The 72,089-nt window shown below is 35.4% G+C and overlaps 3 protein-coding genes and 3 pseudogenes across 5 annotated transcripts; 1 reads left to right on the top strand and 5 right to left on the bottom strand.

Moving 5' to 3' along the window:
- Positions 1–31,914: 31,914 nt before the first annotated feature.
- On the bottom strand, positions 31,915–35,847 carry LOC127078764 (protein FRIGIDA). Its single transcript, XM_051019199.1, has 3 exons — positions 34,702–35,847; positions 33,053–33,225; positions 31,915–32,910 (listed from the first exon to the last, which is right to left on the bottom strand). Exons 1-3 carry the CDS (start codon positions 35,600–35,602, stop codon positions 32,179–32,181), a joined length of 1,806 nt encoding a protein of 601 aa, XP_050875156.1. The 5' UTR covers positions 35,603–35,847; the 3' UTR covers positions 31,915–32,178.
- An 861-nt stretch (positions 35,848–36,708) lies between these two features.
- Positions 36,709–37,185, top strand: LOC127079303 (cytochrome b6-f complex subunit 4-like; annotated as a pseudogene).
- A 651-nt stretch (positions 37,186–37,836) lies between these two features.
- Positions 37,837–38,354, bottom strand: LOC127079302 (DNA-directed RNA polymerase subunit alpha-like; annotated as a pseudogene).
- A 2,200-nt stretch (positions 38,355–40,554) lies between these two features.
- Positions 40,555–41,372, bottom strand: LOC127078763 (photosystem II CP47 reaction center protein-like; annotated as a pseudogene).
- Positions 41,373–51,779: 10,407 nt separating this feature from the next.
- On the bottom strand, positions 51,780–58,359 carry LOC127078762 (chaperone protein ClpD, chloroplastic). Of its 3 annotated transcripts, none has more exons than XM_051019195.1 (12): positions 57,510–58,357; positions 56,285–56,424; positions 55,979–56,208; positions 55,756–55,864; positions 55,520–55,650; positions 54,604–54,705; positions 53,970–54,251; positions 53,791–53,891; positions 53,405–53,699; positions 52,857–53,090; positions 52,421–52,654; positions 51,780–52,301 (listed from the first exon to the last, which is right to left on the bottom strand). In XM_051019195.1, exons 1-12 carry the CDS (start codon positions 58,130–58,132, stop codon positions 51,993–51,995), a joined length of 2,790 nt encoding a protein of 929 aa, XP_050875152.1. In that variant the 5' UTR covers positions 58,133–58,357; the 3' UTR covers positions 51,780–51,992. The 3 variants fall into 3 exon arrangements, with proteins under 3 accessions (XP_050875152.1, XP_050875154.1, XP_050875153.1); XM_051019197.1 differs by having other exon boundaries at positions 57,614–57,739; XM_051019196.1 differs by lacking the exon at positions 54,604–54,705 and having other exon boundaries at positions 57,510–58,359.
- Positions 58,360–67,865: 9,506 nt separating this feature from the next.
- On the bottom strand, positions 67,866–68,534 carry LOC127079301 (uncharacterized). Its single transcript, XM_051019704.1, has 2 exons — positions 68,432–68,534; positions 67,866–68,293 (listed from the first exon to the last, which is right to left on the bottom strand). Exons 1-2 carry the CDS (start codon positions 68,532–68,534, stop codon positions 67,866–67,868), a joined length of 531 nt encoding a protein of 176 aa, XP_050875661.1.
- Between the last annotated feature and the right edge of the window lie 3,555 nt (positions 68,535–72,089).

The following is a 72,089-nucleotide window of genomic DNA, read 5'->3' as shown; positions in this document are numbered from 1 at the left end:
GCTACACTGGATGAGTTAGGTTTAAAGGAAGAGGTGCACCGCATGTTTCACAACATCGGTATGTTAGAATTCATGCAATTCGAAGCACCGACCTTCGCTCGTATCACACTTGAATTCTTAAGTACGGTTGAGTTTAAGATGAGGAGAAGGTGGACAGGTTCGGAGATGGAATTTTATGGTCAAATTACTTTCCGCTTGTTTGATGAAGATCACGAGTTATCTGTTGGGGAACTTGGGAGTATTCTGAGACTCCCGGTATCTGGACCCGGAACCCCTCCGGACACTTTTTCTGCAATTGATTTCTGGAGGGCTATTACAGGTAAAACTGGCTATAACCCTAGCTCGGGAAAAGCTTCTGGGATTCATAACCTATGCTTCAGATATGCACAAAAAGGGTTAGCCTACACCTTGTTCGGACGGGGTGATAGTACCGGGGTCGCTGCTAAGAGAGAGTTGTTTTTTCTTCATTGCATGGCCCATAATGAGCGAATCAATGCAGCGGCTTTCGCCGCCAATCATTTGAAGCAAGTTGGCCACGCAACTACCGATGATATTTCTGTGGGTGGTATGATCACGCAGATTGCGGGCCACTTTGGGTATGATCAACTCTTGCTGGAAGAAACTGCAGTGATGGGAAAGACTAAGATCGACATGCACACTTTAGTCAATTAGCAAATGATTGCCATCAGGCCGACTCATTACTCTCTGGTGATTCACAATGTGGAAGTGCTCGCACTACCAGCACCTGGTTCCATTAGCATTGCCAATGTTGCTAACTAGTTGTATACAGGTTCAACCCAATCTGTAGGGGAAGATTCTCAGTTTGACCATGACCTTTCAGGTGAGGAAATGGAAGAAGATGAGAGGCCAGCTACCCATGGTATGCCACCCCCACATGATTCGAGCCTACATGGTGAAGGATCCTCTTTTATGTCTCAGGACCAGTGGGGTTGGCTCCAGACTAAGATGGGAACTCTCCGCACCGAGCAGACCAGACAAGGTGCGGAATTAGATAGACAGAGTGTGGAACTGTTCCAACAAGGGACAGTCATGGATGACATGCAAGCCATGATGCAACGTCTGATGTTGCATTTCCTGCACGATCCTCTGCCTCCTCCACAACAGTGATCACTGTAAGTCCCCTTTGTTTTTGAATTTAAATATTGAGGTCAATGTTTAGTTCAAGTGTGTGTGTGTGGGGGGGGGGGTTCTCCTTTCATGTTTTAATTATCTTTAAATTTGTTTTGTTTTTGTTATGTTATCGTTATATTAGTATGTTTGTTTGTTTTGTTTGTTTTCTTTTCTTTTGGACCTACTGTGTGTACAGAGTGATGAGAAACGGTTGGACGAGCCCGGGATCAATGGTAGTGGATGAATGACACCCCTCAAACTTAGGGTGATAAGGCCCCCCGGAAGTTGATGCAACCTTGAGAAAATAAAGTCAGACACAATTTGGGGACACCGGACCAAGAGAGCGGTATGGAAAAACCAAGTCAGAAAAGAACCACATAACACGAGGAGGCTTCAGAGCTTGCAAGCTAACCAACATGGTGAGATCACAAAAAGACAAACACTAAATATCAGCATGAGAGTTCATCCAGGTATGACTTTATCACTCTGATTTTGCGTATGTCCTGTTGACACGTCACAGCATGACAAAACACACTGAGGCAAGTTGTTTGTTTAGCCAGGGCCTTTCTAACCATCCCTATCTGTATGTTTCCCTTCGTGAACCCCGTTGAGCCTTAGCCATTTTATTCATCATAAACCCCCTGTTAACTTTTAATCATTCATTTTTTTCCATTACTCGGTATGATTGTGTGAATTGCAAGATGTGCAATAAAACTAAGTTTGGGGTGGAAATCTTGAAAGAGAGGGCAAGTGCATAATAAGAGATCATACAAAAAGAAAAATAGTATGTATGTTCCTTAAAAGAAAAAAAAGAAGAAAAAAAGAAAGAAAAAGAGAAAAAATGCACTTGCCGAGACTTAAGACTCTAACACCTATAAATGCTCGAAAAATTTGAGTAGAAAAAGAGTCAAAAGAGTGAAATTAACCCCCAGAATATACGTGATGCACGAGAAAAAGAGAAAGAAAAATCACACAACATGACTGCCGAGTTCAAAACCCTTTGTTATCCATTTTTTGTTTGTTTATCCCACCGTACCCACGCCCCGTTACAACCCAAAAAGACCTCGAAAAGTATGTGGAATCTGATGTGGTAGTGACATTAGAATGTATTCAAATTTAAGAGTTTGGTATTGCATACTGTGCTGTGAGTGTACACACCTAACCTTGAGAGATGTTGTGAGTGTGTGAAAAGCTTGCAGGTGAAGAGGTTTCTGATGTGGAAATGTGGTAAACTGCCTGAATCGGAGAGACCTGAAACTCGATTGGAAAGGAAGAACACAAATTGTGAAAGACTAGGTTGCATTGTGGAAAATGAATTCGGGGGTGACCTTTGTTTGGACTCAATACATCACTTGAGGACAAGCAATGAGACAAGTTTGGGGTTGTGATCGGTCACCATTTCCATTGAATTCCCATCGTTAATCCGACATATTTTCATCACTTTGGTAAGATTTATGTTTGTTTATAGTTGTTTCAGAGTCATTTATCATGTTTTGTTGGTTTGGTATCGCATTGCATTCGATTACAAGTTTATGTCAAAAAGATCTCTTTTATGCTTCGTTTGGTAGTGTCATTGTTACAGGCCATTGCACAGGTTTAAAAGCATTAATGGTGAAGTTATGGATACTCAGAAAGACAAAAATATGAAGAGACAACAGGTCAACACGGGCACCCGTGTGCTACAACACTGCCCGTGTTGTTGATCAGGCAGAGCAAAATGGGAGAAGAAAAACAGAGATCAACACGGGCACCTGTGTGGTGACACACGGCCGTGTTGTTTAAAACAGTGCATTAACACGGGCACCCGTGTGGAGGAACACGGCCCGTGTTGTTGCCTCTGTAGCTTGCTTTGGAGATAATTATCATGGAGAGCAACACGGGCACCCGTGTGTACACACACGGCCCGTGTTGTTGGGCGCGGCTTGGAAACCCCAACTTTTGCTTTGTGAACCTATTCTGCTCATTAAGGGTAGTCTGGACCTTTTACTTGGAAGAGATTCATCTGAAGCTATAAGAAGGCTTGGAAGAGAAAGGAGAAAACACTTTTTGACGTACAAAAGAAAACACGGCATTGAGAAGATAGCAAAAACGGAGGATTTGAAGACGGCGAGATTCAAGGGTTCCGACCATTGAAGATCCAAATCTCCTAGTTCTTTGTAATGTCTAATTTTCATACTATGATTTCGTTTACTACTATGAGAGGCTAAACCCCCTATGTTAGGGGGGTGGTCCTGATTTGATCGTATGTTATGAATTTGAACGAATGATTTCCTTCTTACTAAGTTACTTATTTCAATTCAATTGTGTGATGTTATTATGCTTTTGTATCGGACAAATACAAATTGATCTATGACTATCAATAACAGGATTGTGATTGTTAGGGTTTTCACACAATTAGGTTTATGATTGCATCATCTAGGACTAGTCACTTTTGTAAACCACCGAAAACCTTGATATTGTTTATGATTAAAACCAATGATTAATTGAATGGACATTTGAGTAAGAATTGGTAGTTTAATAGTTTCTTCCTTAAGGACTTAAGGAAGAACATTCTGAGGTTAGGTAATTGAATGTTTCATAGGTATTAAGGAAATCTTGACTGAATTCGTAACTTGTTAAATCAACCACTTCCCCTAGTATATTTTATATTAATCAATTATATTTTACTGTCTTTTGTGTTTATTGCTGAAATTCCTAAAACAACCAAACCATTATATTTTTGTTCTGATAGAATCAAAGTTAAATAAGTATTTCCTACGCAGTCCCTGAGATCGATACTTGGAAATAAAACTCCTTATTACTACATCGGTAAAAATAATACACTTGCTATATTTTTCCGATCAGTAGCCATGCTAACGTGTTCAGGGGATATATCTCCTGAATCTTTAGGCTTCAATATCCTTATAGGTTGGGGATGAGGTCTCCCCGCCTTTGCGTAATTCCTTGGGTGGCTTTAATCCTTAGCTTATCTTTCTGGAATTTCCTCATTGATTGCGGGTCCTCTTCATCTTGAGGCTTTTTGCGTAACATTTTCTGGAGATCTCCTAATCTCCTTAGATAATCCCTACTCGTCCATTGGGGAAAGGGTATTTCATGCATAAACACAAAGTATACAAGGTGGTGCCCAACCGGTTAAGGATGGTCGCCCTATAATCATATTACATGAAGAGGGGACATCTATAATAGGTACCTGACCTTTATCTCCTTAGTTTGATCTTCTTATCCAAATGTTATCCTCAAGGTGATATATCCCATTACATGTACTTGTTCTCCGGAGAATCTAACCAGTGATCCTATGATGGGCTTTAAGTATTATGGGTCGAGGCGAAGTCTTTCAAACGCCTCCTAGTACAATATGTCTACAAAAATCCCTTGGTCTATGAGAACTATTTTAGTCTCCCAGTCTTTGCACATGACACCAATGACCGTGGGATCATCATTATAAGGGTGAAATCCAACTACATTTATCTCCAAGAAGGGGATTGTGGCTTCCGATGCTCGAAGCTTTCCTCCAATCTTGACCTTAAGGAGGTTTTCTACACTCAGAATCTAGGAAGCGTACCTATTTCTGGTGGAGCTAGTTTCCCCACCTGTGGAGAACCCTCATACTATGGTGTGGAACGTATGGCATGTAACCTTGTTGTCCTCGCCCTGAGATACCTTATTGTCCTTGTTGGGCCTGGGGCTCCCAGCATCGTATCGCCCACGCGAGCTAGACTTATATGACGAATGGAAGGAGTTTCCCTTTAAATCTCTCTTGAAGTGTCCCTCTTATAGTAGAATTTCAATTTCCTTCTTGAGATGATAGAGGTCCTCAGTGTGATGTCCCTTTACCCTGTGGAACTTTCATCATCTTCTTGGTTTAGAACCCATCACATTTGCCTTATGGGCAAGCAGCATATGGATGTTGTGTAAGTAGAGTAACTCGTGCTAGGTTTGCTCACGGCGAATGTTCAAATGGGTGAAGTTATTTGTATCCTTACCTACCCTTTTGAATGTCATCTTGTCCTTTAAGGATGAGGTATAATTGATTTTCCTTTGGTGTTGTGAGCTCTCGACATGATAACATGCTCCTTGACGCCGCGTGCCTTCTTTTTGTTAGAACAAGGTTTGGTTCTACATCTATACCTTGAGTTTTGATGATAACAATGTTGTATTTGTGTGAGAAATTTTTTGGTACCCTAACGGTTTGTTATTGTGTGGATTTAACAACCAATTCTGATTATGAGTATATGACATGCAACGTCATCAGTTTCTGAACAATGAGTTCTGATTCCACTTCTGTGCCAGTTATAAGAAGTTCTGAAAGATGGTCAATGTTACTGCTACAATGATCTTTCTGCTTCTGTGTTGATTCACTCTTGAGAATCTTCTGAGGAGACGCTATGTTGCTGCTGCAATATTATCTCAGTTCATGCTTCTAGACGTGCCTCTGATCACCAAGCTTCTACAGAATGGCAAGCTTCTGAAGTTGTGTTACGTAGCTGAAGATTCTAAAGATCTCAAGCCAGACTATTGAGGTTATCAAGATTCTGATTGTAGATTTTGAAGACTCTAAAGATTCTAAAGACACTGAAGATCTCAAGGCAGACTACTGATGATGTCAAGGTTCTGACCAAAGATTATGAAGTTTTTGAATATAACTTTATGTTTCTTCCTTTCATGATTCATTAACTTTCATCAGAAGCCAATGAACTTAAAGATAAGATCAAATGGATATGTGTTCAAATAGTACATGGTACAAATCAAATATCCTTACCACTACCTGATTTCATGGGCAAGGACAGTACTATACATCACACATGTCACTGATGTTATGAGCGAATGACACTATGCAATATCACTCATTTCACCATCCAACAGTGCACAACTGCTTTATGAGCTTTCCCCATTTTCCCTTCAACGGTCTTCTTCTTATGTTATATAAGTGAGACTTAGAGACTTTAAAACCTATGTCGGTGCTACAATATTTTTACAAGTCTATTTATTTGTGAAAAATTGTCATTCTTTTGTACACGGTTTTTCTTTAAGTGTTTATTTATCATTTATACACACAAAATATTATTCAAACTGTTTTTTTGATTCCTTAAGGAGGTTATCCTTGAGAAGACAAAGAAGGTTATTCTTTGCGAGTCCTTAAGGAGACTAGGGTATAGGGTATAGTCGGATCCTTGAGAAAACAAAGAAGGTTATTCTTTGTGATTATTGTAATTTATTGGTTATAGTGGATTAAGACCTTTTGTATAAGGAAAAATCACCTTGGCGGGTGGACTGGAGTAGCTTTGAGTTACAAGCAAATCAGGATAAAAATACTTGTGTTTTTATCTCTTTGTTATTATCTTTTAAGTGGTGTTCTTGAGTTGGTAAAAACTTTTGTTTTGTAAAACCCAATTCAAACCCCTATTTCTTGTGTTTTTCACACCTTCAATTAGCATTGGAGCTCTGGTTCTGATTGTGATAAAAAGTTTTATCATCACTTCACCGTGTTCGGTACTGATCCAATTTGTGTTCGAAACAATGGTTACTGCTAATGCTGTTAATGTTGTTAACAATAATGAAAGAGACCACTACAGTGAAAAAACACAAATCTTTGATGGTGAGAAATTTGATTAGTGGAAAGATATAATAGAAATCTTGTTTCTTGGTTACGATGTCGATCTCTGGGATCTTGTAGCCAATGGCTAGGTTCACCCAGTTAATGCTGAAGGAAATAATATAGCAAGAAGTGTTATGACTGATCAACAGTAGAAAGATTGCAAAAATCATCATAAGGACAAAATTATATTGCTAAATGATATCTCTTATACTGAGTATGAGAAGATAACAAACAAAGATTCTATCAAATCCATTTTTGACTCTCTGAGGATGACTCACGAGGGGAATGCTCAAGTAAAGGAGACAAAGGCCTTGGCCTTAATCCATAAGTACGAGGCATTCAGAATGGAAGATGATGAGACAATTGAGACTATGTTCTTAAGGTTTCAGATGGTTGTTGTAGGACTGGAAGTTCTGGATAAAGGATACTCTATAATTGACCATGTCAAGAAGATTATCAGAAGTCTTCCTAAAAAATGGAGACCTATGGTAACTGCTTTGAAGCTGACAAAGGATCTCAATAGTATCAGCCTTGAAGAACTTGTCAGTTCTTTAAGAAGCCACAAGATTGAGCTCGAGGAAGATGAACCTCAAAAGCGAGGTAAATTTGTTGCTTTAAAGTCTAAGCCTGAGAAGACAAAAGCTTATTAAGCCGAGGAAGAATCAGAAGGATCTGATGAAGACTCAGAAGATGATGATGAGCTGTCTCTAATTTAAAAGAGAGTCAACAAACTTTGGAAGCACATGCACAATTGTCAAGGGAAGTTCAGAGGAGTCAAAAAGACTGTTGGTCATTTTGATTCTTCGTTTGGGCAGAAGAAGCAAGGTTCTAGAAAAGAAGTTATCTAATTTGAGTGCAAGGAGCCAAGCCAGTGCAAAAATGATTGTCCTAACCTAAAAAAGGATAGAAGGCCTAAGAAGAATTTTTCTAAAGGCAAAAAGGGGGTGATGGCTACATGGGATGACTCAGAATCCGAAGAAGAAGATTCTGAAAAAGAAAAAGCCAACATTTCATTGTTGGTAACTACAAATGATCCTGAATGTTCTAAAGAACCAGAAGATAAGGTATCATTAGAATCAGAATCCAACTCCGATTCTAAAGAGGTATTTTATAACTTATCTCGTTCTGATCTTGAATCTTGTCTCTCTAAAATGATGGAAAAGTACCAGATTCTTTAGAGTAAATACAAGGACCTTAAACAAGCCCAAGTAGTTGCTTCTGAAACTCGTAGTGAGCTTGAGAAAGATATTTCCTATCTAAATGAAAATGTATTTTCTTTAGAAAGTAACAACTCTGCTTTGAAAAGCAAAATTTCAAAACTAGAGGAGGAAATAGTCTTAGAAGCATCTGGTACTGATTGTGTCATTAGATATTACAAAGCACTCAAATACTTTATAACTAAAAGCATAGATAGAAGCAAAATGGCTTCTCTGATCTATGGAGTGAGCAAAAATGGCAAGAAAGGTTTAGGTTGTACAAAAACTATAAAACCAAACAAAACTCAGAAGGTAAAACCAAAACCTCTATATGTGCATTTCGTGTCTGTTGGCATTAAGATTGATATTTATGCACAGACACAGAAACATACAAAGAGTAAGAACTCAGTTCTGAAACCTAAGTATCATGCACAAATTCCTCATGATTATCCTTCTGGTAAACAAACCAAAGTTGTAAGAAACTCTGGGAAAACTAACAATAGATGACCTAGAAAATGAGTACCTAAGGATAAAATAATTTATGTTGCAGACATCCTTAGTAGCTCAACTGAAACACCAGTCATGGTACCTGGATAGTTGATGCTCGCAACATATAATGAGAAGAAGGTCTATGTTCCATGATTTGGAACTTAAGCCTAGAGGCCTCGTTAGTTATAGAGGAAACTAGAAAGGAAAGATCATTGGCTCCGGAACTATTGGTAACGATAAACTTCCTTCTATTACTAATGTTCTTTTAGTTGATGGTCTGATGTATAACCTTTTGTCTATTAGTCAACTTAGTGACAATGGTTATGATATCATTTTTAATTAAAAGTCATGTAAGTATGTTATCCATAAAGACGGTACAATCCTTTTTAACGGAGAGAGAAAGAACAATATTTATAAAATTATATTGCAGCTTCTGGATGCATCACTCAAATACTCTGGATGAAGAGTCAGCTAAAAGATTATCAGATATTTAAGAGTAACACTCCTACTCTCTAGGATAATACTTCTGCTATTTATTTATCTAAGAATCCTATCTTGCATTATAGGGCTAAGCATATTGAAATTAAACATCATTTTTTACGTGACTATGTTCAGAAGGGTATTTTTCATCTAAAATTTGTTGATATAGACCATCAATGGGCTGATATCTTTATAAAAACCCTTGCTAAAGATAGATTCATTTTCATTCTGAAAAACTTATTTATGGATTTATATGTCCATAATGAAAAGATGTATTTCCGAATGTTTAAGTCTTCAAAACTCTAGATTAGATTCTAAGAATCTTACTTGTTGACTCTGAAACATGAGCTTTCGAAGTAAGGAAGTTTAATGAATTAGAAAGGTTCATGAATCAGAAGGACTAAACATATTGAAATTAAACATTATTTTTTACGTGACTATGTTCAGAAGGGCATTTTTCATCTAAAATTTGTTGATATAGACCATCAATGGGCTGATATCTTTACAAAACCCCTTGCTAAAGATAGATTCGTTTTTAGTCTAAAAAACTTATTTATGGATTTATGTCCATAATGAAAATATGTATTTCAAAATGTTTAAGTCTTCAAAAATCTAGATTAGATTCTGAGAATCTTACTTGTTGACTCTGAAACATGAGCTTTCGACGTAAGGAAGTTTCATGAATCAGAAAGATTCTGATCAGAAGCAATCTTATCGATTTTTCTTCTTGATTTTAAATAGTCGTTGTATTAAATGGTTGTCATATCGTTTGATTTCATGTGGTTCTAAGTGGTGACAATTGTTTTACTTTCTGAACATGCGTGATAAAAGCGTGACACGTTGGGCTTCACAATTCTTGGAATTAGGTTAAAAACTCTTACGCTTCCCCTTATAAATCCGTATTTTGACCTTGTCATAATTGCAAAAAATTTATATTTAAACTCACTTCGCTAACATTTTCACACTACACGCACAATATTCCCACACTTTCATCTTTCAAACCTAAAATACTTATCTGCAACTGTTCAATATCGTTCAACTTCAACAATGGATGCTCCATAACAACAGATTCAACAACTGCAACCAGCTCAGATTAAATCTCCTTTTAGATCTGTCATTATTGAAATTACTCCTCCATTCAAAGAAGAAATCAACGGTAGTAATATTCCATAGGAAAACTATCCGATCTTCACAAAGATCGATCCACCAGAAATTTTAGCATACTACATGGAAATCTGTCTTGAAGATAATATTGATCCTTTGGTGGATCCCTTAAATCTCCCAAATGACTACCCAGATGTTCCGCCGCCTCCCCCTCCTTCCCCAAACCCATAGTTTTTAAAAATTGTCTTCACATGTGTGTGTGCTGTTTATTTTAATCTAAGTGTGCGTGTGACTTTTATGTTTGTTAAAGTACTTGTTGCATTTCTATTGTGTTTATTTTCATCATTTTTCTAGTTGTATATTTTCTGCCTTTTGGCATGATCAATGAAAAATAGTATTTTGTTTCTTTCCATTATTTCTCTTATTTTTATTTGTCTATGTCTTTTTGATTGATGACAAAGGGGGAGAAACATATCTAAGGGGAAGATGCATAATTATTTTTGATGCACCTAAATTCCTAACTAAGACCCAAACATTGTTTAATATTTTATGCTAATAACTACTTCGAAGAATAGTCTGTTAACTGTTTTGCAGGGTTAAGCTCAAAAGCCAGAAAGGTTTAGCTCAAACATCATAAGCTTTTATGAAGTTTAAAATATCAGAATATAAGTTACCAGTTTTTGACGAAATAGTCTTTTATCTGAGTTTGTAAAACCTTCACGCTGATGATTAAGAATCAGATTCAATAGTATGAATCTTCAAGGAATTAATAACCATGTTATGAACTGAGGACATTGGGTACTTGGCATCAAGTTCTGAAGAATTAGAAAATTTTGGCATCTTCCTATAATTTTGGCCTCTAGCTATGAGGAAGAGTTTCCTCCATAGTAATCAGACTTAACAATCAAGTTTTTAAGAAGAACTCATAACTAGGTTCTGAAAATTCTTTTCAAAGAGTTGTTCTCTTTAAAGGCAATCTAGCTCTGAAAGAGAATTTCAAAGAGAACCAGAATTCAAGTTCTGGCTGAAGACAACCAACTCTAAAGCATCTTTAAAAGAACTCAACAAAGCTTCTGAAGTGAAGCTCATCATAATGTTGATGTTAACAAACCATTGCTCTGGACAACATCAAGCAACTTCTGAAGATAAACCAGATTCTAATTGAAAATTACTCTAGTACTTCAAACAATGTTAATCAGGAAAGTGTTCTTTCATTCTGATTTTATCTCTTTAGGATTATACATCTCAGGGGGAGCTTTGTGCTTCTGTAATATGTATTCTTCTGTGATTACCTTGTACAAAATTATTCATCAAAATACATGTTTTCTCATCATCAAAAAGGGGGAGATTGTTAGAACAAGATTTGGTTCTGCATCTATACCTTGAGTTTTGATGATAACAATGTTGCATTTGTGTGAGAACAATTTTGGTACCTTAATGGTTTGTTATTGTGTAGCTTTAACATCCAGTTTTGATTCTGAGCATATGAGTACAACATCATCAGTTTCTGAATAATGAATTCTAATTCCGCTTATGCGCCAGTTATAAGAAGTTCTAAAAGATGGTTAATGTTACTGTTGTAATGATCTTGCTGATTCACTCTTGAGAAGCTTCTGAGGAGACGTTATGTTACCGTTGTAACATTTTCTTAGCTCATGCTTCTGGACGTGACTCTGATCACCAAGCTTCAGAAGAATGGCAAGCTTATGAAGTTATGTTACATAGCTGAAGATTATGAAGATCTAAAGCCAGGCGATTGAGGTTATCAAGGTTCTGACTAAAAATTATGAAGATACTAAAGATCTCAAGTCAGACTACTGGCGTTGTCAAGGTTCTAACCAAAGATTCTGAAGTTTATGAATCCAGCTTTATGTTTCTTCATTTCATGCTTCATCAATTTTCATCAGAAGCCAATGAACTTGAAGATGAGATTAAATGGGCACGTGATCAAATAGTACATAGTTCAAATCGAATATCCTTTCCACAACCTGATTTCATGGGCAAGGACAGTATTATACATCACACCTGCCACTGATTTTGTGGCCGAAGGACAATACGCATTATCACTCCTTTCACCATCCAACAATGGACAACCGCTCTATGAGCTTTCCTCGCTTTGCCTTCCAACGCTCTTCTTCTTATGCTATATAAGTTAGACTTGGAGACTTAAAGAAATTTGTCGGTGCTATAACATTTTGACAAGTCTATTTCTTTGTGAAAAGCTATCACTCTCTTGTACACAAAATTTTCTTTAAGTGTTTATTTATCATTTATGTAAAATCTGCTTGTATAAAAGCAACTTATAACACATAAAATATTATTCAAACTGTTTGTTTGATTCCTTAAGGAGGTTATCCTTGAGAAGATGAAGAAGGTTATTCTTTGTGAGTCCTTAAGGATACTAGGGTATAGTCGGATCCTTTAGAAGACAAAGAAGGTTATTCTTTGTGATTATTGTAATCTGTTGATTATAGTGGATTAATACCTTGTGTACAAGGCAAAATTACCTTGGCGGATGAACTGGAATAACTTTGAGTTTCAAGTAAACCATGATAAAAATACTTGTGTTTTAATCTCTTTGTTATTATCTTTTAAGTGGTGTTCTTGAGTTGGAAAAAGCCTTTATTTTGTAAAACCTAATTCAAATCCCCATTTCTTGTGTTTTTCACACCTTCACTTTTTAACCTTACTTTCCTTGCCTTTTATGTAGCACTCAGCTTAGGTGATCGCTTCTGCCAATGACAACGCTGACTTCCGGGTGAGGGAATCGTTGAAGTCTTCCGCCTTAATGTTGGACAATTGCCATCCAAGGCGCGGCGGAATTTAAAAATTTCTCCATTTAGTGATCCTTACGAATGGGCATGATCAGTGATAGAATCGTTACCTCTTGTGGCGATTCAAACCTTTGGTGCAGATCTCTGATAATGATCAAAACCTTTGATACAGATCCACTGGGCGATCACGAACGTTGAACGATGACAACGTCTCTACTCAGTCCACACGAACGGATTCCTTCAATCGCAGTGCTAGCTGTTATGAATGAAGGCTTTGAGTGAGAGAAAGAGGGAAACAAAATTCCAAGTCTCTACTTGAATTTCTGTCTGAGTGGATTGAAGTGACAATGCTTCTACCCAAGGGGTTCTATTTATAGAACCACTTGTGTGGGCTTCAAGCTAAAAAGCCCACTTAAGTATATTTTGACCCATATCTTATAATATGCCCAAAATCACTTAAGTATTTGGTACCTTACCATATTTCGTCTCCCACTTAAGTGCACCGTACCTTACGGTGTTCCTTAGTTACTCTATATCTCATCAATCCGTCCTTTGTGTGTGACTTTATAAGTTTTCGCGGCGTTGGCAATTATATTAAATCACGCATTTAACATAATAAACAGTGAGCGGTATCTAGCAACACATCACTGCTACCCAAGTCACGAAAATGTCATGTGATCTGACAAAACCTCCTGTGATAATAATTATGTGTATAATTACCCCTTTGCCCTTATGTCTATATTGAACACAAGGTATAGACCGTGTCACCCTTGTCCAGTTCAATATTGGGCCCATAGACATTTATCCTGTTACGCAGGATTGGCAAATTCCATCTAGGACACTCATGTCCCTCAGCATGCTTCGTGGAGTACCCATCAACTGTCTTTATGGTTATCCAGTTACGGACAACGTTGGATCAGCAACAAAGCACTCGACTCTACATCTAGGATCCATAGTGGTTTCAGGTCGAAGAGTGGTATACACTATTATCACCATGAGAATAACTTATGACACTTTGCATAACTTTCTATATAGTATTCTCATAGCGGGTCAATCCGGTATAAATATTACTCCTAATATTCATACCTATGTTTAAGACTTGATAACTCTTTATCCATGATCCATGAGATGTGATCATCAGTCTACAAACATAATAGTCTTAATGCTTTAATGTTATCCCACTTCACACTAAAGCTCGACTACGCATACTTTAAGAATAGTGTCCTTATGTTTAATGTGTTCTCATGATTAAGTCACACTTAATACATTAAACGGACTATCTATTCTAGGGACTTTATTAATCAACCATAATAAAGAAAATGCCTTTTATTATTAATAAATAATTCGATACAAGTACCAAAAGTATTGGCCTCTAGGGCTTACACCAACAATCTCCCACTAGCACTAGAGCCAATCTGGCATACCCCGTATGCCCATTGATCTAGTATGGCCATCATGCTTCTGCTGCGCAAGAGGCTTTGTCAGTGGGTCAATTATATTATCAAGTGTAGGTACTTTACATATTTTCATATCTCCTCTATCTATTATCTCTCGAATGAGATGATAACGCCTAAGTATGTGTTTGGATCGTTGGTGAGATCTAGGCTCCTTAGCTTGTGCGATAGCACCATTGTTATCATAATAGAGACCAATGGGATCCACAACGCTAGGGACTATGCCAAGTTCACTAATGAACTTCCTGATCCAAACAGCTTCCTTTGCTGCACTTAAGGCAGCAATATACTCGGCCTCAGTTGTAGAATCAACAACTGCATCTTGCGTTGAACTTTTCAAGCTCACAGTGCCACCATTTAAGCAAAACACATAACCAGATTGGAATCATTCATATTAAAGCGTCTCAGCACTTTGTCTATGTACTCTGACTTAGGCCAAGCATTTCATGATCTATCTCTATAGATTCTGATAGGCTGTTTCACCCAGGTCCTTCATAGAAAAGCATTTCCCCAACCAAGACTTTACTTGTTGCAGGGTAGGGATATCGATTCCAATGAGTAATATGTCATCTGAAGGAGAATTGCCATCCAAGGCGCAGCGGAATATAAAATATTTCTCCTTTAATGATCCTTACGAATGAGCATGATCAGTGATAGAATCGTTACCTCTTGTGGCGATTCAAACCTTTGGTGCAGATCTCTGATAATGATCAAACCTTTGATACAGATCCACGGGGCGATCACGAACGTTGAACGATGACAACGTCTCTACTCAGTCCACACGAACGGATTCCTTCAATCGCAGTGCTAGCTGTTATGAATGAAGGCTTTGAGTGAGAGAAAGAGGGAAACAAAATTCCAAGTCTCTACTTGAATTTCTGTCTGAGTGAATTAGAGTGACAATGCTTCTACCCAAGGGGTTCTATTTATAGAACCACTTGTGTGGGCTTCAAGCCAAAAAGCCCACTTAAGTGCATTTTGGCCCATATCTCATAATACGCCAAAATCACTTAAGTATTTGGTACCTTACCATATTTCGTCTCCCACTTAAGTGCACCGTACCTTACGGTGTTCCTTAATTATTCTATCTCTCATCAATCTGTCCTTTGTGTGTGACCCTATAGGTTTTCGCGACGTTGGCAATTATATTAAATCACACATTTAACATAATAAACAGTAAGCGGTATCTAGCAACACATCACTGCTACCCAAGTCACGAAAATGTCATGTGATCTGACAAAACCTCCTGTGATAATAATTATGTGTATAATTACCCCTTTGCCCTTATGTCTATATTGAACACAAGGTATAGACCGTGTCATCCTTGTCCAGTTCAATATTGGGCCCATAGACATTTATCCTGTTACGCAGGATTGGCAAATTCCATCTAGGACACTCATGTCCCTCAGCATGCTTCGTGGAGTACCCATCAACTGTCTTTATGGTCATCCAGTTACGGATAACGTTGGATCAGTAATAAAGCACTCAACTCTACATCTAGGATCCATAGTGGTTTCAGGTCGAAGAGTGGTATACACTATTATCACCATGAGAATAACTTATGACACTTTGCATAACTTTCTATATAGTATTCTCATAGCGGGTCAATCCGGTATAAATATTACTCCTAATATTCATACCTATGTTTAAGACTTGATAACTCTTTATCCATGATCCATGAGATGTGATCATCAGTCTACAAACATAATAGTCTTAATGCTTTAATGTTATCCCACTTCACATTAAAGCTCGACTACGGATACTTTAAGAATAGTGTCCTTATGTTTAATGTGTTCTCATGATTAAGTCACACTTAATACATTAAACGGACTATCTATTCTAGGGACTTTATTAATCAACCATAATAAAGAAAATGCCTTTTATTATTAATAAATAATTCGATACAAGTACCATAAGTATTGGCCTCTAGGGCTTACACCAACATCATCTACATATAATACCAGGAATACGATCATGCTCCCACTAACCTTCTTGTAGACACAAGGCTCATCTTCGTTCTTGATGAATCCATACAGTTTTACTGTTTCATCAAGGCGAAGATTCCATGAGTAGGTCACAGGCTCATCTTGATCCATGAGTAATACATCACCTTGATCAGATATCCATATATCTCAGGTAGGTGATGTATCCTGCCTGACCTACGCTGGTCTTGTTCTACTTGAGCAGGTTGCTCTTACACAACTACTTGTGTTTCCTGCTCTAATTCCTCCATAGGTGTATCGATACTTTGTGATTCTTGAATTTCTTCAAGTTCTACTTTCCTCCTACTGATTCCTTTGGAAATAAAATCCCTTTCTAGGAAAACTCAAGTTCGAGCGACAAACACTTTGCCCTCAGAAGGATTATAGAAATAATATCCTCTTGTTTCTTTAGGATACCCCACAAATAAGCATTTGTCAGATTTGGGCTCAAGCTTAGTTGAAATTTGTCGTTTCACATAAACTTCGCAACCCCAAATCTTCATGTAAGACATATGTGGTCTCTTACCACTCCATATCTCATATAGTGTCTTTTCAACCTTTTGGATGGAACACGGTTAAGTGTGTAAGCTGATGTCAATGGTGTATGTCCTCAAAAGGAGTTTGGAAGATTGGTGTGACTCATCATGGATCGGACCATGTCCAACAGGGTTCTATTTCTTCTCTCAGATACACCCTTCCATTGGGATGTTCCAGGAGGAGTAAGTTGGGATAAGATCCCACACTCTTTCAGATGGTCATCAAACTCTAGGATTAAATACTCATCACTTCGATCTGATCGAAGAGTTTTAATATTCTTACCTAGTTGGTTTTAACTCGTTAGGTTTCACCCTTTTGTATTAATGTTATTAATAGGCATTTCAAGATAAAGGACATATAGTCCATTGTTCATTTGTGCAGTAGCATAGAATATATCATTCAAATAAATTGAGCAACAATTGTTCTTTATTATAAATGAAAAACCAAACTTGTCCAAACAAGCAATGGAAATAATATTCCTGCTAATTGCAGGTACATAATAACAGTTCTCTAACTGAATTATTAAACGACTAGGTAAAGTCAATACAAAAGTTCCTACGGCTAAAGCAGCAACCTTTGCTCCATAGCCAACTCGTAGGTCGACTTTACCTTTTGCCAAATCTCTACTCCTTTTTAGTTCCTACACATCTGTACAAATGTGAGAACTGCATCCAGTATCTAATACCCATGATGCAGAAGTAGATAAATTAATAACAAAAATACTTGAAGTTGAAGTCTCTACTCCATTCTTCTTATCTTCCAGGTACTTTGGGCAGTTCCTCTTCCAGTGTCCGGTCTTACCGCAATGGAAGCAGGTGCCTTCTTTTGCTATGCCTCCACTACGCTTCAAAGCAGCAGTGGGTCTGGGATTGGCAACTTCCTTGCCCTTCCCCTTATCACTCTGTTTAGTGGCCCTTTTGTTCTGTCTCTTTCCATTTCCGATCATCATAATGGACTTCCCTTTTGACTTCAGATTCTGCTCGGCAGTTCTTAACATGGCGAGCAGTTCAGGAAGAGATTTGTCCATATCAATCATATTGAAATTTAGGACAAATTGACTGAAACTATCTGGCAACGATTGCAAGATCAAATCAGTTGCAAGTTCCTTTTCGAGGGGAAAACCCAATCTCTCAAGGTTTTCCACATACCTAATCATCTTGAGTACATGGGGACCTACAGGGGCTCCCTCAGCTAACTTGCTTTGAAAAAGGGCTTTTGAAACTTCAAACCTCTCATGCCTTGCTTGCTCTTGATAGAGCAACTTCAGGTGTTCGATCATATCGAACGCTGACATGTTCTCATGTTGCTTTTGCAATTCTGAGTTCATGGTAGCCAGCATGAGACAAGCAGTTTCATTGGCATCATCAACATGCTTCTTATAAGCATCTCTTTCTGCCTTAGGTGCAGAACTAGGAGGTTCCTCTTCAGGAACAGGTGTCTCCAAGACATACAACTTTTTATCATGTTTGAGGACAATCCTCAGGTTTCGGTGCCAATCCAGAAAATTTGTCCCAGACAATTTTTCCTTATCAAGGATTGATCGCAGGATGTTGTTAGAGGTGTTTGCTGTCATGGTAATCTACATAAGGATTAATGAAAATATAAGTATCATTGACATATTCAATTAGGCCTTTAATTAAATATTCTCCCACTATTTTACTCAAAACAAATGACCCTCATCATTTGATTCAGAAAATCCCGTTGGAAGATATTCTAGTGGGTCGAGATCCATATTTCACTTCGTTCTAAGTCCGCGTAGGCGGATTACACAAAACTAGGTTATTTAGGTAGGAACTCCTTCCAATTGTATCTCATACAACTCTCGAAAATTACAGTTGGGTGAATAACTCCTTATTCCAATCCATCATATGGATTATTCCCAACTCTTGCTTCTGAACATATATATAATCTTATTATAACTTGTTTAGTTAAGTTTGACCCATTGTTTTAACAGTTGGATATTACAATTATCCCATCGCACCTTACTAATATAGAACATGCACCTCGCGTAGGCGAAACCTACATTATTCGATACTAGTCTTGATGAGTGTTAAAACTTGGAAAGCTTAAAACTTAATATTTATTTTGAGGGAATTGCAATTTTTCTGATCTCACCGGCTTGTTTATCATATAAATCGTCTCTCACATGCATCAATATACATTCACATGCATCAACATACATACATACATAATGAAACAGTTATGGCCCCTAGCGCAATTGTTCTCCCAAGACAATGAGAGAACCTAAGCTAACCTATAACGATCTAAGCTTCTCCAAGCAAGATCTTCAAGGTTGTCCTCCTTTGGCACTGACTTCTTTGCTTTCTTCATATCATTACATTACATGAAAGAAACTCGTTTTACATACGAGGGAGTGAGATGAGAAAAGAAGTTACATTTGGGAGATTAAGAGAGAGGCACGACACGCATGTCGTATTTTAAAAACCTAAAACAAAACAAAGGAAATCTAAGGCCATAACCGATCACCACAAGACAATAATAAACACTTTATTATTATTATTATTATTATTAATTCCTTTAATTAATCAAATTAAATTTCGACGACCGATCATCACATTTCAATGAACAATTCATTTAAAATCGATGTCGCTTTTCGTATCAACACTTGACACTTTTAAAGCACTGAGTTAGCCGAACGGGTGAAAATTTCCTTGCGTTAACCGGTTAACCATATGCGTTAACCGGTTAACACTGTTTGAAATCTAAAAAGAATGTTTTCTGCCTTGCGTTAACCGGTTAACCAAATGCGTTAACCGATTAACACTGTTTGAAAAACTCAGAAAATTGAATTTCGTCTTGCGTTAACCGGTTAACCAAAAGCGTTAACCGGTTAACACTGTTTGAAAATCTCAAAAAATTTATTTCGCATTCCGTTAACCAGTTAACCATACGCGTTAACCGGTTAACACTGTTCAAAAAAGTGTTTAGGAAGCACAACTCTTGTGCGTTCAAACCCCAATCGCATAACTCTCTGACAACACAACCCTTGTGTCGTCACTAACCCTGATGCACCAATTTCAGACCGTCAAACACATCTCGATTGTTAATTCAGTATGATTGATCAACACGTCCTTGGTTCACCATACTAATGTCGGATCAAGAAGCAAACGACCATTGATCGCTCAAAGGAAAACAATCATTGAGGGTTTGAATGAACGAAACGAGAACACTATATCATATATAATGTATTTTGCATCAGGATTACATATATCACATATATGTAACTTGATCGATCTCAATTTAACCTTTGATTCATTCTGTCTTTAATCATATTATTACAGAACAAAAACAAATATCAGATTCATGGTTTTGTAAGTGGCTCTGATACCACTGTTAGAGAATTGCCATCCAAGGCGCAGCGGAATTTAAAAATTTCTCCATTTAGTGATCCTTACGAATGGGCATGATCAGTGATAGAATCGTTACCTCTTGTGGCGATTCAAACCTTTGGTGCAGATCTCTGATAATGATCAAAACCTTTGATACAGATCCACGGGGTGATCACGAACGTTGAACGATGACAACGTCTCTACTCAGTCCACACGAACGGATTCCTTCAATCGCAGTGCTAGCTGTTATGAATGAAGGCTTTGAGTGAGAGAAAGAGGGAAACAAAATTCCAAGTCTCTACTTGAATTTCTGTCTGAGTGGATTGAAGTGACAATGCTTCTACCCAAGGGGTTCTATTTATAGAACCACTTGTGTGGGCTTCAAGCTAAAAAGCCCACTTAAGTATATTTTGGCCCATATCTTATAATATGCCCAAAATCACTTAAGTATTTGGTACCTTACCATATTTCGTCTCCCACTTAAGTGCACCGTACCTTACGGTGTTCCTTAGTTACTCTATATCTCATCAATCCGTCCTTTGTGTGTGACCCTATAGGTTTTCGCGACGTTGGCAATTATATTAAATCACGCATTTAACATAATAAACAGTGAGCGGTATCTAGCAACACATCACTGCTACCCAAGTCACGAAAATGTCATGTGATCTGACAAAACCTCCTGTGATAATAATTATGTGTATAATTACCCCTTTGCCCTTATGTCTATATTGAACACAAGGTATAGACCGTGTCACCCTTGTCCAGTTCAATATTGGGCCCATAGACATTTATCCTGTTACGCAGGATTGGCAAATTCCATCTAGGACACTCATGTCCCTCAGCATGCTTCGTAGAGTACCCATCAACTATCTTTATGGTTATCCAGTTACAGACAACGTTGGATCAGCAACAAAGCACTCGACTCTACATCTAGGATCCATAGTGGTTTCAGGTCGAAGAGTGGTATACACTATTATCACCATGAGAATAACTTATGACACTTTGCATAACTTTCTATATAGTATTCTCATAGCGGGTCAATCCGGTATAAATATTACTCCTAATATTCATACCTATGTTTAAGACTTGATAACTCTTTATCCATGATCCATGAGATGTGATCATCAGTCTACAAACATAATAGTCTTAATGCTTTAATGTTATCCCACTTCACACTAAAGCTCGACTACGGATACTTTAAGAATAGTGTCCTTATGTTTAATGTGTTCTCATGATTAAGTCACACTTAATACATTAAACGGACTATCTATTCTAGGGACTTTATTAATCAACCATAATAAAGAAAATGCCTTTTATTATTAATAAATAATTCGATACAAGTACCAAAAGTATTGGCCTCTAGGGCTTACACCAACACTTAAGTCCATTTTGGAACACCCCCACATACATTTCTTGGTTTTATGAGACGACCCTAACGGTAGTTTCATTAAAGCGAACGAGATAGTCTCTCACCGACTTCGATGGACCCTGGCATATATTAAACAGTCTACCCATGGACATTTTCCTATGGAGCGTGGCAAATAATTGGTGTGTTGGTTTCTTTACCAGTTCCTAATAGTTATTTATAGAAGCACATGATAAACCCATATACCACATGAGGTCGGCGTCCTTGAAAATTCTTGATATCAGCTTGCATTTCAAGGAGTCGGGTGCTCATACGATAGCCATATGTATATTGATGGAGAAAGCATGTTCGTATCGATCGTTACGTCCATCAAACTTGGGCAAGGAAGGAAGTTTGAAACCCTTTGGAACATGTGCCCTTTATATCTCATCGGAGAGTGGTTAAGGGTCCAACAATTACATCTTTTCTTGAGGGTTGGAATATTATTGGCGTTGTCTTATATTGTGAACATCATTTTTCAACGTCAGGTTATGGTGACGTAATTTGTCCATGGCGGCTTGCATCTCCGCCAGGGAGTCATCATCAACTCTACTGTTGATACCTTCTGATGTAGGGGATGAAGCTCTCATATTAACCATAATTAAAGGCAACTAAGTATAGGAGTGAAGGGTAACAACGGGAAGGGTGATGATGATAAAGAGTGTGTATTCCATGTTAGTTTTATCGGGGACCTACGATGGGCACCACTATACTAGTGAAAAAGTACATGTGTGCATATCCCCCCTGCAAGGACAGGGATACTCGTAGGCCTTAGTAGGTTTATAATAATTGTTGGTGGTTATGGATTTCCAAAGACGGTGATAAGCTTCATATAGTGTTGTTTTGAGGTAGTTTAGGAGTCTTAACCACGTGAGGTGAGAGGCTCTGTTGATGATCGGTGATGTTTGGGAGCAAGTGTATGTGTATGTAAGGTCGTAGTGAGCATTGTGCTCTCTTGGGTGTAAGGAATGATCTCTCATCTTCCCTCGAGGAGAAGAGTATTTATATAGGCTCTTTGAATCTAGGGTTTGAATCCTCCTTAGTGGCATCAACTTCTCCCCCTTATCAGAGGAGGTTATTAACCACCTATCTTTTAAGAGCTAGTGAAGACTCCCTCTTTCTTGACTCACACGTCATGAATACCTATGGGCTGGTCTCCAAGTAATCTCCTGGGTGATATGATTCCCAATTAGGACACTCTAGTTTAGGACTTATACAAATATAACAATACAACTATCAATAAACAGAATAACAAAGCTCATTCCGAAATTGTATTGCGTTCAATATCACTTATTTGATGTTCTGTCAATTATTTATTTTATGTGTGTTTGCAATTTGATCTATCGGGCTTGCATTATTTGATTGTAATTTTCATGTAACTGTATGCCTCATTTGTCAGATATGTACCATAATATGCCTCTCCATTTAATCTATAAGATTTGATTCCATATAAATGTGTTTTAACCTTTTTACAATTTAATGGTAGTAAAAATCTAGAGTGTTACTTGAATCTCAAGTTAGAAGTCTTAAATCAAGGTTTTTGGAAGTCTTAATTTGAATCAGACATATTTTGATTTGAATCATGAACTTACTTGGAAGTAAAGAGTTTGCATCTGCTAGTCTGATTCGAATCAGAGAAGTTTGCTACTCGAATCAAAATACTTCCGGACTCAAATCTTAGGATTGACGATTCGAATCAAAGTCATCCAAATTTATTTAAAACTAAGTGTGATTCGAATCACACATTGCTTGAATCGAATCACACACCCAAGCTTGATTCAAATAATTAGAAATAACTCATGACTTGACTCAATTCATATTGTTCATTTTCCATATTTTTATGCCTTACCTCTAGCACCTATTTAAACCCTTTTGTTTTCTCTTTTAAGGAATATTTAACGATGTCAGTCAATGACATTTGTTGATCACAATTGAGAGAAACTCCTTGATAATATTTTTAATGTTTCTATTTTGAAAACCTAGAAAAATCATCTAAACCTAATATTTTCTTTGTCAATTGAAAGAAACCATGAAAAATATTTCTTCATTCACCAACAAACTATCTTTAAAATTCAATCTTGTGAGAAATCTCCTAGAATATTGAGAGTGTGAGAATTATACAATTGTTTTTGTGAGATTATTTATATAATATTCATCATATTCAACATTATACCAAGAAATCATTATTATAGGTCTCAACTCTAAAGATTGAGTGTGAGAGGTAGAGTGAGGCACATTAGGGAATCTAATGTTTTGTGTGTGAAGTTTTGTTGTTTGTATCAGGATAAAGAATCATTTTTTGTTCATCGTTGATTGGTTCTTATTAAGCAAGACAATATTTTTCTTCATACTCCAAGGAAGACTTTGGTGGATCCGAGTAAAGCTTTTCGCAAAACAAAGTTGGGAGTCATCCTTATTCAGTGATAGAACAATCACTCAGACAAGTATTCATCAGATTTGAGTAAAGGATGTGGCAAAATTGAAGTTTGGAGCAGGTCATTGGGTCTATCAAGTTTTGTGGATCAAGTTCATTGAAGATATAGAATGTTAGCAGTTGAGTAATCTGCATCAACGGAGGGGCTATTACTTTAGAACTGCGTTGGCTAAAACATTAGGTTGTTTGTGTTTGGTTTGGTAATTATTTGTTTTAACAAAATACTTGTATCTTTAACCTTAATAATAGTGGAAGGAATAATCATTTCTAATGGTGAAAATCATCGAAGAATGGAGTAGGCATGGCGAGTATAATCATCATTTTCTTTCTAGAGAACACCCTCTGCCTATGTAACCTTAAAGGAAGAAGAAGTCATGGTTTCCTAGACTTCTCCCAATTCTTTATCAGCTTTAAAAGAAGTTTGGATCTCCCCTAAGTTGTTCTCCTTCTCTTCTAGTGACCTCTCCAAGAGGGTGACCTCCTAAGCAAGTTTGTAAGAAACACCATTTCCCTCTATGTTCTTTTTAAGACCAGTAAGTTGTTCTTGGAGCTTATTATGCTCATAAAGGATAATGTCATATTGACCCTTTAGAAGCTCCCTCTCATTCACAATATTTTTTTATTCCAACATTTTGCCTTGACCAAAAAATGTTATAGACATAAAAGGGGCACCCTAGTTGATGACACTTTGTCATTGCATGTTTTCGGTCAAAGAAACTGATCAAAACAAGTTGAAAAGGAGCAAAAATGAAGAATAAATGCCAAAGAAAGAGGTAAAAATGACTAAATATGGAGAAATAAGGGCTTAGTAAAAATCAAGTGAAAATGGGGGCAAAAAGCGTGCAAACACTGGAATAATCACGTAGGCCATCGTGCAGCATCGCGTGCGTGATTTAAAAGTAAAGTCAGCATCACACATGCAATGCAGGTTATCACGCACACGATGGCCATTTTTCTAGACTTTTTCTGACGCGTTTTGATCTAGTATGAAGGCTTTAAAAGGGGAAGTCAGTACTTTTTCAAGGGTTCTGAATTCTACACGGGAAAACAAGGATTTGCAGCATCATAAGTGATTTTGGGAAAGCATTTGAAGCCATTGAAGGTCAAATCTTCAAGAGATTTCTTTTGCAACCTTCTTATTTGTTTATGGTATTGTAATTTGCACTATGAGTAGCTAATTCTCTTTAGGTTAGATTGTGTTTGATGAACCTATTTTGATATTGTTGGTAGAGCTGTCAAAATGGGTTACCCGACCCTAAATGGGCCTCGGGATTTGTAGGGCTGGGTCAAAAAAGCCCTGTTGTAATATGGGCTCGAAAATTACTACCTGAGCCTAACTCTAGATGGGCTTCGAACTACCCAGTCCTAAACGGGCTTTTTTTAAATAAAAAATAAAAATAAAAATCCCATAATATTTATTATAAATGAAATTAAAAGTTATATTATTTTAAACATAATACATTTTTAAGTACTATATTATCTTTTATAAATACGATAGTGTCTTTTTAAATACAACACATGTCTAAACTGTATACAATAATACTCGAATATTTAACATAATAGAAACTAATAGAATATGAAGAAAGAGTGTTGATTATATTAATGTATAAGACTTAAAAGAGAAATATTTAATAGAATAGATATAAAATTTAGTGAGGTGAGAATAATCAATGTGTTATTTGGAGTAAGACAATATAAGTATTAATATTTTTATTTTAGATTTATAGTTACGCGGGCCTAACGAGCTATCCACGTCCCATACGGGCTAGCCCTAATGGGTAGCGGAATTTTTAGGGTTGGGCTAAAAAAGTCCTGAAAAATATGAACTCCAATATTAAGGCTCAAGCCCTATAACTTTTCGGGTCGGGCGGACCGGTCCATATGGGCTAGCCCATTTTGACAACTCTAATTGTTGGGACATATGTTTGATTTGATATTGCATGAGTATTTGATTTATAATTCTATTGAATTTCACCTTGTTTTTAATGCTTTTTATGTGAGATACTCTTTTAATCTGATTTTGGACACATAGGGAATACTGACCATTAGTCTATGTGTAGGACCTAGGGTAATTGTTCTGCTTACGCTGATGGACTAGGGATAAGAAACTCTGAGTAGTGGCTTAGGAATTAACATTCCTTTGCATTGCCTAATTTTTCTTACGCTGGTGGACTAGGGATAGAAAACTCTGAGTATAGATCAATGAGCTTTACACCAAGGAATTTGGTATAACAGTTTTGTTAATTTGTTGTGGGATTATAGGGACGATACCATTCATGTAATGCATCGAACATCAACCATAGAAAAATAGGGAATTCTATACACAACCTGACCACTTTCGGACTATTTTCATAACACCTTATTTTCTTTTTTCAATTAAAGTCGACCCCCCCCCCCCCCACACACACACACAAATTTACTATTTTCTACGCATTACACAATATTGTCTTATTAAATAGCAGTCCTTGTGGATTTGATTTTTTTATTACTGCGACATTATCGATACACTTTTCGAGAAGTCACCACTAGTACATATGGAATGCCATTTCTATCATCAATTCCAACTTGGTCGTATAAAATAGATTATGGATATAAGCACAGTCTTCTTTCGCGAAGCAGGATTGGACTTCCTCGGCTGTGTGAGGTCATTGGGTCATGATGGTCGCCCATAGTAACTTTCGCATAAATGGGTTGCGAAGGTTTAAACTTGTTTGCAAAATTTTCCTCGGGAGATGGACCCTTGTCACGATCCCTCGGTCCTTGGACAATTCATGTAATTTTTTACTCCAACCTTCTGAAGACGAATTCCCTTGGTCCAACCTATTTTCTTATCTACTTTACGCCAATTATGTATGTCGAACAAGCAGGGAATTATCCCCCTCTTGGGTTGCTTTCATTGCTATCTCAACTAGGTTTGAACTGTATATTGAGAAGGAGACAGAGGTGTATTCTTCACTGCTTGAGCCTTCTTCCTCTTAAAGATGTCACGAACCAACCTTGTGTTATCTGCAAGATGAATTGAAGAAGACAATAAGAATTAATACTAAAAAAGAACATTTAAGAAAAATTGAAAGACAAGTTCTCCCATCTCACCAAAAATATTTTCTCTCTCTTGAACACTAGTTGTTTCTATAATCAAATGGTATTAATATATCACCTCTTATACTAAGTAGGCATCTGAGAGACCAGTTATGTTCTCGTAAACTAGGTTATCTCGAAAAGTGACTAAATACTCCTTCAATATTCCTTCCTCCAGGGTAAGAGAGTCAGAGGAAAATGCATACTTTTTTTTAGACTAGAATAAGTGGTCCCAAAACCATCATTTTCAAATTTTGTTTCCACATTTGGACGACTCTGAACAATAGGGTATGAAAGGGAAGGGTTGTCTTTAGGAAGAACACAAAAGGTAGAATGAGCTTCTTGACTTTGGGGAGTGACCAGGAAGTAATGGTTATTTAAACTCTTCCAGCTATCAAGGTAAACATCAAACACCTTCTTGGAATGGTGAAGCAAGAGAAACCCTTGCCCCTGCTCCTGTCTCACATAAGTACGTGTTACATGGAAGATGTTTAAAAATAATTTCAAAGTTGATACTCTACCCCAGTACTCACACCAATACTTGAACACCTTAACAACAATTCGCGCTACCTGGTGTATTTGGGATGAAGTGATTCTCAAATGGTGCAATACTTCCACGTCAAAGTTTTTGAAACAATAAGGTTTGCAAGGGTTTGTGGGACAACCAAAGAAGTGGCATTTAATTTTTATGGATCTTCTACCCCGACGTGAGATTAATCATCGCTTATAATATCATCACTAGGTATCTCTTAGTGTTTGCATATTCATCTCATGTGTTGGCCATTACTAAAAGGAAAACTAAAAAGCAACAACAGTAAACAATAAGGATATAAATGTTACTGGGGAAACTGAAAGTATGGGAAGAAAACTACAGTGAAGGGTCACTCTTAAGCGTGAACGTCCAATGGGTTTGTGAAAACCAAAGAGAGAAACATATAGACAAAGCAATACACCGCCATAACTTAGGGATAAATAGTTAAAGTTAGCAAGATAAAAGATGAAAGAAATAATTTACGCAGAAAGGGGTAACACGGTTTGAAAGGATAAATAACCCTTATATAGTAGAGTGAGGTAGATAAATCGATGATTCAGAATGAAGGAATATAGTCATACGAAAATAAATTATTTAATTGACCTTGAGATCATAACGATAATTAAGTGCACTTGAACATCCTAAACGGGAATGCCACACCCTACCACAAGGACCTAAGGCCAGGTGTAAAAGCAACCTTGTAAAGATGTTTAGATGACAAGACTGGAATTTAATGCACTCAAATCCTAAGATTACTCACTCCGACTCTCCAAATCTTTTCCACTACAAATATTGGATCTATACTTGATCCACTCCACGAGCTGATATTCACTGCTAGATATGATTTAACAGATTACCGCATTGTACGCCAGAAAACTTGGGGCGGTTTTAACCGCCTCTCATGTATAATGTGTTCCACGACAGATCTGGAGGTAAGTTTTTTCAATAACTTATTTTTATTACTTTGACTCATTGGCCGACTTAGGCGTTGAAGTGCTAACTTTGCAAGCGCCCTTTATTTCGTCGTTTCGAAGAGCTTTTTCACAGCCAAAGTTAGATTCACGATCTCATATCCACCATTTCTTGTTTCTTGAATGGAACAATGTTCTAGTATTCAAATGATAATTTCTTAACCTCTTTATAAACACTATAGATAAATTTTGATGAGATTGTGCGGAAGTGAAGTAAGTTTGCACAATAATTAATAGACTAGTTGTTTGAAACTCCAATTGATTATCATTTAGATAAAAGTGATTTTTAGTATGATTTTTTTTAATGATGATACGTTTTATTTATTTTTCAAAAGTAATTTGATATAATGTTTGAAGCTTAAGTTACAAATTTTCAAAAAATATTTATTGTTTTAAGGACCAAAAAAACATATTAATTTTGAGGTGTTGATGACTCATTGTCAAAGGTGATTTTTAGAGTCTTTTAAGTTCATTACTTAATTTTTTTTTCAATTTAATATTTTTATACTAAATTTTGTTTCTCGATCATAGGTATAGCTAAGTCCTCTTTATTAAAAATTAGTATATCTTATATGAATATTTTTAGTTTTGATTTGATCTTGATTATTTGAAGGATTAAATATACATTATTCTCTCCAATTTGAGCGAATTTTTGTTTATCTTTTTATAATTATTTTTTAGATTTATCCATTATAATATAAACAGTATTTTGTTTTGTCCTTTTAGTTAAAGTTTTGCAATGAATCTTATTTTTGCTGACCGTGATCAATTTAAGTGGTATTTTAAAAATAAAAAAAAATCCATGTGGTTTTTTAATTAGAGGGGAAATGGGTAAATCGAAACTCGCTCACATTGCATGGATATATATATATATATATATATATATATATATATATATATATATATATATATATATATATATATATATATATATATATATATATATATATATATATATGAATCAGGATCAAATGACATCAAAGTGTCAAACTTAGTAACATGATACCTCTGATAACTCTTCATCCTATTTTCGCATAACAAAATTCATTATTTGATTGAAAACTATCATCATATAGATCAAGCCTATGAAATTTTACATCAATCAAAAATCATTTAATATGTTAAAGAGAATGATAAAAATTAACGGTTTTCATACAATTTTGTAACACATTAGTTTTTATGTATCTCGTTGACATGTCAAATGATTTCCGATTGATATTAAATTTTTTAGACATGATCTATATGATAATAACTTTTAATCCAACGGTGAAATTTGTTATACGAATATGCAGTAAAGAGTTATCGGAAGTGTCATGTTATTAAGTTTAACACATTGGTGTCATTTGATCCCGATTGATATATATATATATATATATATATATATATATATATATATATATATATATATATATATATATATATATTGCTTTGGATATTAAAAGATTGAAAAAAATAGAAAAAATTGTCCCAATGAGTTTTGAACCTAGGACCATAGTCCTCCCCTTGTAGCAGCACCTTATCACTAGGCCACATGATTCCATCTAACAAGACATCCCACGACCAGTCCCTGCGATTCCATCTGAGGGTATTGATAGATGGTTTGTTAGTTCGTTTTGATTTTTATCTATGCGAGTAAAGATCATGTAGTGAAGCTTCAGTTCCATGCGGAGTGTGTGGATGGGTACCTTGTTGTATCACACTCTCGTATCATCCACATAGGGAACATGAAGGTGATGATGGACCCTGTGGGACCCTCTGATAATGTGTCGCCGCCTCCAGCACCTCCCCATCGTGTAGAAGACACTCAACGCATGTAAATGATAGATATCATTATGATAACCTCATGAGTTTGGTGAACTCAGATGGCGAGGTTTATATTTTGGCATCACAGGCAACACACCTAGCCCGTGGGAAACCTATTTACATATTATTATCCTTTTTGTATTATTTGTATATTGTATAGTATTACTTAGACATTTAAACATCATTATTTATTAGATAACATTTTGGCACTTCCATTGATGCAAGATGGACATAACTTAACATTTGACAAACGATTACATAAATTAGACATATGATTACATAACTTAACAAAACAATAATAAATAAGAAAATCTAAACACTACCATATGATTCTGGACGTTTCAACATCTTGATTTTATCGTCGATTGATCTGGTCATTTTCGCATCAAACTCGTTGGGTCCCTTAGTTAGTCTACGGTGATATGTTCTCCACATAACTTTCAAATCTTCATTATCTTCAACTCAATAAGATCATATTTCACACTTCCATCTGTATCAATCCAGTCTACACAAATTTTGATCTTACTTACCTTTTTGTTCTCGGTGTCAGACAACACATTATTCAACTTGGATCTTAGAAGGGCAAGACATGTCGTGTTCTCCTACATTTTTGCCTTAAACAAAAACTTGGCATTATAAGATGTTTTTCTTAACAACACATAATCTCTATTTATACAATTTTGGATTCATTCTGAACCACACAAAACAGTTGGTGCAATCATAGTCAAACAAAAATATTGGCAAAATCTTAACCCTTATATATATATATATATATATATATATATATATATATATATATATATATATATATATATATATATATATATATATATATATATATATATATATATATATATATATATATATATATATATGAGGAAAAACTTAACAAATTGAAGCAGTTGATTTAGTGGTAAGACTGCTGCCAAAGAAAGACCATGGTTGAAGTAGTTGAACGGATTTTCATTTACCTCTGTAACTATAAAATTCTAAATAAATTATTTTAAAAAAAAACAAATTAAGAAAAAACATAATATTTATATTACAAAGGGAGAACTAAAAGAAAATTAGAGATAAATCAAAAGCCTTTTGTTTATTATTTATTATTTACTTTCTTCATTGTCATAAATCAATTATAATCCTTTAAAAACACAATCCTCTAATTCAACAAATACTTTTTATCATCTCTAATTCAACACCTATCTTTACTCTGACCCATTTTTATTATAAATCGTTTTAAATTAAATTTTTACACGTATTAAAACGTAATTATTATTGTATAGAAAAGGAAAAATTATAAATAAGTTCACAAAATTGTCTTTTATTAATAATAATAAAAAAGATAATTTAAAAAAATTAAAAATTAAATAATAAATACTTAAAATATAATAGAGAAAATAACATTAATTATTAAAACAACTTATAATTTTGAGAAACCATTTTTTCCCGAAGCTGACTTATAATAAAAAATAGAATAACAAATAGAGGGAGTATTATGCTTAAGTTGAAATCATCATGTTACAATATTTAACTTTGATGTCTTAGGTAATCATAAAATACCTAACAACCAAACTAAATTCAACCACTTGAGGAACTCATTAAGTGAAATGCCATGCTATAATTCCTTCCGTATCATATGCAGATTTAACGAGATGTTTATATGAGTTCAATCCTACAACAATTTAATTTAAATGATACAGCTAAAAACTGCTGACCAAGTTAGTTATCTGCATGTGTCAATCCTATGTCTACTCTAATAAAAATCAACAACAAAAAATCCAAGCTGACTATCGTTTGGGATGAAGTTTGCTTCCAGCTTATCAAAATACAGAAGCCACTGGAGAATTGCTGCACCGGAATGACTACAAATCAAATACAGAATCAGCAAAACTATACAAATCAGAGCCTCCCCCGCGACTAGGAGCACCAATAGAGTGATGATCTGGCAAACTTGGATAACCTTCTGCAGATACTCTCCCATATAAATGATTTGCTCGTGCCGATGAAGGCTGTCCTGCAAAACTCTGATCGACTGACCTATTGTAAGATAATACCCCTTCATCTATACTATGCAATCTACTATACAGAGAGCTGTTGATATTCGGCATTGCCCCAACATTGTCGATTGACACTCCCCTTCCAATATAACCTTCTGGCAACGACCCTGAAACAGATCCAAATTGTGCAGATGCTGCAATGGAATAGGGATTTGGGTAGCCATAGGATCTACCCTCCAGATAATGTGCAGTTAATGAAGTATCATATGAGCTATTACCATCAATAAGACTAGCAATCCTTTGCCCTTGCAAGGTAGTTACTGAAGGTGATGCCATAAAAGGATCTCTCACATCGTACCTTGTTCGTTTTGTGTCTGGGCCTTTCACTTTCTTTGAAGTACTGCTTTTATCCAATTTTCTCTTGGGCGGTGAATTGTCTTCAAATTTTTTGGCGACATCACTAATATCTTTCTCCAGTTGGAGAATTGTATCCTTAAGTTTCCACTCTGGAAGAAGTTTTGCAATGTCAACCTTGAAACCTTCCAAACAGTTGATTACAGATTTCAAAGCAGTCAAGTATTTTTCGTTTGTTTTCTTCTGTCAAAGATCGATATATAAAAAATATCAACAAACCTAATAATGAAGCATAACCAACCAACAACCAATTTAATCCCACTAAGTAGAGTCGGCTAATGAAGCATAACAAATAAACAATTTTAGCTTCTCAATTAGAACATACCAGCAAACTAGGATCATCACGTGCTTCTTTTGCTTTCTTCCAAGTTTCACTAGACTTATGTAGAAATGAAGTTAGTACTGTCCGGGGAGAAAATTTCTCTTCAAACCCAAAGGTATAAGCCAATTCAATAGCTTCAACAACTTTGTCCTTTTTCATCATTCCCTCTGTAATATCTGTAGCCAAAATAAATAATCGGCGGGATTGAGAAAAAGTTATGTTTCAAAATATGAGAAAGCAACAGGAATTCAAACAAAACATTGTGTGATAGGATACACAAGAATAAATAGGAATGGGGTCATAGTCAGATGGATGCCAGTTCACTTAGTAACAGTTATAACCTATCTAGGGGAGGGTAGTCAGGTAAAAGAGTTTGAATAGCATGAGGGAAATTTGATTCGTGAACTGACCAAATGATCATATGTGAAAGGGAAATTTTGGGTGGAATATTTTTTCATTGGCCCTTTGTTTTTAATTCAATAAGCCTTTTTTCATTCCTTTCTCTAAACCCCTATCTTACTCTGAAAATTCCCAAGTCAGAACCTGTTTCCCGAGTTCCTTATGGTGTGCCCAATCGACGAGAGATGATATTATTATTGGGAGGGATAAAATAAGAGTAGATTGAAAAAAACCTTTTAATTTTTTATGAATGTGGATATGTAAAAGGTGGAGGGCAATTTTTTTCGATTCAATTTTAAGCAAAAGTTTTGTTGTACCAAGTGTCAACATTGACCTTAAAACAAATGGTTGCAAGACTCTGACAAATGGTTAGTAGCGTGTGTAGTTTGCGGCCAAAATTTGCACTAGAGCCGAGATAACAAGTGTAGGCACCACGTCGTCATGCACGAAAACGAACAACAATATATGCTTACGACAAGAAAGGCAAAATATGGTAAAGGCATTAGCAGAACTACACTAGCTAAATCTGAAGGAGACAAATCAAAAGAGAGAATGTGTTCAGCCACACACAGTAAAACCTTCAATTAAGATACTGAATAGACTCTAAACCATAAACTGCATAAGCATGCAATTGCTTCATAAATATAAAATGGAAATGCCTAGGGTATTGTGTGGTTATATTACTCACCAAATGATTGAAGCAACACATCCTTAAAAAGTTCATTTAAATGGGGAAATTGAGATGTCCATGTTTGTTTTAGATTAAGTTATCATAATATAACTATGTAAACCAGTCTAGAAAAATACAACAGTATGCTATACACAGGGATCTGCACCAACTGATCTTAAAATATAGTTATAAAAGAGTCTGACAAATGGTTGGTGGGGAGTGAATTTATAGCTAAAATTTGCACTGACTCGGAGATAACAGGTGGCATTCATACCAAGGAGGCATCATATCATATCATATATGTAACTATTAAAGGCATGTCAGCATCATTCAAAATTGAATAATAGTTATAGTATCACAAAATTCCTCCTTAGACTTATTTCAAGCCCTGATCTTCATAAGTTGCAATCAGAGTCTCATTCAGTATGAGATAATTCTTAAAATAAGAAAGACTGAACAAAATGGATTCCATTTTATATATGCTAATTTAAACGGTAATGAAAGTCTAAAGTGAAACTAACAAGCATAACCATGAGTATTATTATTATGATATCTGAGATTCCAAAATGCTGTATATACATACCAGAAACTCTGCCAAAAAGGACCTTAGATTTGCGAAGAGCATGCGAGATTTCCGCAGGTTTGCTCAAATGAACCAAGTTAGCTATATCCTCATTCCTAAAAATACCAGGAATCCCAAAGCACGCAAGGAAAAGAATCAAACCCCGTGCATCCATTTCACTGGCAGCACCCACACCACCTTCAGAAATGAGTCTCTTCCTCCACGCAACAGCTGCAGCTGCAGCTTCTTCCTTCAGTGAAAGTTCCATTTCTGCTTCACTCGCAACACAACCAGATATCAGATAGTATTCCAAAACCAAAACCGAAGTTTGCCTTGCAGTAATCATAGGTGAGTTTACGGTATAGGCTTTGCTTCCCTGAAGGTAAAATCTTCCAATACATTCAAACACCAATTTTGCCGGTTCCTGCGCAGTTTTCAGAGCAGCGGGGATTTGTTCCTTGAGCAACGCTGTTTCAAAGAGATGCGTGAGTATATACCTACGCAAACCACGGCTATTCATCGTTTTGCAAAGCAAGAGAAACTCATCGCCCTTTTCAATTTCTTCCTTTTTGTCCTCTTCTTTTGCTCTTTCCTCTTCTGGCTCTTCTTCTGGTTGTTGTTGATGTTGTTGTTGTTCGGCTACTTTGTCATCGGTTTTTGATTCCAATTTCGATTCCGGTTGAACAATGACTACCTTTGCGGTGGTGGTGGCTAGGGCTTCGAGTTCACTGGTCCTTGTGGAGATGGCGTGTTCGATGAAATCAAGATGATTTTGCAGTTCATCATACCTGTTCTTGAAAGCTTGTATAAAAATCGACAAGTCGTTGAGTTTGTTCACGGATTGCGCTATTGTGGTGCCGGTGTCGTGTTGGTTTTCCGGCGGAAATGGATCATCGGAGACATTGGAGTTTGTAATTTCCATAGTGATATACTCTAATCTAATCTGGTGTGGCTGTTGATAAAAAATCGAATGAAACGGAACCCTAAAAATTGACTTGAAGAGAGAAATACATGTTGTCACACACTCTACTCGGCAGTACCAACATGATCACGATCAAAAGTGCCTCCCTCGGAAGGTTAAAACGGAAATGTAAGGGTTAAATGTTTTGGGCCCATTGATAAACTTTTTTTTTTAATCTTAGTATCCGGCTTCTGTTTTTACCCACTAATTCAAGAAGATGAATCTTACCGGATAGGCAAACGTCTTTTTGATTTGTTATATAGCATAGGGTACTATTTCCAATTTTTCATTTTTTTTTACCTTTCTAAAGAAATACAAAAAAATATAGATTAGTAAAGAATCCAATAATCAGTTTTTTTTTTTTAAGAATATTTTTTAAATTTTAAAGACTATGATCCGTTGCTCTCTTATGTCGTCTAATTTTTTATTCCACAATCACAAAGTTTCCTTTTTTTCTTTTCAAATAAGTAAAAAAACAGAGGCTTTAATAGATAAGATAAAATTGTAAATACTCTTTTTTCCTACTACTCTTTTGATATATTCAAATTGTTTTGAAAAAAAAATTATTTTTGCATATCGAACTCAGAGTGCCATATTTTTTTTTACTTCATATTGGCGTAGGCATATTCTTCTTTTTTTCTACAAATAAGAATCATTGGCGCCAAGCGTGAGGAAATGCTAGACGTTTGGTAATTTCGCCTCCTAGCAAAATCAAAGATGTCATTGAAGCGGCTAATCCTACGCATATTGTTTGTTGTCCGTACTTCTGTTTCTATAAATTGCATAATATCAAAAATGGCCATTCCAGATAGAACCTCCTTGTCTGGAGAATTTATAAACAGATATAAGTTTTTGTACTTGTTCTCTAAACTGAGATATATCATCATACCACAAACTTGATTTGATATTTCACTCTCAACCTCTTGACCTAAAAAAAGTAGTCTGGCGAAAAAAAGTTGATGGTATAAGTTAATCCAAGAAGTTTCATCATCGCCAGAAACTTTAAAGCCTATATTTGGAACACCTATTGGCATAAAAAAATAATCAAGTTGGTGAAGGAAGTATGACTACTTTACCAACTTGACTTGACTGATCCTGTATTAAGAGCTAAATTGGCCAAAGGGATTGATCATAATTATTATGGCGAACCCGCATGGCCTAACGATCTTTTATATATTTTTCAAGTAGTTATTCTGGGGACTATTGCATATAACGCAGGCTTAGCAGTTCTCGAACCATCAATGATTGAGGAACCCTCAGATCCGTTTGCAACTCCTTTGGAAATATTACCCGAATGATATTTCTTTCTCGTGTTTCAAATAATTCCTACCATACATAATAAATTATTGGGCGTTCTTTTAATGATTTAAGTACATGCGGAATTATTAACAGAACCTTTTTTGGAGAATGTTAATAAGTTCCAAAACCCATTTCGGCGTCCAGTAGTAATAACCGTCTTTTTGATTGGTACCGTTGTGGCTCTTTGGTTGGATATTGGAGCAACATTACCTATTGAAAAATCCCTAACGTTAGGTCTTTTTTAAATTGATTCTATTGTCAAATAGAATATCATGACAAGTGTATTGTGTATCTAGGGAAAATTCACTTTGAAATGACTAATCCCTAGATACATCTATTTCATTTTAGACCTACTTTAAATAGATTGATTTGTGCAAGATTCAAAAAAATCCAATGGATTTAAAATTTATACAAAATGATTTTTGATTTGTAAAATGTTTAATATAAATTTTAAATCTTCTACTCGAAAATGTTCAATTTTCATAAGGTATTCTTGACTCTTATTCAAAAGTTCAAATATTGTATGTATATTGGACTTTTTAAGATAATTATATATCCGGGGAGGCAATTCTAATTGGTCAATAAAAATGGATTTCGATGTAATTTCTTTTTATTTTTCCTTAGTTCATCCTTAACGAATTTATCATGATCATGAAAAGTAAAAAGGGGCAAAGTCATTTTGTGTTGATTATTTTCGAATTTTAAGTTTTCTTCTTCTGCATGTAAAAAAGGAATAAATCAATCAATCGAATTCTGGGAGGCTTCATAAAGTGATTCCTTAGGAGTTAAACTTTCATTTGTCCATATTTCTAGAAATAATATCTCTTGCTTTTGATTTCCATTCACATAAGAATGAATAATATGATTTGCATTTCTAATAGGCATGAATACAACATCTAAAAGTATAACTTCCATCTTGAATCTTGTTTAGTGTTTTTATATGATGTCCTCGCTTTCTCTCAATTTGTAATTCAATACACAAATTAATAGGTTATGTTAGGTTAGTTATATGTTGTGTATTATCAGTGACTTCCACTGAAGGTGGTAAAATGATGTCTTGAGCAGTTACATATCCAGGACCTTTGAAACAAATAGACGCCTCCTGAGTTTCATACAGATTACTTCTTAATACAATTTCTTTCAAAATCATTAAAATTTCATGTATTGATTCTTGAATACCTACTATGGTAGAATATTCATGTGGTATTTTCTCATATTTTACACATGTGATACATGTTCCCTCTATTTCTCCGAGCAAAATTCTTCGCACTGTAATGCCTATTATATCTGCTTAACCTTTCATAAGTGGAGACAGAATAAAACGTCCATAATAAAGACGCTTACTATCTACCCTTGATTCAACACACTTCCACTGTAGTGTCTGAGTCGATACTTTTAGTTTTTCTTGAATCATAGTAATATATTTTTATGAAACTCTTGATTTAATTGTTTATTTCTCTTGAAATCTTTTTCTTTAAAGTTTATTGTTAGTTTTACACACGTCTTTTTTTAGGAGCCCTACATCCATTATGTGGTAGAGGGGTTACATCCCGTATAACCTTTAATAGTATCCCACTTCTATAAATAGTTATTAATGTTGCATCTCTTCCTAGACCTGGACCCTTTATCCTGACTTCTGCTCATTGCATGCCTTGCTCGACTAGTGTTTAAATAGCATTTCCCGCTGCGATTTGAGCGGCAAATGGTGTCCCCCTTCATGTACCCTTGAATCCACATGAATCGGCGAAGGATCAAGAAATCACCCAACCTCGTACATCTGTAACAGTCACAATGGTATTGTTGAAACTAGCTTGAATATAAATAACCCCCTTTGGTATTTTACGAGGATTCTTACGCGAACCAATACATCCAGTTTTCTATGAACCAGTTTTGGTATAGAATATCTGACGGGGGTAAAGCCATCTATCAAGATAAGATGACGTATCCATTATAATAAGTCATACACTCATATTCTGGAAATACATAAATAAAGAAGTTTCGCGGTCGAACTACCAAATAAATCAAAATGGAATGAGCTAAAAAGGAACGATCTAAATGGTAAACTTTACTTTTCTATTGAAAAGCTAGTTAGTTGGTTCTTGTGAATCGAATTCTCTAATTCATAGAAATTTGGTCCAGTAAAAGGGACGAATTATAAATCTCTAAAATAATATAGAGAAATACCGCAAACAGGGACATTGCAATCCTCATCAAAGGGGTAGTTCCCCACCCCGGAGCTACTTTACAATATTCTGAATTCAATTGTTTAATAAATCTCCTACAACAGTTCGTCTTGGACCAGATCTAGAACTACCCTCAACGGTATGTGTACCATAAGTCCTATTTTTTTATTGAGATCTATTGACTTTATATACCATTCCGCTGTAGATAAAAGGATCTTACCCTATAGATCCATTGTAGTCTTGATATTATAGAATCATGGAAACAACAACCCTAATTGTCATCTCTATATCCAGTTTAATTGTAAGTTTTATTGGATATGCCTTATATACTTCTTTTGGGCAACCCTGTCAACAACTAAGAGATCCATTCGAAGACCATCGGGACTAATTGAAGTAATGAGCCCCCAATATTACGATATTGGAGGCTCATTACTTCAATTAAGATAATTCAAAATTATTTCATGTTTTTAGTTGGAACTTTATGGGGGTCTCTAAAAAATAGCGAAAAAGTGATTCCTAAAGTCGAGACTATAAGGAATGTATAAACCAATGCTTCATAGATTTGATCGTGGTTTACAATTATAACTTTCATACCTCTTTTGGGGTGGAGAGATTAACTCCTGGATAAAGAAAAAGAAAGAACAATAGTAAAACAAAATGGAATGATTGAAATTAATATTTCTCTAGTTCCCTATATCAAATTCAAATAATAACAAAAAATTCGAATTGAAAAGGAACAAACATATTTCTATCAGACTCCCTGTTTTTTGTAGTAGGATCAACCAACTTTTGGAATGCTCCAAATTCTACTTGCGCATCCAAATTTGGATCAATACCAAAAAAAACATCCCTGAACAAGGTTCTAGCATCATGCCAAATGTTCCTGAAAAAGAAGAGCAGAGCAAATGAAGCATGTCCAAAAGTAAACCAACCCATTGAACTGCTACGGAAAACATCATTCGATTTTAAAGTAGCATGATCTAATTCAAAATCTTCACCCAATTGAGCACGTCGAGCATATTTTTTCACGGTAGCAGGATTACTATAACTGACTTCATTAAGTTCGCCACCATAGAATTCAACAATTACACCGACTTATTCGACATTATACTTCGATTCTGCCCTTTGAAAAGGAATATCTTCTCGAACAATTCCGTCTCCATCTACCAAAACAACCAGAAATGTTTCAAAAAAAGTAGGCATACGACGTACAAAAAGTTCATGCCCCTCTTTGTCTCTAAAGATAGGATGCCCTAACCAACCAACCGTTATTCCATCTCCATTGTCCATCGAGCCCACTCTAAATAAACCCCCATTTTCCGGATTATTACCGATGTAATCATAAAAAGCTAAACTTTCAGGAATTTTAGACCAAGCTTCTGATAAACTTTGATTTTCGACTAACCCACCACCAACTCTTCAATATATTTCTTACTGGAAGTATCCCTGATCCCATTGATAATGAGTAGGACCAAATAATTCAAGCAGGGTAGTTGCTGAACCATACCACATAATTCCAACAACAACAAAAGCTGTAAAAAATACAGCAGCGATACTACTGGAAAGGACGGTTTCAATATTTCCCATACACAATCCTTTGTATAAACGTTGAGGTGGACACACACTAAGATGGAAAAGACCCGCTAATATTTCCAATGTCCCTGCTGCAATATGATGGGAGGCTATTCCCCCGAGAACAAAAGGATCAAAACCGTCCACACCCCATGCGGGATTTACGGATTGTACCCTTCCTGTTCCAGGACCAAACAATCATGTTACATGAAAGGCGCCAAAACCAAAACACACACCCCTGCAAGAAATAAATGAATTCCAAATATTTTTGACAATTCCAAATAAGGTTTTCCAGTACGTTCATCACAAAAGATTTCTAGATTCCAATAGAACTGATGCCAAATAGCCACCAAAAAGCACAAGCCCGAAAACACAATATCTGCCACGACCACACCTTCGTAACTCCAAATACCTAGATTCGTTATAGTGCATCCTATAATATTACAACCACCCTAAGAATTGGTTATTCCTAAATGAGTCATGAAGGGTATAACGAACATACCCTGTCTCCACATTGGATCAAGAACAGGGTCAGAGGGATAAAAAACTGTTAATTCATATAGAGCCATCGAACCGGCCCAACCAGCAACCCGAGTTGTATGCATTATATGGACAGAAAGTAAACGGCCGGGATCATTTAATACAACAATATGAACACGATACCAAGGCAAACTCATGAAAATACCCCTTATATTAACAAAAAATAGACACTATGTAACTCTATTGCACTGTAAAAAACTACGTTATGGACCTCCCCTTTTTGTAAATTATCTCACATTAAAGAATTTATATTTGATCTAGTTTTTTTAGCAACAAAGGAACATTCTATTTGTAGGAAAGAAACATATCTATTCTATATCCGATAAGTAACAATATGCAATAGTGGTGGGGATTTACTTTTTTTTATATGTGTGTTTATATCGGTGAATGCAGACAATGGATACTAATATAAAAACAAAAAAAATCCTTTTTTCTTCAAAATTAAGATTTATTATTCTTATATTAGACACAAAAATTCTACGTACGGGTCTTTCTTGGTTGAATTACAAAGATAGAGCTTTTCATGTCATGAGTTGATGTTGATTTGGAATCACATGCTGGGTAGATGTCACGGATGATGAATTGATTTCTTACCTATGTAACTCTATTTTTCTTTTTGTTCGTCCGTAATAATTGATACATGAATCAACTATTTTCAATTGTATCTTTCAAGTGGTATTTTTTTCTTATTTTCCTATTTTTATCCATAAAAAAATGGAAACTTTGGAAAGTGCTTTATAAACATATGTATAGAAAGAATATATTTCATCTAATTTCCTTATGTCCATTGTAACCAATTATTTCGGTTTTCTACTAGCAATTTTAACTATAACCGCAAGTATTTTTATCAGTCTGAATAAGATACGACTTATTTGATTTTCAATTTTAAGATGAATTGGAAATTTTAGAATATTTTGGATATTCTCCTTATCATATTTCCAATTATTGGTTATTGAGATTCATGGTCAATATAAATTCATATTTAAGGATAGATATTATCCCCGCCTTTTATTTGAACTTTTGAAGGATTATAAAAAAAGGTATAATAATAGAGATTAATTGTTATACACTGTCAGTGTAAAAAGTTTTACACTGTCAATGCATCACAATCATTCGTCTGGATTACTTTTTAAATATTTAAAATAAAAGTCAAACCTTTTAAATAAATTAGTGGTTGTGATTAACTGACTGTGTAAAAAATCTTTACACTGTCAGTGTATATCAATTAAATTCATAATAATATTGATTTGTTATGTATCAATTTATATATATTTTTCTCATTAAGAAAAAATGAAGATTCCTTAATTCTTCTGGAATTTGTAGTTAACGGTTGCTATTTGTCCCAAAGAATTTACTTTTCTTTTGTGACTGAAAAGGTATACGTTAGTTTTTTTATATTCTAATCTATTTTTTTTGTATCATTTGGGTGGCATGGCCGAGTGGTAAGGAGGGGGTATGCAAATCCTTTTTCCCTAGTTCAAATTTAGGTATCGCCTGATCGACAAGATAATAAAAAAAATAACAATTCTATTTGATTTCCGGTTTAAGAAAAAAAACTCTTTTTTTTGGGTAATCCATAGTAAAAGAATTTACTATGGATTAAGCATAGGTCTTTGTATTCCTACCTATTAGTATGATTCATTATCTTACTACTTCTAAGTATATTTTATTATTTATTTATACTTCCAATTTTTCAATTCTACTCCAAATCTGATAAGAACTTACTAGATGTTCTAATTGAATATTTCGTCAATGGTGTTAGGACGGAATAAATCCTTTTTTGACTCTGAACCAGCGATTCCATTATTATTATAAGATATTATCCATTTTTTAGTGAAAACAAAAAAATAAACAAAAATAATACAAGAAAAATGACTAAACAATAAAAAAGAATTGATTCATATTGATATGGAATAGAGACTTGCTTCGGCTGCTTTAATGGTAATTTTTATATTTTCTCTTTCCCTTGTAGTATGGGGAAGAAGTGGATTCTAAAGGTAATAATAATAATTGAGTTAAGGCATCAAACTGTATCAATTGTTTTTTAGTTGGATTCTTCCGGTTTTTAACTATTTTATTAATACTAATTAATGAAATAAAATTTTATCTAGATTTAAAAATTCTAATGTATCTCAGTAGCGTAATATATTTCATGTATATATAATCTTGAAAAAAAACTATTTGAATCAAACAAATATTGAAATTGTTTGTCATCTTGATATCCCGGGAATCCACATAATTGAAAACGGATTATTATTTCAAACCTAATTATTTTGAATATTTCTATTCAATTTAATCAAATTAAGTTTTGGAATACTAAAAAGATTTTTATTTTTATTTATTAGTTACCGACCAGGATTCTAAAAAGAATCGAAAATCTAAAAATGAAAACAAGAAGAATAAAAGTTGCGTTGCTTTTTTATTATTTCAGATTGATTGAAACAAATACAAATAGAATAGATTTAAATGAAATATTCTATTTTTATCCTATGGTTGTAATAGACAATATAGTAGAAAGAAATAGATTTGATTTTTTTCCTATTATATGGATTTAATAGAATTTTGCTGGTTATAACCTTCTTTCATTTTATTTTAAAGAATTCAATTCATTAGTCGTCCAATAACATGTAACAAAAATAGCAATAGAGACATATCCAAGAATGACCATATTCATAATAACTTTCCTTTATTCATTATTCATTTAGTCTTCTTTTTTTTTATATTATCGGGCTGGGAGGTGGAGCACAACTTTACGCCAAAGCACAATCTAGTTGACAAACAACTGCGAACTTGCAATAATTGGCCAGAATAAAGAAAAAATCTACTATAGTAGTTTAATGTATAATCTGTACATGAATCAATTGCTTATTAATCATAAAATCATTTCACAAATAGCTATATTAAAGAGGAATTGTCTTTTTATTATTTCCAACAATATCATTCATTTTTTTAATAAAAATTCTCCAAAGACTGAACTCCAGGAAGGTGGTAGAATAAAAGAGATTTGTATGATAAAATAAAATTCATATGAATTATCAAAATAAATAATCAACCACGCTAAAAAAAAAATATTATTCTTTTCATCATCCATTATCGTTTTTCTTATAACGAAACAATCTCAATAGGATTATCAGATTTTTCGGGGGAAAATGACCAATCCGCATAAAATTGGAGTTTATATTCAATTAACCAAGTAACGTAAGTTCTAGTAATCGACTTTCTTTTTTCCTTTTTTTTTGCATTATTAACAAAAGATGATGAATTTACAAAAGGTAACAAAGATAAAGTACGAGCTTATTTTATAGCAATCGTAATCCATCGTTGTTGTTTTAAGGTCAATTTATTAACACGTCGCGATAAAAAATTTCCTTATCAACTGATAAATTTGAAAAGTAAACTCAAGTTTTTATAATCAATTTGATCCCCATATTTGATTAGGGGCGAACTCATACGGATTGATTGCTTCGATTTAACAAACAGTTGCTTAGATTTATCGATGGTTTGTTTACTCCTATACCGAAAATCTCATTTATTATAAAAAAGGATTTGTTTTAGTTATATTTTTTTTGTTTCCTAATATATTTGTTATATAAGAAAATCTATGATATATATATATATATATATATATATATATATATATATATATATATATATATATATATATATATATATATATATATATATATATATATATATATATATATATATATATATATATATATATAAAAGATAATTTCTCTTGGTATTTATATAATTCATTTTTATGTTATTTATATATATTTTTTCAATTTACCTCCTAAACATGACACATAAGTAATCAATTTTCTCTATTTCTTGATCTCTGTGTGAACTAGTTTAAAGTCAGAGCAAAACTCTGTATGGACTGAGAGGAGGACACTCTCAAGATTCAAGCACCCGCCACTAGATCAACCCGAGCATATCTTAACTCAAGTGTATGTTTGGATTGACATTAGGTGATGGAATTTAACGAAGTGGATGAGAAAGTAATCAAATTTTATTGCTTGAATTTGTAAATAATTAATCTAACAAAATGGAATATGATGAAAGTCATTATATTTTATTCTATTCGATTTTTTAGTTTTTATTTTGTTCAATTTGAAGTGTATGTAATGGAATGAACTAATTAATTATGTTTCATTCCGTCAAATTAACAAAAATACCCCAAATAATAGAATGAAATATCTTATTCATTGCACTTTATTCCCATCCATTCTATTATGTTATATTCTACTTATTAGAAGAGTATTATGAACTAGGTGAATCATATTTGGACTCTGACCACTCTCCGACCTCATAAAAAGCATGGGGATGCAAATGTGTTTTTAAGGTGAAGAAAATTTCGATGACACTGTGAATAAATACAAAGCTAAGCTTGTTGCCAAAAGGTATCATCAACAATTTGGTTTTGGTTTTAATGAGACGTTATCTCCAGTTATCAAGCCTACCATCATTCGAGTGATTCTTACTCTAGCATTGACCAACAATTGGGAATTGCAATAAGTTTATATAAATAATACTTTCCTTAATGACTTCTTATAAGAGGAATTTTATATGCCTAAACCACCAGGATTTGAGAAGGAAGATTCTTCACTAGTATGCAAATTGAATAAATCTTTATATGGTCTTAAGCAAGCCCCCAAGGTCTGGTACGAGAAGTTAACCCATATATTAGTTCATTTTGGCTTCATTCATATCAAATGTGACCACTCTCTCTATATTTACTCTCACCAAGGAATTACTCTATATGTGTTGATATGTGTAGATGATATTTTGATCACAATGATGCTCTTTAACTCTAGTTCACAAGCTCATTGATTCAATTCATGATACCTTTTCTCTTAAGAAACTAGGCACACCTGAATATTTCATAAGAATTGAAATAAAGCATTTATTCACTGGTAGTCTCCTTCTCACTCAACCAAAATACATTCCAGATCTTCTATACTGAGCCAACATGTGTAATACAAAAGATGTCACGACTCATATGCTATGTAATTGCAAACTCAACAAACATGGATCATATTTTCTCTCAGATCCTCACTTTTATTATTCCATGGTGGGAGCTCTTCAGTATGTGACACTCATGTGGCCAAATATTGCCTCCAGTGTCAATAAAGCCCTCAAATTCATGACATCTCCTTTGGAATCTCATTAGTCAACTATAATAGTCAACTATAAAGTAGATCTTGCGATATCTGAGTGGCACTATTAACCATGTTTTTTCCTGTTATCTTCAGCTCCTTCCTCTTGTAAGTTCTCTTTGTGAGCATATAGTGATTCATATTGGGCAAGTGATCCAGATGATCGTTTCTCTACATCTAAATCTCGTATATTCTTTGGCTCAAACCTAATGTCATGGAGTTCCAAGAAATAACTTGTTGCCAGATCAAGCACAAATGTTGAGTATCGTGCATTGGCGCACATGACATCTGATATACTTTTGTTATAGTCACTAGTTAGTGAACTTGTAATACCATTTCTCCCTCATATTCTTATGGGCGATAATCTTAGTGCAGTACTTTTGTCACATAATCATATTCTTCATTCAAGCACAAAGTACATTGAACGTGACATTCATTGTGTACGCTATTGAGTTATCTCCAAACACATGATAATGTAACAACCCCATTTTTGAATTGTTATTTTTTGTGTTTATTCGTGATTTAATTTAATTATTGTACGATAATTGAATTAATATGGTGTTAGGGGTGTGTGACCTTGAGGTGGGAGTGTGGAGAGTGATTAAAGATTGGTAGAGGTGGGATAGAATTATTAGAGTCTATTTTAATAATTAAATAATAGTAATTTAATTGAATTATTTAATTGAGATGGGAAAATAGAAGGTTTGGGACCAAAGTGTAAGTTATGAGAAATAGAAGAGAGGAAAGAGAAAGGATGTTAGTAAGTGAGAGGTGAGTTTGTAATTTCAACTAGATTAAACCTAATGATATAAATTAGGAACATAATCTAAGTTCAAGAATTTTATCAGTACATTGAAACTTTAAAAAAACTGACTAGAGGAAAAGGGAGAACTTGTATTTGGGAGAGAGGAGAACATTCCAATTAGTTCAGATTCAGATTGCTTACTAGGAATTGAGGTAAGAGGGAGAATGGATTCAATAATGGTATGTGCTAAAATTGAGGAGTCATTAACCTCCAATATGCTTTGTATGATTATGCATGTTCTGTTGGGTTTATATGTGAGGTTGACATTTGATAATCAATTGGTGTTGTAATCTATTTTTCATGATGAAATTCGTGTACATGAATGTATGGGATTTTCTGTTTTGATTTTGTTAATATGTTTTCACATTTAATGGGTTTTGAAGGTTTCAGATCATGATAAAAGTGAAGAATAATTGATGGTTATGCTTGATGATTGATAGATATAGGTTGTGTGATGTTAATATGTTGATTTCATGTTATTTTCGTATTGATTTGAGTACCTTTAGTGGAAAATCGAATTTCTGATGTGAACTCCATAGCATAAACTAATTTATGCATTCTGTAGGTCGGTGGCTGGCGCCATCACCATGACGTGCGCCATAGCCATGACGGGTAACCCGTCATGAAGCTCATGCTCAATTTTGGAGTCGGTCGTCACGCAGGTGACATGTTTGTGTTGTGATGTCCATGGTGGGCGTCATGCCCGTGACGGGTAACCCGCCATGAGCCTTAAGTAGGCGTAAATACTTGTTTTGATGGTATTAAGTGACAAATTTTGATTTTTCGAGTTTCGTGGATGTTTTAAGTATTGTTAAGTACTGCTTGGATGATGTTGGTATAATTTAACGGTTAAACATGATTTTAATTGAACTTATGAAGTATGTGATCGATGTTAGATATGTGCAGCATAAGTGATGATGTTGTGTTACTTGCTGTGAATTGTGATAATGATATGTTGATGTATGAGCATGATTTATGTTGAATGATGAGTATGTTATTATGGGATGATAGTTCGGGAGGGGAACTATTATTGATGGGTTAATGCTTGTTTTGTTTATTGTTGGGAGGAGACTTTAAACATTATGTTGTTGTTTCATTGATGTGTTGTGACATGCATTCATTATGTCATTGTTGTTGATGAAAAAGGAAAGTTACAATTTGAGCAAAGTGGATTGGTGACTTGTCTCGAATCTGAGCAGGAAGGATTCGGGGTTCGAGTAGGGTGAACTTGGTTCATGAGTGAACTAATTAATGATGATATCGCACCACATGCATATGAGTCTAGTTAAGGTTATGAGTCTCATTGCATACTTTAATGATGAACATGTGATTGTTTGTGTATGTTGATGGATTGGTGTGAGAATGTTGTTGTTTGACTATTGTTGAATGTGTAGATGTTTGAGTTGTACCTTACAGTTTATACCGTTAATTTATTGATGTTACTTCTCACCCCATTTGCTTTGATGTTGTCCACCATGGACATCTTACAGATACTCAGGAGTAGAGTTTGCTGCTGTGGGTGAAAAATAGTTCTTGGAGTTATTTTCATTAGTTATCATTTTTATTAGTAGTCGTCATGTTGTGATTCTATAATACTGGGGGAGAATGATGTTTTCATTTGATATTTCTCAAATGAAAAAGTTAATTATAATACTCAGAATGTGAGTATATATATCCTAACTAGGTTGTGCTGATTAAACATACTTAATTAGAGTTTGTTACAAATTCAATAGGACTATTTGGCTAGACAGTTCTAACATAGACTCTTTAATTAGACATATATCTTTATTCAATTATACTATATTAATTATTTTTAAGTATAATTAATCACCAAGTTTATTAATTTAATTTAATGTTTTACTTTATTCTTTAACTAAAAAGATATTACAAATTAGTCATTTAACTTCACTTATATTACCCTATTAGTCAATTCCGACCGTTTATGACCAAAAAAACGTTAAGTTCTAGTGACATGACGTGACAACAATGCCATTGATATAAATCTAAGTTAGCATATGTAGTTAAAAACTGATACACTGTATAAACTGTAGGAGTTTTGGTTTCATAGGTTGAAAATAAAACGCCCGCAATTTACATTGTGTATCAATTTTTAACTACATATGCTGACTCAGATTTGTACCAATGACCTTACTGTTATGCCACGTCACCAAACCTTAACGTTTTTTTTTTTTCCAGAACTTGACTGAAAGGACTAAATAGAATAACGAAAGTGAAATTAAGGGACTAACTTGTAACATTTTCTAGTTAAGGAACTAAAAAAGAACATTAAATTAAATTAAGGGACTAAAACATGTATTATACCTTTTTTTTATCAATTAAGGACCTTAACTTTTTATTGGTCAAATTAAATAATAAAACTAGCTAAATTTTGAATTCAATAATTAAATATATTTAATTAATTGATACAAGTTCAATACGAATTTTTTTTACTCAAATAATCCATTTTTCAAATTAATTCCTAAAATAACTCATGTTTAAATTTTTTTTTAAAATACCCCACTTTCAGATCTGGACCAAGTGTTGTTGCTAGATGAATTGGCGACAACTTTATATTCTTAAGAGGAGGCGTCAATTGGATTGCCGACTCCATATGACGTTGTCAATTCAATTGACACCAGTGTACAACTTTATAAATGAGGCGCCAATTGGTCTAGCACAAGTATACAAGCTGATTTTTTTAGTATAAATAAAGGTACCTCGTACCATTTGTTACAATTCACACCTCATTCCAAATTCATCTTTCATTTTCATCACCAACTCTATCATGATTGTTAAAAAATATGGGCATGTTTGTTATTACCGCGAGAAAATTAGATATTATCGCGAGGAAATTAGATTGTCAAATGCGGATGCCTTAAGGTGGGTGGATAACATTCCATTGGAGAAGTGGACAAGGACTTTTAACGAAGGATGTTGATGGGGTCACATGACAACAAACCTTGTTGAAACCATGAACAACGTCTTCAAAGGCATTAAAAAACTTCCAATAACCGCATTGGTGAAAAGAACCTACCTTAGGTTGGGATAATTTTTTGCAACCAGAGGTGAAAAATGATATTCGGTATTTCAGTCGGGGCAATTGTTCAGTGAACGTTGCATGAAAGTGATGTAGGAGGAAACTCTCAAAGCCAACACACATGTCGTTTCAATCTTTGATCGACATAGACACATTTTTAGTGTAAAGGAAACACATGACCACAACGAGGGGAGGTCGAATGGAGACAATCAGGTCCAACTAAATAGAGATTGGTGCGACTGTGGCAAATTTCAAGTCTTCTGTATGCCTTGCTCCCTTGTCATTGCGACATGTTCATATGCTCCCCAAGACACTTCCAACAATCTCTCTGATGTTTACAAAATCGTAAATATTTCCAATGTGTACAACAATAACTTCCCGGTCGTAGTATTGGAAGATTATTGACCTGCATATAAATTGGACATAATTTGGCACAACGAAAACATGCGACGGAAGAAAAAGGATCGCCCTAACAACACGCGAATTAGAACATAAATGGATACGGATGATAAAATGATAAGATTATGTGGTTTATGCCGTCATCCTGGACACAATTGAACAAAATGTCTCAATGTTGAAGCAAGTTCTACATGAACCTTTATTTGTTTTTTTAAAGTTATTTATATTATGGTAAGATTTTATAACTTGTTATTTATAATATATCAACTTTTGGTTACAACATAAAATTTTCACACTCGAACAACACAAGACATAGTAAGAGATTACAACAACATATAAAAAAATTAACACAAAAACACAACAATAGATAAAAAAACTTAACACCACAACATGTTTAAGAGATTACAAGGATCAAAACAATGTCATCTGCTGCAGACATCATAACCCTAACATCATCGTCATCTCTAACTCACACCTACATATGTTGCGTATCATTATTGTCATCTGCAATTGAGATGTACGAAATAAGTCTCTCGATACTTCTAATTCGTTCCACATCCTTAATATTTCCTTCTAACCAACTTTTCAAACTCCTCTCAAGACGCTCAAAGTTTTGGATGTTCCAAAAAATATTTTCATCATAGGTTTCGTTGTGGAATAACAAACATGTTCATATCTTTTAATTATCATGATAGAGCCAATGATGAAAATAAAATAAGAATTTGAAATGAGATGTAAATTGTAACAAATAGTAGGAGGCACCTCTATTTATACTAAAAATAAAAAAATTCAGCTTGTACATGATGTCAGATGTCAGACCAATTGACGCCTCCTTTTGTAAAGTTGTACACTGACGTCAATTGAATTGACAACACCATATGAAATCGTCAATCCAATTGACGGCTCCTTGAGTTATCGCCAATTCATCTGACAACAATACTTAATCCAATTCTGAAAATGGATTATTTTGATTTTTTTTTTTAAACATAGATTATTTTAGGAATTAATTTGGGTAAAAAATTCTCAATACGAGATAATGTCATAAGGCTATGGTTCCAATATACACAGCCTATTATATATTTTTCCCATACCTAGAGCATGAGGAGTCAAGATTTATTTTGTGACAAAACACAAGGAGGGCTTCTTCTGTTAAATATCTGTATATACATTCATCAATGAATTTAATCTGAATATATTTTACACAGCTATCAAACATAATGTGTTGTGACATTTTGACATCTCAGAAGTTGCCAATCTAACAAAGAGGAACCAAAACATCTTCCACTTTTCAGTATTTGACTATATGTGTGTATATATACACCTACCAGGCTACTTATGTACAATGGTTCAATACTCAGGCAAGACTTGTGTCAGACAAGTTTACTGTTTGACCAAGCTGATTTATAACAAGGGTCTTACCATTGGCATCCAAATCAATGAAGATAGTGTCACCTTCCTTGCACTTTTTGGCAAGCAATGCTTCAGCCAATGGGTTTACAATTAAATCTGCAATTGCCTTCCTGAGAGGCCTAGCACCATATGTTGGGTTATAGCCTTCTTTGCACACAAGGTCCTTGACTGATTCAGACACCTCTAAATCGATTCCGTTGGACTTGACTTGTTTCTTCAAGTCTTGCAACAGAAAATCCAATATTTGGAGCAACTGTGATGAAAATAACAACAACAACATCAATATTTTTTACTAAATCACACTAGCCACTAATTAAATTTAACTGCTTAGAACAGTTTCTGTACAGAAAATCAAACCAGAACTCAACTAACCTGTGGCTTTTCAAGAGGATGAAACACGATCACTTCATCTATCCTGTTGAGCAGTTCTGGACGAAAATATGCCCTCAGTTCTTCCATTACCATCGATTTCAATCCATTAAACGACGTTGATTTGTCATCTGAAAACAAGAAACCTATGGAATTTTGTCGACCCTTAGAAATGGCACTAGATCCCACATTTGAAGTCATCACCACCAATGCATTTTTAAATGAAACTCTTCTACCCTGTTAGAGCCAGTTTTTCCAAACAATAAACAGAAAAATTTAGGACAACAGTAGTTTAAATTACACATTGTCTTAATGCATCTACAAGCCCTCACTTTTACTTGGCATAGACGCGAATAAATAGAAATTCCAAGAGAAAGTTTCATGTTTAAAAGGTTAGTGAAATCCTGGTAAATTAAGATTCACATCAGCATTGGCAAACCTGAGAATCAGTAAGATGGCCATCTTCCATTAATTGAAGAAGAATATTGAATATATCTGAATGAGCTTTCTCTATTTCATCAAACAATAACACTGTAAATGGGTTTCTTCTAATAGCTTCTGTTAAAATGCCTCCTTCTCCATAACCGACATAACCTGGGGAAGATCCTATCAACTTGCTCACTGAATGGCGTTCCATATATTCACTCATGTCTAACCGTATCATGTTCCTCTCCTGAAATGATAATACGAAAGGCAAAATAAAACAGACGAACCAATTGATGTGACATAGATCACAACATTGTCACCGCAGACCATAGAAAAGAGGAAAAACAACAGAGAATGTGCTCTAATTATTAGCACTAAAACACATTTTGATATTTTGAAAGTAACGGACTTTTTTATTATCAAATCTTACATTATATTAGTGATCTTCTTCACATATTATTTGATAAGTTTGTTTCAGCAATAGAAAGCAAAAATTTGAAAGGGGTCACTATTCAACCCCCTTCTAGTGACGTTAACTTCTACTTCAATGTGAATACTTACTGATCCAAAATAGCATGCCGCCAAAGCTTTTGCAAGTTCAGTTTTCCCAACACCAGTTGGGCCACAGAATAGCAAAGTTGCTATGGGTCTACCAGGATCCTTAAGTCCAACCCGGCATCTCTTCATAGCTCTAGAAATGGCAGAAACAGCCTCCTCTTGTCCAATCACCCGTTCCCGAAGTTTATTATCAAGATCTAACAGAAGACTACTTTCATCAGCAGTGAGCTGCTGAACTGGAATTCCTGACCAGAGGGAAGCAACTGCTGCTATATGATCAGGCCTAACTTCTATACGCCTAAAACACAAAATAACATGTCAGCCACTCAAAATCCAAATCTAGATATGGACACAAGAATGAACTTTGCTTTAGGAGTCAACTAACATACCCATTATCAAATACTGCAGAGGTTAAATATGAGTCCAGTATGAGCTCATTGCTATCCCCAATGCCAGATGTGGCATAATATTTAAGCTTGCTCTCCTGAACCTGCAGGTAAGAAATATCAACTTAAGCTCTGAGCAGCTCGTGCAAAAAACAGGGGAATAGAGCAAGTCATGCCATTACCATTTTAAGCATGGACTGAACAGTTCTAATTTCTCCCCAATAAACTTCCGGGTTTTTAGAAAGTAAGCCAAAGTCGCGTTCTTTTTTCATCTTAAAGGCTTCAATAGAAGCTTTACTTCCGGCTTCGTCTATGAGGTCAATAGCTTTATCAGGTAGATACCTATCAACTATGTATCTTGCTGACAAATGAACTGCAGCCTTTATGGCATCTTCCGTATATATGCATTTGTGATGTTCCTCGTATTTATCACGTACACCCATAAGTATGTTAATTGCATCATCCTATACACAATAACACATATAGTTAATTAAGAAATCAAATTATGATTCAACTGGTACTCCCGTCGTTCCATTTTAGTTGTCGTTATAAGGTTATTTACAGTTACCAAAAAAAACAATACATTTTATTACTTTCGATAAACTTTGTATTATTAATACCCTTAGCTATTTAATCTCATTCCACCTATTTCTCTTTGCATTAAATAGTTTTGTATTATTGACAAAACAATAGTTAATGTTTCATTGACTTCAAAAAAACAAATAAATATAAACATTATTTTTCTGCAAAAGTGGCAGTTATAAAGGAGCAGAGGGAGTAACTTGGAACAATATAGACATGAATATAGAGTGCAACCTCACTTGGCTCATCAACCCAAACAGGTTGAAACCGTCGTGCCAAAGCCTTGTCCTTTTCAAAATGAAGCCTGTATTCATCTATGGTAGTAGAGGCAATACACTGCACATAAGATAATATTTTTCATGTGATAAGTTATGGTGTGTGTGCAGATTTTATTATAACACTTAAGGAAAAATGATGATCCAACTATTCAAGAAAATTTCATCAGAGGGAAGAATTGTTATATCTTACACAGTTGTGTCAGCTAAAGAACTCAAATTCAGAACTACTCTTTCGAACCACAGATCCCTCCCCAATTAAAATTGCAAAAAAACAGAGAAAATTTCAACAGAAGAAAGGCATTAATAGATGAAAAAATATTGATAATCATGCCTTAACGTTGTTGTATATATCTGATTCCAGTATTCACAGCCTTAAACATAAAAAGTATTTGGAATTAGCTTTATGGAAATTGAAAAGAGACAAATATCAAACATATAATCCCTCATTTCAGTAACAGGTTGCAATGTTTGCAAAAGAAATTATCTAGTACATGTAACCTTTTGGTTCCATAAAGTGGTGATAAGAAAATATTTACCAGTTAACACGCACTCGTATCCCTTCCGACTAAGCAGTGAGACTACTGACAGGAAGTATAGTCTCTAAATTTCATAAAGACTACTTTTAAAATAATCTCAACCTTCCTACTTTCCAGATGTTAATTACTAATCTTGTTTAGTACAATTACTTGGAAAAATGTTGGTGACAGAACTGAAGTACCTGGAACATCTAACCATATATTTTGACCTCTAACCGTAATCTTATATGTTACTAGCAACTGCTTATTGATGGTTTCAAATTGAAATGCATAAATATTCAAGTATCACTTGGAACAAAGGAAACTAGCAAATGAGATTACAGGGCAACCAATCACCTGAAACAGTCCCATTACAAGAGAAGGTTTAAGCAAATTGGCAATGTTAAAGCCAGAACCCTTATTTCCCCTCTCGGTTGTCCCTGATTGAACAAGTGTGTGAACTTCGTCAATGAAGAGAATGACATCACCTGCATCTCAAGAAAATCAATGAGCTAAAACAATCCTATTGTAGTGTGCCACACATATATTAACACAACTTTTATCGTAATTTTTTTTTGTTAAAATGTATTTACCTGACTTTATTATGTCTTTTATTAATTTGGTAACACGGTCCTCTAGCTCTCCTCTCTCTTTAGCCCCAGCCATTAATAGTGCTACATCCAAGGACATGACACGTTTTTTCTGCATAGACACAAGTTAGAAAGTAAAATTACAATGCATTCCTACAAGATAGAACTAATGCAACTACAAAAGGGACACAAGAAAAGAGAGAGCAACATCTGTTGATAAACACACCAATAGAGAGGGAGCAACATCTCCCCGAGAAATACTATTTGCCAGTCCCTCCGCAATAGCTGTTTTTCCAACTCCAGCTTCACCCAGAAGAATGGGATTACTTTTTTTCTTTCGGCATAGTATTTGAATCATTCTTTGAACTTCAACTTCTCGGCCAATAACTGGATCAATTAATCCTAACCTTGCGCGGGCAGTGAGATCCACACAGAATTGTGATAGAGCATTCTTCTCTGCTAACCAGAGAATGAATATGAGAAAAACTTATCTCTGCCTTCAACCATCAAAATCAAATATAAAACAACAAACCTGCACCAGAATGCTTTTCTGAGATAGATTTTTTGTGCACCCCATTGGACAGCACACCTGGATTTCTACCATCTCTAGCAAGCTCTTTTTCTAATCTGGAATACGCCACATTTGCCAACTGATGTGGGTTCGCCCCGAGCCTGAAATCATTTGCATACTAGCAACATTAATGGAAAATCACAGTTACACACATTTTAATGTTACATATTGGACTCAGTCAATTGTCCAATCACATGCCACAGTGATAAAGCTCCAGATCATTTTTGCCACAAAACAAAAGAAAAACAAATATTGGCATTTTCTATTAACCAAAATTTTATACTTTAGATATTTAATGTATTTACAAAAACTTGACAAAAATAGAATTCCTTAAAATTTTACCCTAATGAATGTTTTCAAACTAGTTATGTAACTCAAAAAAGGACTTTTAAACCAGGATATGATAGCCACCTGTTTGGGTTGCCCCAAAAATTGATTCGCCGACAAATCAAAACCGGTTTGGACCAACTTATGTGAGGGAGAGCTTGAACTTCAGACAAAATAGATCATGAGTCATGACAAAATCGTACAACCAATGGTATTTCAGATAACTCATTCATTTTCAATTTAGCTTTCAAGCACAAAACTATTAATGCATTAAGCCTAGAGCAACAACTGCAGATCATCATTTATATACAGAGTCTAAATCCCAATTACTAATCTCAGCCGAAACTTATCAAAGTGTGTGTCAGGAAACACAGCCAATGGCCTCTCCAAAGTGTAGCTTCTGTCACTATGCTTCCAAAGTGCGGAAACAAACACGCCTTAAAGTTGAACTTAAATTTCCATAACAGCTATGCTATTTAGCACGACTAATTTAATCACAAAAGCTTCACCAATAGTTTGACAACTAATTAAACTAGGGTCTTATCCAGAAAACACAGATAATATAGTATGTAATATTATTACACGTTTATATAACCCGCCATGTTAGAGCCGCCAAGCAACATCAAGCATTATTCTTTAAAAAATCATTACCAAATAAATAAACTTTCTCAAAATAGCCACCATTTTCTTCTAATAAGCTTCTTTAGGAAACACTACTTCAAAACAAGAAAGTACCATAAAACTAATCAGAAAGACGCATAACACATACATATAATTATAGAAATGAGATAAAAACAATACTCCAAATATCAAATAGGCAATTTCAGAAAGAGATTTGACACAGTGACATTAGTATTACCTATTCAAAATCCTAGCAGAACTTCCATCATCAAATTTAACCAAAGCAACGTAAATATGTTCAGGATCAACAAAATTATGGTTCAAAGATTTTGAATACTCAACCGCAGATGTAAGCACATGCTTCGTGCCAAAACTAAACGGAACAGGTTTATCTTCATAAACATACACACCATCACGATCCACATAATTCATTGGCTCGTTCAGAACGCGAACAGCATCACGAGCTTTCTCGAGAGTGATAACATCGAAACCAAGAAAACCGATTTCAGAAGGATTTTCCGCAGCTTCAGCTATGAGACCAAGCATGACATGCTGCGCGAAAACGAAATTGCTCTTGAAAGTCGCGGCTTCTTTGAGAGCGTACGCTAGAACTTTTATTGATCTTTCTGTGAAACGTTCGAGTAAGGAAGTTACGGTGAATGTTTTTTTTCTTCTTCTGGTTTTTTTCGCTGTGAGTGAAGTGAAGGAGGAAGAGGTGTTTCGTTGAGATAGACGGAAGGAGAGAGAACGTGAAGTGGAAGGTGGGGAGTAGGCGGCGGTGGTGGGACGGTGAATGCGGCGGAAGCGGTTGGAAGTGAGGGTGCCGAACCATGGGGTGATGGATGAGGAAGAAACTTGCATGATGGTTGAGATTGATGTGAAGATTATGGTTTTTTTTTTTGGTTTGTTAAAGAATGAGTAAAGGAAGTTTGATTTGGAAAGTTTGGGGAAGAAAGAAAGAAAGAAGAAAAAGGAAGGAATAGAGTGAGAATGGCATACACGTCACCGAGAGGTTGGAACATTTGCCAAGTTCTTGATCAATCATCAAAGCAATGCCAAAAGGTCAGTGTCCTTTCTCATTGTGGGTTTATTTTGACCATTGTACACTTTAATTTATTTTGATAATGGATACAAATGCCTAATTTAGTTTATAATACAATATTACTATTACCAGTTTTTAACACAATGTTTTTTTCCTTCTGATTCGGTTAATGATTTACAAGACAATGACTTTTTAAGATTATATATTGAAACTCCATGATTATTAGTTTCTTTGCAACAAGTGTGTGATTTGTAGATTCTAGAATTTATGTTGATTTTTACTTATTATTCAAAAGATTAATTATTATTTTATAATCTAAAAAATATTAATATACTGATCATTGTCTCGAGAACAAATTGTTTTTGTCTTTGTATTATCTTATTTAGATAAAAAAGAAATTGTCCCAATAATATTTTGAGTTGGATTCAGATTACATACAATTTAAAATAACCGGCATTTGTACATTCCCTAAAAAGACAAATCTTATTTACAAATTTTTAGATAATTTTTTTTCTTATAAAACATAAATTTCATTTATTTTTATTTGAAAAGTAAGTATTACATACACTTTGAATCTCTCCATGTATTTATAATTAATTGATGTTGAACTTAGTTTAAATGTTATTATTTCAATTGAACTTTTTTTTCAATAGAAATTGAGATGGGTCTTCTTTGCATGCAACTATGAAGATTAATTCTTTGAGATGGAGAAGACTATAATGGATGACAAATCTCTTCTTCAAGAGAATTTAACGTTGATATGTGTCTAAGATTAAGTTCGAACTAATGACCTCAAGTTAAGCTAAAAGAGATTAATTCTCATCTCATTCAAGTACTCTTGAGTTCAATTGAGAAAATTTATGAAAAACTAGATATTACATATGTGACATGGTTATTTTTCTCTTCAGTTGGCCCAAACACGCTATAACGGTCTATCAAAATCTTGTAGATCACCTTTAATCAGACGATGTATTACAACTAAATAATTCATCATCTCGTTAATTTAATTTTAGTATTATCGATTTACAAATATTCTAATCATGTACTTTTCCTCTACAGATTATCTAGAGATCGTATCTAGGTCTCACCATGAGATTAACCCCGAGGATGCTGCAGTTTGGACTGTAAAAACAACAATCACCAGGTTCACTACCGTGGAGATGCACCAGAGTAACCGTGTCAAACTACAGTTCAGCATGCAGTAACAAATCTCATACCTCCGACGTGTTTGGGACAATGGCATCAACAAAGATCGATGTTCAATAGAATTATTCTGATAAAAGAGAGTTTGATAGGGATGTGTGTCATCAACGGAAGCACGAACATCAAAAAATCATAAAGGAACCTATCATGCATGATGCTATACCAACTCAAAATTATATGAATTGGTATATGTCAGTTACAACGACATAGTTTGTGTCTGACCTGATGTATTTGATCGACCCATGCCAAGCATCTCCGTCATCATATACCCAATAACCAACTCCACAACAATACCAAACCTAACAACATTGTCAACTCACCCAAACCCGACAACCAACCCCACAACATCACCATACCGGATACACCCAACAACCATTCAAACATGATTACGAACCCACATACACCCAACCCCTGCCCAATAACCAACCCCGCAACAATATGAAACCCAACAACATTGTTAACTCACCCAAACCTAACAACTAACCCCGCAATAATACGAAACCCAACAACATTGTTAACTCACCCAAACCTAACAACTAACCCCGCAACAATACGAAACCCAACAACATTGTTAACTCACCCAAACCTAACAACTAACCCCACAACATCATCATATCAGATGCATCCAACAACCATTCGAACACAATTACAAACCCACATACACCTAACCCTCGCCCAATAATCAACCCAACAACATTATCAACTCACCCAAACCAACAACCAATCCCACAACATCATTATACCAGATACACCCAACAACCATTTGGACATGATTAAGAACCCACATACACCGAACCTCGCAACCAATTCATGTCACACACACAAACACAAAACCAAGAGCATAACTCATACGACCAACAACCATATGTCACCACCACGTCTTACTATAGTCCCAGTGAGGCATATGATTCCACCCTCATCCTACTGTAGCACCCAACCAATGTACACTTAAACATGACACCACAAAGCTCTCAAACATCATATCGTCAAAGCACATAACCAACGCATGCCTTTCAAACAACACAAGAACCATTGCTTTGTTTCCAAAAGGATCCAATGTCTCAATTCAACTACACATACATGTAACCCGACCAACACAACTCAACTACGACAACATGGGCACTAAACTCAATTATTATAGTGTCGACTACTAGAGAGATATGATCGAAGATTTATTAGATAACATTAATATCTCAGGAACCTCGCACCAACCACCTTTGGCTCAGGTGAATACTAGGAGACCTCAAACACCTCAGGAAAATCGTGTGAGACCTCGAAGGCAAGCAAATATGCCAAGGTATGGAACTGGCGGGCGTTAGGATCGAGCGAGTCATTAAATTCATCCCAAATCGTTGTGTAATTAATAATATTATAATTTATTTATTTTATTAAACAATTTATTTATAATTATTTTGTTGTTAAAATAAAAAAATTAAAATAATAGAATAGCCACTAGTAAAGGTGCATGCTCTTAAAGGATCTATGCATGCGCCATATTCTATGACGCTTTAAGTCAAAAATGAGTGCATGTGTCACACTTTTTGGAGGTGAATGTGTTTTATTTAAAATATGATTAGTTTGATATTTTAAAAAAAAAATACTTACTTATATATATTTTTAAAAACATGATTTTTTTTTTTTTAAAAAAATTATCAATGGTACTCTTTAATTTATATTTTATTTATTTTGATAATGGATGCAAATGTCTAATTAGTTTATAATACAATATTATTACTATTACCAGTTTTTAAGATAATATTTTTGTTTTCTGAATCGGTTAATGATTTACAAGACAATGATTTTTTATGATTATATGTTGAAACTCCATTGTTATTAGTTTTTTTCATTTTTTTTGCAAGAAATATGTGATTTGTAGATTCTAGAATTTATGTCGATATTTATGAATTATTCAAAAGATATTAATTAATTATTAATATGGAGAAAAAAATTTAAATTTAAAATTTTTAATTAATAAAAAATTATGATTGATTGTGTATAATTATGTGTTATGATTATTTCTATCTAAAAGTTTTTAATATTATCTTGTCTATCGGATTCAAAACAAAAAAACTTGTCCATACAAATATTAGAGTCGGGTTCGGGTTATATACAATTTGAGATAAGAAGCCTTTGTACATCCCATATTTACTATGAAGTTCCAAATACAAATCTTATTTACAAATTTTCAATATGAAGTTCCAAACACAAATTTTATTTACAAATTTTCAAAAGAATTTTTTTCTTATAAAACATAAATTTCATTGATTTTTATGTGAAAAGTAAATATTTCATACACTTTGAATCTCTCTATTTATTTATAATTAATTTTAAACTTAGTTCAAATATGATTATTTCAATCGAGAATTTTTTTCTATCAAAAATTGAGATTGAATAATCTCACCATACAACTGTAAAGTAGGATTGGCCCAATCAATTCAGAAACCCTATTCAAATTTAATAAAATGGATCTAAAAAATATTCGTGATATGGTTTGAATTGATTTTGAAGCAAAGTTGCATCCTATTCGAAAATATTAGTATCAATTTCTTCCAATTTAGTAGTTTATAAATTAAAACTATATTATGCAAAAATCAATTTCACAAATTATAATTACATAGTTTATATTATTTTACCTAAAACAATTATCCTCCCACATTTGAAAATTTAACATTACGAATTCCATAAAGATTAACATTTACTTAGTGATACCAAGTACCAACCTTCACAAGTGGAAGGTAGTCAAAGCTACAGACAAAAATAGAAAGAATAATTATAAACATACATTTGAATCAGAACAACGAGATTTTTCGATCACTTACCACCCTTACATTATAACATTGCACCGTTGTGTCGTCGTTATTTTATTGTGTCTATGTGTTTACCGTGAAAATTGACAAACAACCACTGATCTTCCAAATTAAAATATTTTGATTACTTACAGGATCGATCAGATTGATCCTAGGACATGTGCTAATTGTTTTTAGGGCGAAGTCTGATGAGTGATAAACACTTCGACAAAGTTCATACTTAAATGACTTGTTAAAGAATATAAAGGAAAGATAATGCAAGGAAAGCAATGAAATTATTAGAAAGTAAATGGCGAAGAAGATAAATTTTTAAAAAGAAAGGAAAAGAGTGATTAAATTGCTTTGAATGAAAACATGGTGTCACAACAAACATACATTTTCTCAATTTACACTTTCTCTACACACGGATACTTTAGGTAATTTGATGAATTTGTATAATTTTGAACACAGTTATCCCAACACTAAGACTTCCTATTTATACCGATCGAAATAACCGCTTCTAACGGCATATTCACCAGATTGAGACAAGTGGCACTCTGCAAGCGCGTGATCGCTCACCATGCCCCACGTATGCTCAGCAGTTTAGATAATAACAAAGAATTTCCTCCCTTATTTGAATTTAAATCCCTTGTCGAACTTCCGTTAGTGATGCTTCTGTTTCCCTACTGCTGGAAACATTTCTAAGTCCACAAAACACCTTTACCCTTGTATCAAGGTATTTTCGACTGGAATTTCAAACTTTATAATTTTCTCAAAGTATTCAATTTATTCACAGGAGCTTATTTCCTTATTTAATTCCCTTAATCCATATCGGGCGTCGAAATTGGAGCTAACAAATTGCCCCAAAAAATGTCATTTTCGACACCTCGAAGAAAAAGACATTTTTTGAGACTATGGTTCGACGCCTTTGAACAATTCTTGCATAGCTTTGATGCCACTAGTGCTCCAATATTGCAAAAACTATCCATCTTTCCCCACCTGGCATATGACGTAAGAATCATTATTACCCTTTTACTACATGTCTTTTCAACCCATGTGTGAATCCTTTTAATCATCACGTTTCCTAGACCCTAGGAGATCATGGGATTAAGGCCTTAATTACCACCGTCCCACTATAAAATCCTGGAGGGACACATGTCCCACTTGTTTGTCAACCATTAATGCTGATTTGAACTGTTTTTTCTCCCACAAAAACCCTATAAAAAGCGTATTCCTCACTAATTCCACTTTTTTACGCTTTTCTTAAACTCTCAAATCCCCAAAGTCTTCATCTTCTTCAAAAACAACCTCAACAAACCAAGATTTTTTCTCTTCAACCTTTTTAACAAAAATGGCCACTTCAAGCAAAACCCCTAAAGAAACTACCAAAGTTGTCAAAGTCTATGTCAAACACATGAGGGCTCCTAAAAAGATCTCGGACCTCTCTCCTTTTGCCACACTCCCTGGCCCAGTGATGGTGGGTAACCAACAATACATTCCAGAACCAAGAATTGAAGAACAACGAAGAATTTACGAATCTCAGGTACTCCTTCCCATAATTGTTTTTGGAAAAAATCATGCTTTGTTTGGACCTTTACCCAATCTGAATATTAAACCTAGTAGACTTAGGGACTTTTTCCCCACTTATCACAAATGCAAACCAATAGGCCAAGCAAAAAGACTTAGGAATGAAAGAACCAACACTGTTGAGGAATCCCAATCTTTAGCAGATGAGATTATAGACTTAAGGTTTATGAACAATGGCTTTAGAGTCTTTCGAGCGACCCCCTCATTTAAAGACTCAACTGATTATCTAAGCTGGTTAAACAAAATAGAAAAAACTAAATCTCAAACCTGGAAAGATATGGGAATATATGACTTAATCATGATGTCGAAGGTAGAACTGAATTACAGTTCAACCTTATTAGTTTCCTCATTGTACTTCTAGGATAACACCCATTATACCTCTCACCTCCCTTGTGGAATGGTAACACCCACTCTTTTCGATATAGCCGCTATCACAGGGCTAAAACCAACTAGGATTACTTATGATCCAAATGTAGAATTTGATGACTCCATAGCCTTCTCCACCTCTAGGGCTTCCTATTTGACCCATATAGTGCACTATCATGACAAAGATACTGACACTGTTTCCGACGTAGAACACACCGCCTTCTTGGCTTTATGGTTATCCCACTGCGTCTTTTGCTCGAAGTCACTCCAGGTTGCTAAGAAGTATCTCACTATGGCGAACCAACTTCATTCTGGTCATGACGTCTGTATGAGCGAAATGATCCTGGCCAGTCTTTATGAATCGTTGAGTGATGGTGTTACTCAACTTAAGAATCTGGGAGAGAAAGGAAATCTCCTCATTTCTGGTCCTTTATGGTTGCTGTAACTCTGGCTAAATTCCACCTTCAAGGCAAGTCTTCCCAACAAAAGCCCCGTCAACGAAGAAGCTGAGGAAGTTAGAAACAGGAGGGTCGAAGGAATCCGTTTGGCTCAGTTAACCCCAAGTGACGAAGGAAAATCCCTTCGACCAACATTCATGAGCTATGTCATGATGTTTTCAAAACATCATGATTTTACGTCGAACATGGCCCCTTTCACTTCTAGAAAATATGGTCCAGAATGGTTCACAAGACCCTTCACATCTCCCACCAAAAACCAGGAAACATAGTCTCTTTTAATCTAGGAAGCTTTTCTAACCCCAAAACTCATAAACCTTAGGTTAAATCCATCGAAGAGTCAGGTTACCTTAATTTCTTATCAACCCAACCTCGTGGCTCAACAATTTTGGTTGATTCAGATTCTCCCAAAATGTCTTTATGAAAGAAAAAGCATCATCCTTCTCTATAACGCAAACCACAACGAAACCACCACTCTCAAACAGATAGCTCGATATACTGGCAGGACGCACCTCACTCCAATTAGCTTTGAGCCAAGTTTCCTTAGTACCCTAGAATTTGGGAAATGGTGGTCACAGTATTATGCTGAAGAATTTTATGATGTTCCTTCATTCACTCAACACTTTAACAAAGCTTTCCTCTATGTGCAGAAAAAATCAAGAAAGGTACTTACGCACACATCAAAGAAATCCAGGCATTTCAAAACTACTTTGAAACTACCTATAGGTCTGATGATATTAGTCGAACCATCCGTGAGTCAGTTGTCACTCTAAAGGAATTTTTTTCAAAGAAAATGGAGAATTTAAAAATCCATTCGTACGTTCCTCCTGAGAAAGGATACGAAATGGCTTTCAAAATGTTTCCTCTTAAATTTCCTCGACTGCCAAACGCTGATTTTGGAGTGGCCATTGCCCCTCCATTCCCATACTGGTTTATCTATGGGGATTCTATAAAAATCCTTCGAAAACAATCACAGAAAAAAGCCTAACGGGTGGTTGCGACTAAGCACACTTTAGACAGTTTCAAAGGTCATCTTCATATAGGGATCAAAGATGTTCGCATCGAATCAGATATATATGAAGGTGTGGAGTGAGAGGCTTTTCGAGCCACATCTATCTATTAGGATATTTTCTCTTGACTCTTAATAATTTTATTTTTTTCTCTTAGCTACCAGAGTTCCACCCAAGAAACCAACAGTCAATAAATCAGTCGAAGCAAAGGTTGAGGGAAGTAACATGACTATAAAGGTACACCTTTTATTTGCCCATTACTTTTTTTATTCATAATGATAATACTAACACTTCAATTTTTCGTTCAGGGTGCTCAAAAACCTCCCCCTACTCCTCAAAAAATCAAAACAAAAGCAGCTGGAGCTCTTGTGGTGATAGAGTTAGACGAAGAGGATCTATCTCCCGTCCTAGATCCGACTCTTGGGAAAAGGAAGAAACAACCAAAGTCTGTCGAAGCCTCCAGTCAGCCTCAGGCAAAAATTGTCAGAGTTATAAAGAGACCTGCTGCCATTTCCATTCTGGAGCCTACTCCTGAAGAATTGTTGAAGATAGCAGCAACGCAAGTTGAAAGTGATAACTCTAGCCCTGAAGTCGAAGGGGACAAGGTAAAAGCCTACATGACTTTGCTTCTTTCAATTTTATTGTCCTCTAATACTTTGACTAACTTATCTTTCAATTTTGGCTTTCAGGGCGCTACTACACAAACGACGACCAAATCTCCCTCTGTACCAGTCCTTCTTAACAGTGCTAGCGAACCCACCTACCATCCAACATCTGCAAGAGGTTCGGAGAAAATCTCAATCAGCAAAATTAACCAACCGAGTATTGATGAGCATGAGACTTCTCCACCAAAAATCACCACCCAACATTCCCATACCAGTGGTTTGGATCATGAGATCGACCTAAGTAGGGGAGCCCAAGCTAAAGTGAACTATGATGATATGGCGGTGGATGAAGAAGTCCATGAGTCTGAAGGTGGCTCGCCCAATGTCGATGGTACAAACAGTGTTGCTTTGAGAGGTGATAATGCTTAAGATGAAGAGCTGAGAGAAGACGAAGAAGAATACCAACTGTTATTCTATGATGGCCCTGTTGGTGAGGAAGATGAAGACCTCTAAGAACAAGATACCAATGATGAGGGGAACAATGATGATAACGTCGAGATGAACGAAGGACAACCTCAAAGCCCAACTACTGCTACTCCAACAACTGATGTTGTTCCTGAAGTGATCAGAGCTTCAACAGGAACAACTAGAGGTATTTCTTCAGAAGAACTAGCGGCCTTGAAGCAAAATCAACCTCTCGAATATATGAAGGCTATGCTAAGTAGAAGGTAAAGTTCGTCTGAAAAGAGTCTTAGCACCTTTACAACCTCTGAGGATCAACCTTCGAGAAAACCTGTGGATGAGTCTCTCTCGAAAATCAAAGAAAAAATCTTTAAAGGTGATCTATTCCTACTCCTACTGGCTAATCCTTTTGTCCCCTTATCTTTGAAGACTCTCCTCAACCAAGTCAATTTATTGGAAGTTTCTCCTGAGGTTGCCAACGTCATCTTGGAACTGGGAATTATGATTGAACAAATTGCTACTGATCATAAGCTATTACCTCAGATCACTAAGGAAATTGAGAAAAAGGCTAGTGCTAAAGCAACTGCTTGGGATGCAGCTACCAAATCGACCAACAAAGTAATGGAGCTGGAGCAAACCAAAGCCAAAAACAAGGCAGAGATCGAAAGCCACGACCGTGACATTGCCTCTTAAGAAGCTCAAATAAAGGAACTGTAGGCCAAGATCTTTGGAGCCAAGAAACGCAAAGATGAACTTTTGAAGTTTGATGGTGCTTCCATGGCTAAGGAACTAGATTTTGGTCTAGAGTTTGTTGAAAAGGCGCGAACATTAGAAGCAGAGCTCATAACTCTTTGTTCGAAAAGATCATTATGTGAAAAATGCCTGGAGCTTCACAAAGCAAAATACCTCCATATGAAGGCTCATCTTCCCTTTTAGCTTTAGTCTCTTTTCCATTTATTCCTTCACGACTTTTTGGTTTCGATTGTACTGATTATTGACCCATTGGGTCATTGTAATGAACTTAAGCCATGTTGGAAACATTTTATCACCATGTTGGCTTCGACCAATTCGCATGCAATTATTCGTTCATTATTTTTATCTCTTGGAGTGTTGGCTTATATTTCTTTAAATATTTTCCATTTACCCTTAAGATTCTTTTATCTTTATCAAGCTCCTCGGTCTCATAAGCACCGTTAGAGAATAATTGCAAAATTTGAAAAGGACCTTCCCATTTGGGGGACCATTTCCCTAAGGCCCTATCTTTTAGATCCATTGGAAGGATCACTTTCCGAACCAAGTCTTCAGGAAAAAACATCTTAACTTTAACCTTCTTATTGTAAGATTTCTCCACTTTCTTCTTCTGCCTTTTCAATAATTCCAAGGCATTAAGTCTCTCCTTATCTAGATCAACTAACTCATCAAGCATCATGTTCCAATATGATTCTGATGGAATTTCATGATGCCTCTGAATTCTTGTTAATTGTAGATAAATCTCGACTAGTAAAACTGCATCATGACCAAAAGTCAGTCAAAATGGAGTTGAGTTAGTGGCCTCTTTGGGAGAGGTTTGACACGCCCACAAGACCTGATCTAAAGTCTTGTGCCAATTTATGGGCCTCTTCCCCACATGTTTCTTAATCAAACTAGTTACAGCCTTATTTGCTGCTTCAACTTGACCATTAGCCTGAGCATAATATGGCGTAGAAGTTAGTAATTTGAAACCCATTTCCTTAGCAAATTCTTGCATTTTTCGACCAGTAAATACTGATCCCTGATCTATTGTAATGATTCCAAATCTATAAATAATATGTTTATGGATAAATTCAATCACATCTTCTTGGTCTACATTTGGCAAAGGTATAGCTTCAATTCATTTTGTTAAGTAATCAATACCAACCAAAATATACCTCTAACTTTTAGATGATGGTGGTCGAATTTCTTCAACCAAATCTAAAGCTCAACCTCTAAAAGGCCATGGTTCGACTATAGAATGCAGTTCGCTTGCAGGGACATGTTGTATAATTGCATGTACTTGACACTATTGGCATCCTTTGGCAAATTCGATGCAGTCTTTTAACATGGTAGGCCAATACAGCCCTTGGCGAAATGATAACCACTTCATCTTATGGCCAACCTGATGTGCCCCACATGCTTCACCATGGACAGTCGAAAGGGCTATATATGCCTCTAAGACATTTGAGTAAAACTCCCTCAGGAGTCTTTTTGAATAATTCATTACCCAAAAGGACATAACTTAAAGCTCGATACCGGGTTTTCCGTTTGATAGATGCCATCGGATTCTGCAAATACTCCACTATTGGTTTTCTCCAATCCTCATCTGCCAGGCTATCTAGTGCCAATATTTCAAAGCTCTCTTTGTTAGCGTATCCCAGTTTTGTCATTTCCAAGTCTGATGGGGCTAATCTGGTCAACACAACTCTTCCTCTGACTTTGATGACTTTTTTGCAATTTCTCTATTGAAATTTTATACCCATACGCAATTTGAGCCAAGTCATTAGCCACTTGATTTTCCAATTGAGGTATGTGTCGAATATTATCCATCTGAATCTTTTTAACAATCGACTGGCTATTATGAAGTACATGGTGAGATTCTCTTTAACACACTTGTACTCTTTTGTGATCTGTTTTATAACTAACTCTGAGTCACCCATTATTTCGACTCGAGTTGCCCCTAATTCTAACAATATCTCCACTCTGACTATCAAAGCTTCATATTCAGCCTCATTGTTCGAGCAAATGCCTTTCACTTTATACTGGAATTTTGTTGGAATTTTATTAGGAGAAATAATTAAAACCCATATGCATGTTCCATCTTTGTGACTAGACCCATTGAAGTATAACTTCCAGGACTCTAATTCGAGATAAGTCACTGTGTTGTCAGTTATAGAGTGGTCGACTATAAAGTCTGCTACCACTTGTCCCTTAATAGCCTTTAAGGGCTTGTAAGTTAAGGAATATTCAATTAAAGCTAGTGCCCATTTTCTAATTCGACTATGCAAAATTGGCTTAGACAACATATATTTAATAACATCAAAATGCGATGAAACATAAACGTCAACAGGTTTTATATAATGCTTCAACTTCGTACAAGAAAAATACAAGCATAAACACAATTTTTCAACTATGCTATACCTAGTTTCTGCATCATTTAAGACCCGATTGAGGTAGTAAATGGCTCTTTCGACACCATTATCATCCTCCTTAGCCAACATGCTCCATAAAGTCTTGTCAGATGCAGATATGTACAACCTCATACTCCTATTCCTGTAAGGCGGTATCATAATTGGTGGATGGCTAAGGTATTCTTTGATCTATCGAAAGCCTCTTGCTGAGCTTGCCCTCATTCAAAGCCTTCCTTATTGATTCGAAGAAGAGGTGAGAAGGCTTGCGGTCTTCCGCTAAGGTTCGAGATGAATCTCCTCAAGAAATTAACCTTGCCTAGCAGCGACTGCAACTCCTTCTTAGTTGATGGCGTTTTTGCCTCCATTATGGCCTTGGTCTTGTTCTGGTTTATTTCAATTCCTTTTTTATGGAACATAAATCCTAATAAATATCTCGCCTGCATACAAAACACACATTTGAGACGGTTTATTTTCAGACCATGTCTCCTCATTCTTTCAAAAGACAATCGAAAATGGTCCAAATGAATCTTCCCTGAAACAGACTTAACAACAATATCATCAATGTAGACTTGCATAAAAGTCTCTATGAAATCATGGAAGATAGAATTCATTGCTCTTTGGTATGTGTGCCCTAGCATTCTTTAGACCAAAAGGCATGACTACCCATTCATAGGTTCCTAAGGCTCCAGGGCATCGCAACGCTGTTTTTGGGACATCCTCATCAGCAATGAATATCAAGCATGCTAATATAATCATGGCCCGTGGCAGAATCGACTAACATCTCCGCCACATGCATTGAATATTCATCCTTTGGGGTCACATTATTTAAGTCTCTAAAATCTATGTAAACCCTCAAAGTACCATTTTTCTTAATGACAAGTACAATATTTGCCAACCATTCGACGTACCTGGGCGTACGAATGAATTTACAACGAAGAAGCCTCTTGACCTCCTCTTTAATCTTTAAGAGAATTTCCGGTGCAAATTGCCTCGAATTCTGCTTGATGGGCTTCTTCCCAGGCTTGATTGGCAACCTCATTTCGACCAGGCCTCTGTTTAAACCAGACATCTCATCATAATCCCACGCGAAACCATCCTTGAACTCTCTTAGCAATTGGATCACTTCGACTTTGAGCTGAGGGTTGATATTGGCACTGATGTAAGTTGGCCTTTTTGTCGATCCCTCTCCTAAGTCAATTTCTTTGAATGGATCTTGAGCCATCATCTTGGTGTTTGTTTCCACTGGATCCTTCTCGAAACCCAAAGGCTCGTCAGCATAAATAGTGTCGAGCCTCTGGCCTTCATCTTCATCCTGAACCTTGTCAGGTGGTTCTGGATCAAAGTCCTTCCCAGTACCTTTTTGGTGAAACTCCTTGTTGGCTTCGACAACCAAGTGTTTGTCTTCAACCTCTAAGGTCGTTTGCTGTTTGTTTTCGGCTATGTAAGTCGAAATTCTTTTTAGTGCTTTGAACTCAGTCATGACCACAAAATTCGCTTCCCAACCTGTTGGGTCGACTCTTAACGTTCCTATGTACCCAAAATCATCTTTGTCCATTACTTCAGGATCCCATTTGAAACCATTGGTGGGGTGTAGATACAAAGAAAAGTAGGCATTATCGTCTGGAGTGAATGCAAAGCTGGCCGGATCGCATGGAGCAATATTGGCCAAATGTTTGTCAAACTGGTGTTTGTCGACATGATTGATTGGAGTCTTGAAGTAGACATGGTCTGCTTCTACATTCTCCACAACACCGTATGAGCGCCATATGGTGACTCTCTAGTGCATGAAGGATGGTACAACTCCAACTCCATGTATCCATTCACGTCCAAGTAGGAAGTTATAGTTGGCCTTTGTCTCCACAATCATGAACACCATTGACTGAGTGACAGTTCCCACCGTTAGCTCGACTTGGATTACCCTAAGGGTGGTCCCCACCTTTCCCTCATAATTGGAAAGTACCGTGTTATGAGGCTTGGCGTCGGTATCATACTTACCTATTTTCCTCAAAAGGTGATGTGGCCTCAGGTTCACCGTTGCGCCACAATCTACCAAAATCTTGTTAATTGGACGTCTTCGACCTTCCTAGTAATAAACAGAGGCTTAAGATGACTATTCACAACCTCATTCGGTCGCTCAAAGAAAGCATTTTATTCCTCCA

This window comes from Lathyrus oleraceus, chromosome 5 (assembly GCF_024323335.1).
Source record: "Lathyrus oleraceus cultivar Zhongwan6 chromosome 5, CAAS_Psat_ZW6_1.0, whole genome shotgun sequence".
NCBI lineage: Eukaryota > Viridiplantae > Streptophyta > Magnoliopsida > Fabales > Fabaceae > Lathyrus > Lathyrus oleraceus.
The sequence above is the reverse complement of the archived record's forward strand: the minus strand, read 5'-3'. Positions and strand labels throughout refer to the sequence as shown.

What these genes read in the sequence shown, in the direction of transcription:
- LOC127078762 (XM_051019195.1), bottom strand. Translation starts at nt 58,132, where the DNA reads ATGCAAGTTTCTTCCTCATCCATCACCCCATGGTTCGGCACCCTCACT. An exon ending in TCTGCTAGGATTTTGAATAG is followed by an intron (nt 56,425 to 57,509) that starts GTAATACTAATG and finishes AAATGATTTCAG; the next exon opens with GCTCGGGGCGAACCCACATC. An exon ending in TTGTAATGGGACTGTTTCAG is followed by an intron (nt 54,706 to 55,519) that starts GTGATTGGTTGC and finishes TCTTATGTGCAG; the next exon opens with TGTATTGCCTCTACTACCAT.
- LOC127079301 (XM_051019704.1), bottom strand. Translation starts at nt 68,534, where the DNA reads ATGCAAGAATTTGCTAAGGAAATGGGTTTCAAATTACTAACTTCTACG. An exon ending in AGCAAATAAGGCTGTAACTA is followed by an intron (nt 68,294 to 68,431) that starts GTTTGATTAAGA and finishes GTCATGATGCAG; the next exon opens with TTTTACTAGTCGAGATTTAT.
- LOC127078764 (XM_051019199.1), bottom strand. Translation starts at nt 35,602, where the DNA reads ATGGAAATTACAAACTCCAATGTCTCCGATGATCCATTTCCGCCGGAA. An exon ending in CCTTTTTGGCAGAGTTTCTG is followed by an intron (nt 33,226 to 34,701) that starts GTATGTATATAC and finishes TTTTGGCTACAG; the next exon opens with ATATTACAGAGGGAATGATG. An exon ending in GTGATGATCCTAGTTTGCTG is followed by an intron (nt 32,911 to 33,052) that starts GTATGTTCTAAT and finishes GATCTTTGACAG; the next exon opens with AAGAAAACAAACGAAAAATA.